This window comes from Leuciscus leuciscus, assembly GCF_965113295.1.
Source record: "Leuciscus leuciscus genome assembly, chromosome: 19".
Lineage (NCBI taxonomy): Eukaryota > Metazoa > Chordata > Actinopteri > Cypriniformes > Leuciscidae > Leuciscus > Leuciscus leuciscus.
The window spans coordinates 12,049,413-12,121,501 of NC_138743.1; the positions used below are offsets into that span (position 1 = coordinate 12,049,413).

Genomic DNA, 72,089 nt, shown 5'->3' on the forward strand with positions numbered 1-72,089 from the left:
CATTAAGAGAACATCAGTGAAAATGACAAATAACAATGGGAAATTATTTTATATATATATATATATATATATATATATATATATATATATATATATATATATATATATATATATACATATAAAAGAATAGTGAGGTAATATAGGGATCTTTTTTTCCAGTATATGGACAGTAGCCATCTATTTTTGCTCTATTTTATCTATTTTTGGTTATGCCTGTGTTCTGCTGTGCTCAGAGGCTTTAATACTTCAGCTCCACAAAGAAATAAAAACATAAAGCTTTTAACATAGAAGAAAGGTTCTCAATGTTTCAAGTAGTCAGTATTCGTACTGAAGAATCGCAGCAGGCTGATATTTCATGACATTTTTTGCAGAGCATTGAAGCTCTGAGATGAAGGCTGTACAATATGCAGACAATCATGAAAAAAATTGAAAAATACCTGCTTGATATGCCATTATATTACAGAGAGCTTTATTCAGAGTTAGGCCTGTCTTTGTCTTTGAATCATTAGTGAATAAAGGATAGCACCAAATTAAAGTATAGCATAAAATATTATGTAGTGTAAGTCATAATAAAATGATAAATAATGTCAGGATTTGTCAAAGTACTTCTGAATAATGGAAAGTAAAAATACTGTTGCTATGGTTACCGACACAACATCTGTTAGAAGAAGTGTCTATTTATTGCATTGCACATCTTTTGTAGTGAAACGTGTGAAAGCGCAGTTTAAATGTGTAAATATAAATGCTTATGCTATAAACAATGCAATATTTGGCTAACTTTAACTTAAGTATTAGAGTCAACGATACAGAAGTTGCACGAAGATCACATGCACGAAGATTGAACGAAGTTTTTTTCTTCCCTGTTGTGACGTATATCCGAGTGGTTCCTTGGACAAGGAAATTTGTTGGGTGGGACTTGATTTTGTCCATTCGAAATTGATTAGATTTGGATCTTTGTGTTTTGTTTTTGATGTGATCTCAGGTTGTCCCGCCCTTGCGTCAGTAAACACGTCATCAGAGAAGAGTTGTTGCAAGAGGGATGGGAACTTATTTTGATTAAAGATTACAGGGAACATAATACAAACAATGATATGCACGGATAAATCACTTATAATAAATACTGCAATATTCCATAAAATAAAAATGGCCACTTTTGGTTTCATGGTGATAGCCTAAGTTTCGTTCGTGATAAATAGCCTAAGTCACTTCATCAGCAAACTCCATAAGGACTTTAAATGAGTAGCCACGTATATTTAGGTCAACATTATTTTTATCGTCTCTGCACCGAAAAACTGCATTGTGTATGGACTGCCTGCCGCCCTTTCTTTAAGATGGGAATGCCTCATTCATTAGTAATCGAGTGACTATTTCAAGAGGTGAGTCCACGATCAGCAAGGGCTTTGAATCGCGCGTGTTCTTAAAATTAGCCCCCACCCTCCCAGCCAGTATTTCCCCGTCGTGCCTCCTTCCATGCACACAGCAGCACATGGTTACAATCAAGCCCATAAATCAGGCGCCTCCGATCGAATAGTCCGAATTAAGCACACATGCACATCAGACAGGGGCTGCTGCCTGCTGTTGCAGCAGAAGAAGCGAGGGAAACAGTCACACATCAGGGGGAGGGATGGGACCAAAAAGCCTCTATAGTGATCAATATCTGACTGTCTTGTTGCAAATCGCTGCAGTGCTTCACAGGTGTAGTGAGTATTCTCATACGGATTGACTGAACTGGAGCCACATGTCACATGTGCTTCATAGGAAGAACCGGGGCATCATCTGCTGCAAGCTGGATCTGGAGGAGGATGCTGCGGCAAGTGATACACAGAGGGCTGAAAGCTTCTTTCTACTGGCTGGGTTTGTTCGTGAGTAGGCATCCGGTGTTCTTCCTCACCGTCCCCGCAGTCCTGACCATTATTTTCGGATCCACGGTTCTGAGCCGGTTTAAGCCCGAAACGGACCTGGAGATCTTGGTCGCCCCGACGCACAGCCTCGCGAAGATCGAGAGGAGTCTCGCCAACAGCCTCTTCCCCATCGACCAGTCCAAGCACAAGCTGTACTCGGACCTGCACACCCCCGGCAGATATGGCAGACTCATTCTACTGGCCCAATCCGGGGGAAATATCCTGGAACTGGCCGAGCAGGTGCTCCAGGTGCACAAGAAGGTCCTGGATATGCGTGTCAATTATAAAGGCTTCAATTACACTTTCGCGCATCTCTGTGTCCTGAGCCACCGGGACAAGAGATGCCTCCTGGATGATATCATCACCATATTCGAAGACATTCGCTTAGCTGTTCTGTCTAACAGCACTTTTTCCAAGGTCCCCGTGAGCTATCCAAATACAACGTTAAAGGTAAGAGACATATATTGTCTGGAGTACAGCGGCTGTGTGCTTCAAAACCTCGCGAGCCGCCTAACGAGACAGCGGTTTTTTTCGAGGGCTTTGAGACGCAGCCTTTGTGTGCGATGGATCGACATTGCAACAATGAAACTGCAAAAAGGGAGCTCGGCATATTGCGACTGTGCCTCATAAAACATTACGAAACGATCAGAATTATGAATAGATCCGGTTCTGCTGTATTCTAGTGTGTGCAACATCTGAATCAGCTGCATAGTTCTCCAGCACTGCACTCTGAGGCTGGTGATGCAATGTACACTAAAAAACACTTGCAGAATCTAGAATTTTATCTTATTTTTTTCACAACAGATATGTTAGAGGACGTACCTTCCTTGAGCACTATATCTAATAAATAAAATGATGGCAACAGATAAGCAGTACTATTAATTAAACAACTGTTTAGAATCGAGTAGGCTATCAATCAGATGAGCTGCATTAAAACTTGAAACATATAACTAAAATATTGAGTTAATTGGAATTACAAGAGCTACTAACAATTATTAATTTAAATGACTGTTAAGTTCCCCTAAGAAGGTTTCTTAAGTTGTATTCACTCAAAAAAAAGTTTTTAAAAGCAAATTTCCCCTTTATTTGTATGGTTTCTAAATTCTATGAATGTTTAGAGAATCAGTTATGGCACAAAAATGCCTTAAAATGCCTTAACACACTACACTCATATCAATCAACTAACTGATCATTTTAGAGGAACAAATACATCATGCTAAAGACAACAAGTTTCTGAATATGACAATAAACCAACAACAGTTTTTTTGGGGGAAACAGTCAAACCATATTATTATTTCAGGCCCCAGTGCATGCTGGGAAGACCAGCTCTGGAAATGTGAGCTTAAGGTGCGTTTATATGAGAAATGCTTGTAAACTGCTTATATTCATCAATAATCTAAATAATCTAGGAATTATTCAAACAGAATAAACATTAGTATGTAGTAGTATATTTATATGTCCAATTTTGATCATAAATATGTGAACATAATTCTGTCAAATAGTTTATATTTTTCATTTTAATGATCAACAGTAGCACAGAATCATATCTTGCAGTGTATTGCTCATTGTTAAATTTCAAATGACCTTAACTGAGACTGAATATTTGAGACCTATAAAACAGTCTTCATCAAAATGCTGCACTACCCACAGACGTAAGACTAAATAAAACACAACAGTGCAGCAAGCCATTGTTTCCCCAAGCTTACATCAGTAGGAGTAGGAGTAGGAGCACGATCCGTGTGAATGAGGCGCTCACTGTGGCCTCTACAAGAGCTCATTCAAATTGTGCCAGTCTTTTTCAGAACATCTTGAGACTGTATTTCTGCATCCAAGGCTGCATCACTCACTCAGCATAGGGTGATGCACTGTCCAGCTCATTATTGGATGCTGAAATGTTGGGACCACTGAGCAAAATACAATAACTTTCAATATTCTCTGGATTTTATTCATTCTGCATTCTTTTGGTGCAAACTGATGCCGTTCAATGGTGGAGATTGTTGTAACACCTTAATCCAGCTTCATGCTGTGGTTTGAAATCAGCTTGTGTTTTCTTCTGGCCTGTTTTGCTTGTCTGACATTTAGCTAAAAGACACTTAGTTCACACTGCTTCCTCGAGAAAAAAAAAAAAAAAAATTATGGAAGACAATTTTAATACTTTGTTGAAGTGTGTAAAATCCATTCAAATACCAGAACAAATCCACACCAACAAAGCTGCTTATTAACTGGTTTGCTGATTCTGCAAGTCAAACATGTTTATAATGTGGAATTAATATTAAGTTGCAGCCAGGAGTTGGAGTAGGAAAAGTCTGCACTCTGTGCAGTTTTACAAATTTATAGTTTAAAAATGAATTTTGGTTTATTAACCAGAGATGTTTGATTTTATAGGATGTATTTCATTTTTATATATTATATTTAAGATACTGTATATGGATTAAAGTTGCAATTTTAAAATGTTTTACAATCTGTACATGGCTGCTATTGCTATATCTTCCAGCAGCCTGTACTACAGATCTCAATCCTCAGATGTTTTAAGCGTACCAATTATTGAACATTTTTGGACGGCAGTTGATTTACACTGATTGCAAAGTACACTTGTTAGATTGTATTAAAATGGGATTTCACTCATAACAGTTTCCTTTATTGAATGAAATAAATTAGTAATCACTTTGTTTTGGCCCTAGGATGGTCGGGTGTCCTTCATTGGCCATCAGCTGGGCGGCGTGGCTGTGTCCGCAAATAGCCGGGACCAACAGGTCAAGTTTGCTCGCGCCATCCAAATCACCTACTACCTCCGTAACCTTGGCCCAGTGGTGCAGGACATCATTGCTGAAAAGTGGGAGAGTGAATTCTGTAAGCTGGTGCACCAGCTGGCTACAGACAGCGAGGAGCTGCAAATTCAGTCGCTTACGTCCTTCAGCTTATGGCGGGACTTCCACAAGACAGGAGTACTGGCCAAGAGCGAGGTACTGGTCAGCTTGGTGCTGGTGCTCCTGGCAGCCACCATCTCCAGCTCTATGCGGGACTGCTTGCGCGGGAAACCCTTCCTGGGCCTGTTGGGTGTCCTCACCATATGCATCGCCAACGTGACGGCAGCTGGGATTTTTTTCATCTCTGATGGGAAATTTAACTCTACGCTGCTTGGGATCCCCTTTTTTGCCATGGGTAAGTGCGGCTTTGTTCACGGATACTGTGGTGATTGCATGTAGGATTATTATAATTGCTGTGTGATTCCTCAGGAGGAGGTGGGGGGGGGGGGGGGTGTAATTGTTTTCCACAGCAGTCATCAGGGTCAGTGCTTTTGCAACAGTGGGCTTCATCGTTACAGAAGGAGAATTTGTGATATAAGGAATAGAAATGGAGGATAATTAGAGGCCAACATTTTTGTGATACAATGGAAAATCTTTCAATGTTTGCCTGAAAATCCAAACAGATGGTAAAGAATGTCAAGTTAAAATGAATGAAAATTGATGTAGCATTAACATTACTCTGCAAATCTCATTGATGGTATAGTTAATGTACCACTTATGATATACCATTGAATGTCTGAGTAAATTGTTGGCACTTTTACATAGAACAATCATAGTGTGGTGAAACACACTGATGTAGAGCAGTGGTTCTAACAGAAAGATTCAGAGATCAGGTGAACGTTTACATAGTATGTATAATACCGTGGTATATATAAAGTATTGACAAGTGGTAGTGAGCTACAATAATTCATGTCTAGTTGTATAGAAAAGTTATTTGGCAGAGGCCCCATCCTTGGTCCAAGTCCTGGGGGATGCAGATTTGGCTGATCCTGTCTGAAGATGAAGAGAGGGGCGAAGCCTACCCCTGATGGATGGACAGGGACCAACCTGGTGGTGGTAGGAAACCTGGTGGTGGTACGTTCGCATCAATCGCAAACGTAAAACAGAGAGTTCAGTACTTATATACTCCAAATGTCAAGCTGTGATAATTTGTCCATACCTAATATTTATGAATGAATGCAGTGGTATTAGAGTCTTCCTGGTAGAACTTACACTAAAGCTATCATTTCTCACCTAGTGGTTCATCAACAGAAAACGAAAACAATAAAAAAGCAAAGCTATGTAAGTAACATTATGCAACTAACTATGTAATTGTGTTTGGTTAGGATAGCAAAATGAAACAGAGAGAACCATTTCCACATATCGTTTGTTGGTGACGTCACATATTGTGCATCCAATCAAATTTTGAGGGGTTTACATATTCATGTAACTGGGTAAAACCACATTGCCAAATCAGGCTGATGACAAAAACCCCCATTCGCGAAAACCATGAACAAAGCTTTGCAAGGTAAAACCACCATACTGCAATATACGTAGGTCTGTGGATGACTGGCGCCAGTGTTCTAATGTGTGTTTCTAAAGAAAGTGTTAATATTCAGTTTAACAGTACGATTGCGAGTGTGATGTTGCTTTTATACGTTAAACTGTTCAGTGAACAAGTAGTTATTTTTGAATAACTTACATTTTAAAAACAGTATTTCTCGTATTTTTGCTTTGCCAATGGAAATAGTTCCAACGAAATCAACCATCTCTGAGGAACACACAGTAGTGGTGTTTAGTTCCTAAATGAATCAGTGTTATAAACGATGAGCGAATGATTCAATGACTCTTTCATCCCTAAAATGGATTGGTGTTTTTCAACTTATCTGTTTATTGAATGATTCATTGACTCATTCAGTCGTCTTTTTCTTGAACGAACCAGTGTTTCGAATGAATCGGCTCAGTGAATGATTCACTGACTCACATAAAGTCAGGTAACTGTGTAACCTACCGAGAGTCACAGAAAAATAAGTGGATAAGCAGAGAGATGAAGAGTAATATAGAAAAATAAATTGATTTCAATATTAGATTTTTATGATATTTTGTTTATTTTTGTATAATTTTCTTGGTGACTTGATGACCAATGTAAAATCTCGTCTCCTCCATAGTACACATGCTTGACTTAAACTTATTCCAATATTATTCATGTAAATCCAAAACGTGATATTAGATAACAAACACCTGTCATTGCACCAATTATTGCAGTGTGAATCTAAAGGAACATTTTAATCTGCAGAATTAGATCATTTTCTTTCTATTGTTCATGCATTTGGGGAGAATAATAAGGAACAGTCATTAATTTCCAACAGTGCTATGTTCTTTCTGCTGTGTTATTTTTGTGGACCCCTGGGAACACAATCTAGCAAGCTAAAACAAACTTGGAAATTTAACGAACTCCAAACTCAACACATCTCGCAGGTGTTAAAAACACCCTTAGATTTTACACCTGTCTAGGTTGCATTAGATGCCCTTAGGTGACGACTGTCACAACCCGCAACTGAGTGGAACTAATTAGCTTCGGATTTAAAGTACGTCGATTTGTTTTCTCCCATGGAGGTAGAATCATGATTCTCTCAAAACAAGGATATACAGGGTGCAAAAGCACAATTACAACCTGCAGAGAATAACCGCTTACAGTTTCTTCTTATTCTCTGTGATGGGTTTGGTTATTGTTGCAACGCAATAGAATAATCAACCAACAATTACATGTGGCTTCCTAATTAAAGAAGACGGATACATTGTCAGTAGAGAGACTGACTGTACTGTAGAATTTTATGATCATGAATGTCCTTGTGGAGCTTGTGGATCAAAGGTAATAATGCTCAGTGCTGTTCTGTATACTGACCTCTTAAGCTTCAGCCAGCCATTTACGGTGTCCCTAATGATCTGGACCCCTCAGATGCTCAGTCTTATTGTAAAGCTAGCCCAGCGTGGAAGATTAATTGCTCCCTGACCACTGGATTTTGAGCTCTTTGCAGGAGGACCTGTGATTTACTATGCTTTGCATTTGAGCTTCACAGGAAGGACAATCTGGAGAAATAGATTTTGTCCCGCCGGTGAAGATGAATGTTGACACTCTACACGGCACATCACAATGTGCTGTGGGGTCCCCGGGGTGGCTCTGTTTGGTTGGCGAAGTGACAATGGATTCAAGTTTGTGGATGATACTCAAATGAAACTGTGGCCTGTTCCTCACACACATTTAAAGTATGGCTTCAGATGTCTTGGAATATAGTGCTTAAGTCATTTGGAATAATTTTATGGTGTCCTTTGGTACTTTTTAGACAGACATGGTCACAATGAGCTAAATAAAAAATTCTGGTAACACTTTACTTTATGTATACTGCATTATAAAGGTATTCATAATGTACAATATAATGCATTATATATCTTTTCATAAATAATTGTAACCAAAACTAAAAGGCATTATATATTTTTTGCAGATTCCTTGTTACATAAATTGGTGTTTTAACGCATTATACTTTCTAAAGGTGTAACAATGAATAGATCATTTTTATAATGTATTAAAACTGCAATAACAATTAATCTTGAGACCATACAAAGGTGCATTACAATGCACAATTAATGCATTAAAAATACTTTTATAATGTATTATATATAATTAAAGTGTTACCAAAATGTATCTTTAACGGGACAAAAAGGTTGGAACCACATTAAGGGTGAGTAAACAATGACAGAATCTTCATTTTAGGGTGAACTGTCCCTTTTAAAGGACTTGGCAGAAGATGGATGCTCTGCAGAAAACAATGTGTGACACTGTTGTCTGAGACAATGAATGGAGTGTGCGCTATACCTTCACTTTAAGTTTAGAGGTTATTTTTATTCAGACGCATACAGCAAGGGCCTATTTATAGACTTGCTTCCTGCCACACATCTTAGCGGCGGATGCTTTGTTCTGCTGGGACAAATGACAGGATAGGAAATCAATGTCAAAGTACGCACTTACCTCCTGATCTCAGTGTACGTACAGTAAAGCGGCTTGCTGTTGTCACTGTTTACGTACTGCATGATGAGCCTTGATCATGAAAATCATAGAAATTATAAGGCTAGTTCTTATACTAGCACAGTTATTTTAGATATTTCAAAATACAATTAAATATATTTAAATGAAAGGGATAGGATTTTTCACACACACAACAAATGAACATTTCTGTCATTATTTACTCGCACTGTTGTCTTTTCATATGCCACAAAAGGATCATTTTTAAAGAATCTTCAGACAGCCAAAAAAGGGTTATATAGTATAATTAGTATATTATAGTATCATTTAGTATAATTATTAAACCGTTTTATATCAGAAAAAAAAATCCACAAATCGTCTAAGTAGTTTTAATACTTCAATCTGTGGTCCCCTTCACCCTCTCCAAAAATAGTCTGATCTTCTGCTCTGCTGAACGTTCTGAAACTGAACAGATGCGAGAAGTTCATGTGGTGAGCGAGTCATGTTGACAGCAAAGAAATGAAAATTCATGGAAGAAAAAGAAAGATAAAGCCAGAAACAGGCATAGGTTACTCAAAAATTTAAATTCTGTCATCATTTACTCACCATCAAGTCGTACCAAACCTGTATGAATTTCTTTCTTCTGCTGAACACAAAAGAAGATACAGTATTTTAAAGAATGTCGGTAACCAAACAGTTGATGGGCCCCACTGACTTCCATGGTATTTTTTTCTTCTTCAAACAGACCATTGGTGCAAATGCTGATTAATTTCTCATGTCTTCACATCATTGAAATTAAGTGGACAAAGACTTGTTTATAGTTGCTATTCTGTCCTTAAATGCGATTTTAGCAGCTCATTTACCAACATTTTTACCAATTGAGTAAAATACAACATGCTAAATCTTTCAAATTTAACAAAGAAAACATTGCTGCACCTTTAGATTGATTTCTTACATCCAAATGAGCACATATTTGTATGTAATTTAACTCAAATAGAGTTATGATAGAGAATTGATAAGCATAAGAAATTAGATCAGTTATAAAAGAAAAAAGATGAAAGATAATAACACCGACAAACACAAATAAAAGAACAAATCAAAGCAGATTTAGTCAAAATTAGAACAAAGATGACTAGATGTTAGAGAACTCTGACATTTTGTCATCCACACGCTACTTTGAAAACAAACAGCTGTTTGAAAAAAAACATCTGAGTTATGCTACTAATTGTAGCATATAAGCATGCAATGTAGTTAAATGTGGGTTTAAAGGTGCATATACTGTATCTGTCATGAGCCATATTGTAAATATGTGTGTGTGTGTGTGTGTGTGTGTGTGTGTGTGTGTGTGTGTGTGTGTGTGTGTGTGTGTGTGTGTGTGTGTGTGTGTGTGTGCACTCGCAGTGGTGTAGTCACTCCCCAGCATGTCAGTTCTATTGATCGAGCTCATTTAGGGCCACAGACTGTGGAACAGCATGTGCCCTGGGATCTGGATCATCTCCTTGCAATTCTCTCCACACAAGCATGATTGTGCCTGGTCATTCACTGTGCCTGGGAAGCCAATCCCGTCTCAATCACCATTCCAGAAAAAAACATGTAGAACCACCAACATTTACAGCAGACCTTTGCTGTCTCCCTCTGGAAAATGATGGGGTGTTAGTAGATTGAAAACTGACCATGTTGAATGCCATTGATTTGCCTTAGTGCTAGAAGGCAAGAGCAAGTCGTGGGGAAGAGATTAGGGCTCTTACCAATGAACTACTTATCACAAATGTCTTCAAGCATCACATATTACATGCCATTAAGCCTGTGGCTGGATAATTTGCCATTGTCAGGAGGAAGAATCAGGGTGAGAAAGGTTTGTTGGACATCATAAGCCAAGAGAAAATATTTATTTGCATATTTGTTCAGGCATGATGTGCCACTACTGAATCAGTGCATGAAATAGAAATAGTAACAGACGTCCTGCTATTCTTCTGCCTTCCTCCGTTTGTCATTAATATTCCAGTCCTTTTATCTTTCAGTTGTATGATTTATGTTTCACAGGGGTTTTTTTCTGATTGAAAAAAATGATGCAAGATTGGAATTATTTCCATTTAGTGGCTTGGTTCAAGTGAAATAATTTGCATTAAAAATGCAAGAGTGCTTTGGATTAAAGCTGTTTGAACCTGACAATATTTTTACTGTCATTTTTACGCTGCTATACCACTAAAAGGAAAAGTGCTGTTTTATGTGGGAGTGCAGTTGAAATAGATCTTCCGGTGAAGGCCTTGAACACACTGACGTATGCTGGCACTGGCAGTGGCATGTTTTACAATGACATGAAATACTGCCAGATTGTAAGGTAGATACTCCCATGAGTTTTTGTAACTGAAGCCACGGCATATAGAAACTAAGTGGCGTTAAAGGGAGAACATGAGATATTCAACCATTTCCATGATTGCTGCTTTCCATTTAGGATTGATATATTGTTTAAAATGGTACTACTGTTGTTTCTACTGTATGCTGTAGTTCCCTGTCTTTTTTTTATATCAATGTAGCATCATTATTTTGTGCAAAACTGATAATATTTCTGTACATTTTGAAATAGTGTGGCCCACATAGCATAATAAATCCAGGGCGTTTTGTTCAGGTCATTTGACAGCAGAAAAGTAGGCCAAAAGAAAGATCTGAAAGTTTTAACTATTCATTCACAATGGATATAAAGCTCAAACTTTGTATTGGTCTACTTTTATTGGACATCCTTTTTCATATGTGAATACTTTGTACTTTCTCTTGGATATTTTTAGATTTGTTCTTTATGTTCAGCTTAAGAGATCTTAGGGCAGTTTCTTCAGTCTTATTTATAGGACTATTGATCATTTCTGTTATAATTTTTTAAGGAAAGATAAAGATAACTCATTGTCACCTAACAGAATGCATTTACAGTACTGTTATGTTGTTGTTTGACAGTAAACATTTCAAATAAATGCTGATCCTTTGAACTTTCTATTCATCAAAGAATTTTCTAAACTTTAAAATATATCAAAACAGAAAAGAGTTCTTTTAAATTGTAACTATCTCACAGTATTACTGTATATTTTTAATCAAATAGATGCAGCATTGGTGAGCATAAGAGACTTAACAACCCCAGACTTTTGAATTGTAGAGTATTTTACTACAATTCTGTTAAAATTCCATCTTGAAAATCTTAGGTTATACATTGAAACTTATCCACTGCCAAACACAGCTAAATGATGGTTCGGAGAGTCAACAGCAAGACTGATGAGGTCCACTCCAATGAAATTACGTGCGAGTAACTCGAGCCCTCTGCTGATTTACATGCAGTGCGTTTGCACAAGCCTTTTCATTAGCAGCTGCAGATGCAGCAGATGTGTGGGGTGCCACAAAAAGCAGCAGCCATTCAATACAACGACAGGAGTGTCACACCATTCTCTCCATCTTCTGACTGCAATCGTTTGACTGGCTCTGCAAAGCGCCCAGCTCTCTACTTTGGCACTGTTGTGTTGAGTTTTGTGCAAATTGCACACCTAATCCTTAGCAGCGGGATTAACGGTGTGCTGTGATGTGTGCCGTGTTAAGATAAGGACATGTTCACTGTCAAACGAGATGCTAATTTTGGGCACTTTTGTAATCCAGCGTTCTCAGCATGTTTTATTTTAATTTTTTGAATGAGCAGCACTGCCTTCGTACTGATAATGTCATGAGACAAAATGAAGCGTGAACAGTAAAATAAAAAATTTCTGTAGCCTATGTTTTTGGGGGGGGGGGGGGGGGGGGGGGGGGGGGGGTTTGGTCTTTGTTTCCACTACAAAACTTACCTTAAAGCATTTGAGAAGCTTTTCCTTTACATTTTTGAGAAATAAAATTGTGTAAGATAATAAGGCTTGTTTTCCTTGTTTTATGCATAAACTGAAAAATGGAGTTTGTTATATTTTTACTAACAGAAATACCGGAAAATGATTTTGTGATATGATAGATAAAAAGCACAATAAATCAAGATATTTTTGTTGTGACATTTGCTGCAAAGAATTACTAAGATAGTACCATGGTATCAGATGCTTCTTTAATTTAACACATTATGGTACGGTACTAAATGACATCCAAATTACTGTAACATGATATTTGGTACTACAATATACTTTATATGACACCATGGTAATACCATGTTGCATGTAAAAAAAAAAATTGGGTAATACCATTATACCATTTGGAAATAAATAAATGTACAAAAAGTACTGCACTACTTCTAGAAAAGCTGTTCAGAGGATATATAGTCTATTGTACGTGTCTTGTCACTGCAGCACAGAAATACTGACACAGTATGGAAATCTGTGTAATATTTTTCCCATCTTCTGTCACAACTGGACATGCTTTATTGGAGGTGTACGAAGGGTCCATCCGTAGGGTGTTTTCCTGCAAGTGATGGATGTGTTTGCCGCTGCTCTGGTGCTGAAGTTTTAAAGCAGTAATTTTGTTTAATGACTCACTGCATTGCAGCGAGAGAGGTGATGCAGCTCTTTATATTAAAGCCATGGCTTCAGAGTAGCTTTCCTCCAGCCGGTGCCGACTAGAACTGTCCACAGGAGGCCTGTGACAAACTGCCCTCTTTAGCTATGTGGAATGTTGTACCTGTCCACCAACACCCAGAGACATGAGGAACAGCCCTTTATTTCCTACCGTACCCCTTGTGAGACGTGCAGGGAACATTTCGGTTCAGTTCCCCAGGTGTTCTCTCAAAGTAGCATGGGAAAAACTCTGGGGGAAGGAATTCGCTACGAATGAATTGCACCCACTGTTTATTTGCGCACGCTGTCTGTATTGTTTCAGTGCCCGATTCACTAAAGGAATTATGCAAATCCTGTAATACACAAACCCAACACAATTTTCCGCAGTGCAATTCCTCCTTTTTCAGGCCGGTTCTGAATTTTAGGTTTGTAGGATGCTTTTTCCACAATCCTGTCTACAACACTGGGATCTGAATCTATTTTTGTAATACACTGTAAAAAAAATATATATATATGTTAGAGTATATTTTACAAGAAAATACTCTTTCAGTCTTTCTCCTTTAATTTAATGTGTTACTTGCCATTTGTTTTTAATTATTTGTGAAATTTACTAGAATTTCCAATTTCTAAGTAAATCCTACATAATTGTTTTCCCTGTGTACTGGGAGTGTACTCAACTAGCATTGTTGGGAAGTAACTAACAAAAGTAATGTCTACTAACTTAACTACTTTTTTTCAGATGCATAATAGTATATCATCTATAATAGTGTTTCTTTTTTCTAGTGCTGGAAAGACTACTAGTGAGCAGTTCGTTCAGGCAGTTCATAAATTCATAAATTAAATACATATTTGAGCCCTCTTATAAGGGTCTAAAGACTTAGTTACGTAAATTAGGGTATTTTGTTGTATTTACTATAAATTTACCTGTTCAAATTTAGATTAGTTGCAATCATGACAACACTCTGAATTGTTTTATCATGTTATTGAATATGGCAATGTTAATGTATTTGTCTTGGCGGACTAGATCTGCTATGCTGCTGCTGTTGATTATTGCGGCTGCTGCAGAGCAAGTATAGACTTGCTGCTAATAGATTCACAGACATGCTTCTGTGAGCAGGTAAGATATGCTGCTGCAGCATAAATGGAAATACATACAGTAAATAAATCCCATAGCAGATCTAGGCAGGTGGAGCTGGGGAGGTGGAGGGTTTCAGAGAAACTCTGCATGTTACAGGACTAGACTACAGCAAACAATGAACCAGACTATTTAAAGCCTATTTTGAGCAAGTAATCAAATTGGCTGCACAATCAGCTTGTGCCATGCAGTAATGATTTGATTGCTTGCAGATTGCTTGTAAAGTAATCACCCTGCTCCCTCTAGAGTTTCATGACTAAACTAGATATTTATTTGTATATAAATCATGGAAACACTGTACAATAAGGTTACATTTGTTAAAGGGGAACTTGGCAACTATTTCAATCCTATTTTGGAAATCATTTGGATGGTTAAAGAACCTGTTCTGGTGAGAATGGTGGCTTTCCCGCACCCCCCAGCGTTCCCCGGCAGAAAACCAACATTGCAACATGGGGACTAACGTCCCGGTAAGTTGGAAATAGGAAGTCTCGTGAGAAGCGAGAACGAGCGAGAAACACAAATTGCTTTACGGCAATTCAACATAAACACACACGCCATATGATACTGTGTATGATGTATTACCTACCTCGGTAGACATACTGTAGCTCCACACGATAAAGTTGGCCGGCTCCCATAATAACAAATGCACATGAGCAGCGGTAGAAAGGGGGATGAGGGTGCCGCAAGTTCGATTTTTTTACTACAGTGTTGTGAAATATACGGCCCACAGCTGTAGGGGGAGCTCGTTGAGAAAGCACGCGACAGCAAAAGGGAAAATCAGCGAAGAAATGGCTAGAGTTGCCATGTTCCCCTTTAACCAGGGGGGCAGGGTTTTATATTATTTTGAAGTTTCCCCGGGCGCCGCCATTGGCTAGCGGACCATCACCTGCTGTTAGCATCCCATTGACTCCCATTCATTTTGGCGTCACTTTGACAGCGAATAACTTTACATCTGAGGCGTTTAAAGACTCCTTTTGTCCATTATTTATTTCTAAAGAAACACGAAAATGTATAAAAGGCTCCATTACCTTGTATCTTACGTTATGGCCCCGTAGAAGCAGTTTTTGTAAAAATAGGCTAGGATTGCATCATAACCACGCGACTCTCTGTCGCACAGTAGAGAGATTACCGTATGGACAGGAGGAGAAGCTCGCGGGCAATCGGGGGGACGTGGAGGCAAAATGACAAAGTAATTAATCAGAATACTTAGCAAAAGTTACTCCTGCTCCTAGCTCATGGACAGCTCCTACTCACACTCTCCGTCTCTGCAAGTTTCGGAAGGGAATGATTCAGATTTCTCTTGGCACAGCTACTAGAAGACAGACGGGTTGCTCACGTCACATCGAAGTCGTCAAGCTCAGTGTGAGTCTGCGCAGTACGCTCGGCCATCAGGAAGTTAGTGCTTCAATTTGACTTCAATTGTCTCCGTTGAATCCAATGGGGTCGCTGTGTCCAGTTTATATACAGTCTATGCCTTTAACATGCATTACATGTGTACATTTCCATATTTACTAATACATTTTTTAGATCAAACGCTGTATCTGTTAACATTAGTTAATGCACTATGAACTAATATGAACAAAGGAAACAATTGTATTTTTTATTAACTCATTAACAAAAGTCAATAAATGCTATAATAATATATTAGCCTACTCATAGTTAGTTCATGTTAACTAATGCATTAACTATTGTTAACATTGAGACCTTATTGTAAAATGTTTCCTAAATTATCATTTTTAACAATAAGTTATATAATAAGTAACTAGTTTTTCAAACAGTATCTTGGCTGTAGTTTAACTAAATAGGCCTAATGCTTAAATTGTAGCTTGGCAATCTACACTTTCAAAGCTTCTCCAAAATTGTCATCTACAATTTATATACAGTATATGCCAAGTTATATTGCTCTTCTCCATCACTTGATGAATAAGTGAGTTTTGTGAATAAAACGTAATAACATAATTTGCATAGAAAGGTGTGTTTGTGATGAAAAGAATGACAGTTACTTAAAGGGATACTTCAGGATTTAGCATTAAGCTTTGTATTACTAGAAAACCTGTAGTATTTTCGAATTACCGTGCTTTCTACCCTCATATCCCCCTGAGATGAGAGATTTATGTATTTTTTGTCTGGAAAAAATCCTCCAATGACGCAAAAATCGTCATTTTGCGTCATCTGAGGATTTTTTGGCCAGAGGCTAAAGACTACAGCCAGTAGGAGGGGCTGTCCCGCATTTGTGTTCAACCCGCCCATAGGAGGTGGGATCTCACTCACAGAATGTACACAGTGTCAGCCATCTTTCTTTGGAAGCTAAGGTAGCAGGCTCTTGTTCTGTGGAGAAAGCTGAGTAGTAGGGGTTACCATCCTCTTTTTCCCGGACATGTCCGGCCGTCGAGATCGTCCAAAATGTCCGGGATTCGGCTTTTGCTTTCTGCAGTCGCCATTCATTGTTTACATGCACACCTTTTGTTTCAATCTAACTGAATTCATTCCGATTGGTGAAACTGAATGTAGTGTTTACAAGTGACCGGCTGATGTGCGTTTTAACATTGCTAAGAAAATTACCGCTCCTCCGTGAGAGATAGGAGACCGGTACGTCTCAGTAATCACGCCACCGGCCTCGCGCCGTTCTCCCGCGCCCCTCAGCCTCGTCCTGCTCGCCACAGTAAACATGATGAATGGCGACTGTAGAACGCAAAAGCCGAATCCCGGACATTTTGGGCTATCTCGAAATCCCGGGCAAACTCGTCACGGAGTCTCACTAGTAGCCTAGCCTTGTTGTTTTCAACTGCGCTCTCTAACCGGTAGGCGTGGCTTGGGAGTGGCCTCCTAGGGCAGCGAGGCAAGTGCATTCTGGGAGTTGTTGTCTTTCATCCACATAAGCCAAAAATACATTTTCTGTCTTTTCTCAGTCTAGAAAGCTCCAAATTCAAAAATAATTTCACATTTCTTCTACATAAATGACCTATTTTAAATACACATTCATCTTTCCAGAGGTGAAGTATCCCTTTAATTTTAGCATTTTCCATCTAGTGAAGATGGATTGCAGATGGATAGTGAAAAAGTATTTCCACTTAAATACTGTGTATAAAAATATTGCACCCATTTAGTAAGTTCACTCCTAGATGTCCTCACTGTTGTATGTGAATAATATACAGTATGATAATGTTGAAGTATGAGGGTGAGGTAAATGTTTGTATGTCAGGGACAGCAATGGGTCACTCCCCCCTCTATGTTCAGGAGCATTAATGGTCCCCGTAGCCCTATTAGGCAAGTGCTGGTCAACTAAAGTCATCAGATGTTGTGGAAATGGTTTTATTTGAAATACCTCAATATTGTCTGTCTTACTGTGCATGTGATTTATAACCGGCAGGAGCAGGCCTCCCTCTTGTCATCTCATGGCTTTGTATTTTCTGTTTTGAATGCACTCTATTTGCTGCTGCACTCTTAACGTTTGCCGCTGCTGCTGCGGCAAAACGTGTGAATCTTGTTTCAAGATGTTGGTTTGGTACGCACTCCTCTAGTGGCCCCGATTTAATCTACACCCTTGAATGGATGGACCCCTTTTGACAGAGCTTGTTTGAATCACTGACATACAGTAGATGCTATTTTAGGAGTAAGCTTTTGCATACCATCACAAAGATGGAGAAAGAATGAAATCCTCCTTCAAAGGTGAAAAAAAATAAAGCAACAGAATACATTTATAATGGTGAACATTTTTCTCAAATGTGTTCAAGCAGATCCCTAGCTTAGAGATTCTGAGCCTCCGCAGGGGGATCTTGGCAAGATTAAGGGTACGTTTACATGACAATGATGTACTAAACGGAAGCTTTTTTCCTTTGCATTTTTTGTGTACAGACGTTTGATCGTTGTCAAAGCGATCCCCGTTCACAAGGATCTGTGAAAACAGTTAAAAACGCTGTATTATGCATCCCAGGCCAGTAGTTGGCGATGTCACTTTGTAAAGAAAAACTATGCGCCTATAGACTGAACAATTAATACGCATGCGCATGACATCACTGTTTTCACAAATTTGCATTTTTGTAGTTTACATGGAGACGATAACTGTATCGTTTTCAAAAACTTGCACTGAATTCGGTTTTCAAAAGTTTGTATTTTCAGGCCCCAAAATGCCGTTGTTGTGTAAATAAACGGCCAAAACGCATTCTAAGTTTTTAGTTGAAAATGGTATTGTGTAAACGGCCCCTAAACCTATAAAACAGAAAAAAGGAAATATTAAAGTTACCAAAAGATAAGAAGAATTAAAAACACCATCTTTTTTCTTTGTAATTAACGTTCAACTCTTTGGATCAGGCTATTTGAATAATAGAAACGTTAATGCTAAATGTTTCCTGGTTTGGTGTACATGAAGGTAAGCTTCTCTGATGGGGTTGTTAGGTTGCGTAAAACTGCAAAAAAAGACTCAAAAACACTGATCTTAGCAGATGTGCAGTTGTTTAGTCATGTTTTATCTCTTTGTCCTGTTTCATCAGAGACTTTTAGAACTGAGCACATTTTCTTACTGCCCTTGACCAGCAGCCTGGTGGCACTCCATTTATATTGTGGTGATTCATTGCACGGCACGCACTGAAGAAATCGCCATGTCATTCTGATAAGGAGGAGTTTTGTATTCCATTTAGAATTACCATTCTAGTACTTCTCATTTGGAAGGTGATGACATCCAGACTCAGAACAGTAGAATGCTAATGCCAAGTAAAACTATCATCTTTGTGTTTTTGTTGTTATTAATAATGAAGAATGTTATGATAAGTGCTTGCAGCTCATCAGTAAAGCTCAAGTACCACTTCACTGGCACCAAACCAGAATGTATTTTAACTCATATCAACATTTATGAAATATTCCATGAGTGAAACTCATAAAAAAAAAAAAAATAATAATAATTATGAGAAAGAACTTCTGTGACAGGCCAGTGGCAACATATTTGTTTCATATGCAAGATTAATAAAAAAAAATTATGTGGAAAGTCATGCTTATTTTATTTTTTTGCAGAAAACATTGTGGAGTTCAGTGTTTACATTTCCTGTGCATTCTGATGCCATTTGAGAAGTATAATCTGTCATTTGTAACGGCATTTAATTGATACTGAATAAAAAGTACATCAATTAGAAAATTAGATTCCATTTCCATTAGCAAAGATGAAGTGAAACTTTCTTTATTACGAATTGGCACTCTTACATTTCTTTGCAGATTTTGAAAATGATAAATGGCACTCACTTCATGAATTTAATTAATCTTCTTAATTGGAGAATGCAAGAAAATTGCTCAAGCAGTGATGGTGTTTTTATGAGATGGCAGGGTCCGCAGCTAATCACTAACTAAACTCCTCATACAATTGTTTTGTTGATCTATATAATTTGGCAAGTAGTGACCCATGTTCACACTTTACATTTCTACCAAACTTTATGTTTAGTAGCTTCGCTTTTAATTGCCATTTAGCAGCTGCTTTACATTCAGAGCAGCTTCCTGTTATTGCAGGGACAGCCCTTTCAGAGCTCCCTAAAGCTAAGTGTCTAGCGTAAGTGTACTTGATGATAAAAAGCAAGATTGTGATGTTGGTACCCATTTTTTAAGTACATGTTATTGAACATGCAGCCACCAGGTTACCACCAGCCCACTATGTAACCTCCGCATCTTGCAGATTAATTCACAGACTAATGGACTTCTTCTGCCCCTTAATAAAACTAAAAGCAAGGAAAGCCAGTCCATCTGACTCATTACATTGGAGTAATCCTTTATGGTTAATTAGGTTTTTCCCCATGTCTGTCAGCTCAATGAAAATTTATGATTTTGGAGAAAGAGGTAAGAGAGTAGTTTTTGTGACGCATTCTTGACAGTGACAGAGTGTGTAGAGACAGGCTGTGATGTCCTTGATGCTGAGTGAAATATTTAGTGGATGAAAGTCATATGTATTATATGTCCAAAGGTGACGGTGTGCACACACACGCACTAGATCTGATATATGAGCTTGAGTGATCCCATAGGTGGATGGTAGAAGAGTAATGGAATTACTGCTCATCTTATAACTATCATGAAAGGTTTATTATTCCATAATGCACATTTAGTGGTTGACCATAATGTGTTTTTCAATGGCCGATGACCATGCCAATATCTAGCCAATGGCTGAAAAAAAACTGTGATACAATGGGGTCCAAAATTCTGAGGGCACATTGAAAACCTGGGATTCAAATTCTAATATAGAATAATACATTTTAGATTTAGATTTTTTTTTATTGTTTTTTTTTTTAAACAAAGAAACAACAAAAAAATAAGAAAAAGTGAAGATTCTGCACTGTGTTTACTCGATTTGTATGAACATTTTACTCAAATTGTAATGTCATTTGTAATGATTTTTATTAATAAAGAATAATACAAGATAGAAGCGTTTACTCTAGTGATCTAAAACTAGTTTGGCCTCCACTGTATAAAATACAGTAACACTTTATAATAAGGTTCATTAGTAACCATTAGTTAATGTATTAACTAACATGAACTAACAATGAGCAATACATTTGTTACAGTATTTATTAATCTTTGTTAATGTTGGTTAATACAAATCCAGCAAGTCATTGTTTGTTCATGTTAGTTCACAGAGCATTAACTAATGTTATCAACATAAGTGCTCATATATATATACACACGTCAGAAGTGCCCAAACGATTTAATGGGAAAGGCCAAAAATCAAACTTGTTCGAGATGATGTAGGCCGTAAATGCTGCATATATCCAACTATATTATATCAAAAGTTACATTTTGTCAATTAAATTCACTTATATTCTGTCAATTTTAATGCAATAATTTTTATTTTTATTTTTAGTGTTAAAACAAAAGGATAAGTTAAAAAATAAGTATTTTCCTATATTTCTCCCTTCTTGTGAACATGGCATGGCTGGCCAAATAAACATCATGGGCCAACCTAGAATGGATATATTTATTTTAATTAATTTAAATATTATAAGAATATTAAATCATTTCAATTATTAAAATTCACTGAAAAAATTTAAACAAACAAAAAAGTCTATTGTCTGCTGACACGGGTTGTTATTAGATTTAGGAACTGACACAACTATCACTTCTGGTAATCAGCCAAGTGAGCAGTTTTCAAACAATGCCAATAAATCACAAATCACCCTGGCTGATATATATCGGTCTTTCACTACTCGTGTTGTATATTTTTTGTAGATTACATTTATGCTGACATTGCTATGTAATCAAGTTTCTCTGTGAATTTTCCATGCATCAAATTATAAATTGCTGCTTCTTTTTTTTTCAGGACATGGAACAAAGGGTGTGTTTGAGCTTCTGGCAGGCTGGAGAAGAACCAGAGAGAGTTTGCCCTTCAAGGAGAGGGTGGCAGATGCGTTCGCTGACGTGATGGTGTGCTACACCATGACCAGCTCGCTCTATATTATCACCTTCGGCATGGGTGCCAGTCCTTTCACCAACATTGAATCTGTGAAGGTCTTTTGTCAGAGCATGTGTGTAGCAATCCTGGTGAACTACTTCTACGTGTTCTCGTTCTATGGCTCCTGCCTGGTGTTTGCCGGACAGCTGGAGCAAAACCGCTATCACAGCGTCTTCTGCTGCAAGATCCCCTCTGTGGAGTATCTGGACCGCCAGCCCACTTGGTTTAAGACCATGATGAGTGACGGCCACGACCTGTCTACACACCACGACAGTGTACCGTACCAGAACCACTTCATTCAGCACTTCCTGAGGGAGCATTACACAGAATGGATTACCAACACCTATGTCAAGCCTTTTGTGGTTATCCTCTACCTGATTTACGCCTCCTTTTCGTTCATGGGATGTTTACAAATCAGCGATGGCTCCAACATAATTAATCTGCTAGCTAGTAATTCGCCGAGTGTGTCATTCGCCCTGACTCAACAGAAATACTTCAGCAACTACAGTCCGGTGATTGGGTTTTACATCTACGAGCCCATTGAGTATTGGAACTCCACAGTGCAGGAGCACCTCAAGACATTGGGCCAGGGCTTTAATAAGATTTCATGGATCGATAATTACTTTCACTATCTGAGGGTCGTGAATGTCAGCGCATCAACCAAAAGTGATTTCATTAACATCCTCAAGACTTCTTTTCTGAGGAGCCCAGAATATCAACACTTTGTGGACGACATAATTTTCTCTAAAAACGGAGATGAGTATGACATCATCGCGTCCAAGATGTACTTGGTGGCCAGGACGACAGAGAAGACCAGGGAGGAGGTCGTGGAGTTGCTGGAGAGACTTCGACCTCTCTCCCTTATAAACAGCATCAAGTTCATCGTTTTCAATCCAACGTTCGTGTTCATGGACCGCTACAGTTCCTCCATCATCTCCCCCATCCTGACGTCGGGTTTCAGCGTGCTCACTATTCTCATCCTCACCTTCTTCCTGGTCATTAACCCACTGGGGAACTTCTGGTTGATCTTGACCGTCACCTCAGTGGAACTGGGCGTCTTGGGTCTCATGACGCTCTGGAATGTAGACATGGACAGCATCTCTATCCTGTGCCTTATTTATACTCTCAACTTTGCCATGGATCACTGTGCCCCCCACCTCTACACGTTCGTACTGGCCACTGAGCACACACGGACTCAGTGTATCAAGATCTCTTTAGAGGAGCATGGGGCCGCCATTTTGCAGAACGCCTCTTGTTTTGTAATTGGGATAATGCCTCTTCTCTTTGTGCCTTCTAACCTGACCTATACACTGTTCAAGTGCTCCCTTCTCACAGCCGGCTGCACAGTGCTGCACTGTTTTGTCATCCTACCGGTGTTTTTGACATTCTTTCCACCCTCGAAGAAGCGGCACAAGAAAAAGAAACGGGCCAAACGGAAAGAACGGGAAAGAGAGAGGGAGAGGGAGAGGGAGAGGGAGAGAGAGGAAATAGAGTGCATTGAAGTCAGGGAAAACCCAGATCATGTGACCAGTGTTTGATTGAAAGACGTGTGTGAGCGTAAGTGATGAGAAATCAGCTCCCGTCCACTAGGGGGCGACACCAGGCAGCACTTCACAGGTCCAGAGGTGGCAGGGTCCGGCACTCTTGCTCCTGGGGTGACCCTTGCGACCCCAGCAATCAACAACAATGCTGTCCAGAGTAAAAAAAAAAAAAATCCTTCTCACTCATGTCTTGTGCACCCTTCGTCCAGAACAGTGTATAGCATCTGCAGCTGCTAGCTTACGTTAGCCATTAACATGAAAGGTTTGAGCAAAAAGGTTGTCTGTATACATTAACAAATTCAGAAGACCAAAACTGAAGGCCTCCAAAAATTGTTAGCATGAATCTATATGCAGGTTGGACCTCTAGTGGTATTCCCAAAGGTATTTGTTTGTTTTGTAAGAGTAGATATCACAACCAGGTACATTTGCTCTTATTTAGCACCAACATGAATCTTTTGTTTTTTAAACTGTTATGCATCTCACATTCCTCCATTCTTGTGCTTACATAATTAATCAAGACCAACTCTGTTTAAAAATAACTATGTGAAAAATAGTAGCAAACGGAAGTAGTGGTTTTCAGCTTCCATCAAATTATGCAACACTCTCCTACAAATAACACTTGGCATGCATTTATCACAAATGTCCTGTATCAAATTTAACAGTGTGTTTGCAATTTCTCTGGTAGCAGTTTCTTAGACTTGATCCCCGAGAGGTCCCACCTTATACCTAGAAAATATCCTCAGAGCAAAGCATTAATGGCCTATAGAATGAGTTATTGAGGACTGGAAAAGGTGTTTTTCTCCTTTAAATGTTCAGTGAAAGTACATTTGTCAAATTTGACATTTAGCTGCTATTCAGAATGTAATTTGTTCTACTCTTCTGAGTAAACAAACCGCGTCTGGAGGTGTAGAGTGTGTATGAATCACTAAAATGTTTGCATAATATTAAACTGCATATGCCATTTAAAAAAGATTTTCCAAAACACCCAAGCGGCTCATTCATGAGAAAAGAGACTTGTAGCATGTCTTAAATCTGCATTGCTATGGTCTATTTGTTTACTTGCTTGTGTGTTTGCTTGTTACATTAACCACAAATCTGGTCATGAACCTGTTTGTGAAGTTAAACTGTGCAATGACAAAGAGATTAGAAAGTTTCCTTACTGTTGCTTTCTGTATTGTTATTTTGCACATTAGCCAATCACTGATGGCTGTCATCTAAAAAGATTTAGTATGTGTAAAAAAATAAGGGTAGATATAGTTTTTAAGTGTAGCATGTGTTTCGTCTGTATTTGTGTGTGTATGCAGGGATGAGCAGTGCAGATGATATACACTGTGTTCACGTTGAAGAAATATCTTGCACAAATCACATAAAGGTATCAAGGTACATTCTGGTGGAAATTAGTATGTCTCTAACGTTTCAAGTATTGGCTCTCTTGCATCAGGCAATGTTACTGTATGTATTAGCAAAGTGAAATGTTATGTATTAGCAAAGTAGTCTCAGTTTTGATCTGTGGGGAATTTTTACATGTCACATATATATTTATTGGATATTTAAAGCACCAGTCAAACCTTATATGGCATAATGAAGCAACACAAAAGGTACAAAAAATTCAACATTAAAGGGTACATTTTGGTTCACCCAAAAACGAAAATTCCTTCATCATTAACTCTCACGTCGTTCCAAACCTGTTTGACTTCCATTCTTCTGCAGAACACACACACACACACACACACGGTATTTTGAAGAATGTTTTTGCCCATACAATGAAAGTCAATGGGGTCCAAAACAACAGGCTGTTCAGTGTGTTCCACAGATAAACAAATTCATAGAGGTTTGGAAAGACACAAGGGTGAATAAATGATGACAGAAGGTTCATTGTTGGGTGAACTATCCCTTTTAATTTGAAAGTTTATGGAGGCAAAAATCAGCAGCTGTTTGCTTTTTGCAAGACTCATTTCCCCCACCGCTTGCATCCCGGAAGCCTATTAGTTAATGTTCCAATAATCACAGATTCAAAATATTTAGTATAAATATTTCATCAAACTCTGATTGTCCTAATCAACAGTGTAAAGGTGTAATCAAAGTAATTATATCCTTATCTCATGCTACAACAAACTGTTCTCGTCCTTGCCATGTTTCCATTGGTTCAGATATAGATTCAAATTGATTAGTAGGTCAGTCATTGCAATGTACGCCTCAAGATAGACTGCCTGCCAAAAAATTTGGAGTTTAACCCAAAAAAACAATGTTAAAATTCAGCTAGCTTTAGCCCTGCTGTGTTTATTGTACACATTTCATAATCATCAAACTGTGCAACATGTATGTGGTAGCCAGAGCCTTACTGATCCAGTCAAACAACTGGATTCATTGTGGAGTCATTCCAAAGGCAGAAGGCCTCTCGTCGGGGAAGGTTTCAAGTTTAATTGAGAGGTTGAGATAAATGGACCAAAAAGTTTGCTACAGAACATTAGAAATGTCACCACAAAACGCTTAATGTACAGTGATGATCCTATGTTTTCATTGACTGTTTACATGTCACAGGTATTGGACACTCAAGTTGATGGCCACCGTGTTAGATGCAACATTCCAAACCCAGCAGGTTTCATAAACACTAGTCAATGAAACTTCTATGTACTTAGTGTCTAATATCGATGGCATCCCCATATTTTGTCATTTGTGTTGGAAGGGGGCATGACAATTAAATATAGGAAGGCAAGAGATGCATAATGAAAATTATGAAAAATCATATACTTCCCAAAATGACTGTGTATGCATGTATTGTATGTATGCATGTATTTGGTTTGTGTGTGTAATTTTTCCCCCGTGACTTTTTGAGAGCTGTAGTTTCTGGAGGGGACTCTTTGTTTTAATGCATACTTGATACCATCTTCAGAAATGTATGTTTTACAGTTTTTATTTTATTTTCTGGTGTGCTTTAAGCCAGTGGGAAAATGATGAATTGTAAAATAAATGTATAAAATTTTCTAATTTTTTAAAGAAATAAGAGGTGAAAACAGTTTTTTAAAATAAAAGTCATGTTATTATAAAAAGCAATAAAGAACAAAAAAAGAATAAAATTAAATAAATTCTAAACTCAGTAGGCCAGTAATAACATATGGAAAGTTATTGCATCCTCACAAGTCTGTTCTTGTCACACTACAATATGTTTGATCTTTCGTTGTTAATTATAAAGCCTATATGAAAACGTCAATGTAATTTTGCAGGTGACAACGCATCTCCTGACAGTGTGGCTTCCCGGCATAATCCATTTCTTTATAGGTGGCCAAAACTGAATGTTAATTAGAAATCTTAATTATAATGCAAGATATATAGTCATAGATAGAGAGTTTGTAGGAACTTTGCTAAATATATTGATAAAGCTATTAAAACGCCAAATAACTCTGTTGACAATTCAGGACACTTAATTAAGTTCCAATTATATAACCCAACTGCGTGTATATTACATCTACTAAACTGCTGGTCATATCTCTAGTTAAGACTTTATAGATGAAAATCTGCATATTGTTCTTTTTGTTGTGATGCATGTTCTTGGATCAGGCCATAAATCACTTAGTTGACATTCTTATTATCTGCTTTATTTAACTTCAAAGTGGCCCACAAATCAAAGTCAACACAAAGTCGCCACCGTTTTCAGTGAAACCACAGACTTCAGACATGCAGCTATAGATTCTGAGGGCCATAAATCAAATATGCACTTTTGGGCTCCAATCATTTTGACAACAAACATGTTATTTTAGATTTCATGAGCTAAGACTGTGAATCATTGCTAAACTTTTATAAATTATTTATTAATCATTTCCATTACAGGGTACGCATTTGCTGCACCCTATTTTCTTCAAATGCAATGCCAGAGGTCAAAAAAACAAACAAAAAACAAACAGATACTTTGTCTAATATGTAAAGCTAATTTCACTCTACAAAACTTTCAGGTCAACTTCTGATTATTTAGTCAGGAAATGTATTAGGTTAAAAAAAAGAAGCACATTTAAATTCAATAACATGCATATTCTTTCACACAAGTGACCACACTGAGCATACACAGAACATTGTATATCAGTATTATTTTGATTATAAATGTTTGTCCTAATTAGTCACCGTTTTATCATTGCTATTTGCTATTTAGAATACAGATAATTTGTGACCCTGGATCACAAAACCAGTCAAAAGTCGCACGGGTATATTTGTAGCAATAGCCAACAATACATTGTATGGGTGAAAATTATCGATTTTTCTTTAATGCCAAAAGTCATGAGGATATTAAGTAAAGATCATGTTCCATGAAGATATTTAGTAAATTTCCTGGCGTAAATATATAAAACATTTTTTTTTTTTGTGAGTGAATGCAGCACAATGGCGAACATAAATGGATAAATTTAAAGGCGATTTTCTCAATGTTTTGATTTTTTTGCACCCTCAAATTCCAGATTTTCAAATAGTTGTATCTCGGCCAAATATTGTCCTATCCTAACAAACCATACATCAATGGACATCTTATTTATTCAGCTTTCAGGTGATGTATAAATCTCAATTTCAAAAAATTTACCCTTGACTGGTTTTGTGGTCCAAGGTCACATTTCTGTTGTGTGTAATTTCAACTGTATTTTACATTGCCAAGGACAAAAAAAAAAAAAAAAAAGACTCACCACAATACACAGTGGGACCTCCCTGATACAGAACAAACATCTTTCAGATGATATTATGAATTCAAGGTGATGATAAAACACTGGATATATCGGACAACTTTTTAGCACACACCAGCATGTAGTGTTTTCCATGATCAGGTCATACAGAGCAATATGTGACAAAAAGCGCAAAACTGTATGTTGTTGTTTCCCCTCTGATGCATATTTTTAGCCTCTGCCAGGGTCCAAAATTAACACTTTTTTAATTACTTTTTTATTTGGGTAATGTTTCCACAATGCAATTCTGACCTTAAGCTTGGAAAAGGGTCTATATCAATATTCTTTTTCAAATGCAGGTAGAAATAGCTTAGATGATTTGGATCAGTTACTAGAACAAAGTACTTGTACAAATGTACATTATATATATATTGTTTTACTTGTATATTAAATATTCTTCACATTACTTCACAAGTCACCAAATGAAAAAAATGAGGGGGAAAAAGAATGATTAAACTTTATGTATTTGTGAGCAGTTATGTTTCACTGCGAGACTGTACAATAACCTGCACTGATTGCAACAAATTTACAATAAAATAATGATAATTCATTATTTCATAAAATTAAAATAATGTGAAATATGGTTTCATGACAATTATTTATGGCTGGCAAATGAATTGAGAAAATGTACAAGTGTAGCTAGAAGTTAACTTTGGATCCTGGCCATATGTCACATACTGTACACTTACCCATCTCTGGTTTGTTTCTAGCCAGGCTATACAAAACAAATCACTTAGACATTAGTTTTACCATGTTGAATGTGCAGGTGTCCTGATATAACAAGCTCTTCACAGTTAAGAACTTTTACGAGAGGTTACATAATTTGTGACCTCAATTCACAAAATGAGCCCAAACATTTATGTCTTGTGTTGTATAAGCCAGCAATAAGAAGGCAGTTTCTGTGGATTTCTTTCTCTTTTTATAGTGAGCTCATAGTTGTTCACTGCTATATCTCTATTAACTCTACAGTGTTGTTTTTACAGTAAATCCATAATAATAATAAGTGGGATGGCAAGTTGTAAAAGATTTTAAACAAAAAAAGGCTAATTAGAAGTGACTTGTCAGTAATCTGACTTGGCGTTTACTATTAGGAAAAATTATACTTGACAATGCAGAATAACTGTGTTTAAGATTCTGTTCTTTATGTTTGGTAATATTGCCGGCATTTACTTCTTTTGTGTTTAAGCACATAAGCACTCATTGAAGACTGTGTGATTGTTATGCAAGTGCTCATCAGCTTTGTTGAAACAAAATTAGACAAGAATTAGACTGCCATGGATTGTATGTCATATCAAAGCTTTTAAAATGTTAGCTTTTACAATCCAAGACCCACAGGTTCATAAAGTTCATGAGTTATTTCAAAGAGCTAAATATATTTGAATGTGTCCACTTGTGACTATTTGTGGTATTGCCAGCAGTAAATCTTTATAAGCAGCTTGCACAACATAAAAGTTATTGTCGATTTTCAGTGGTTCGTCTAATGCAATTAGTTCATACCTAAACAGTAAATTACAATATGAGACTACCTAATATTCTGTATGATTTAAGGTCAGTGTTTTTAAACAAAGTAATCTGCGAGGCTTAGTTCATTGTTGTCCGTTTAGTATCTCTGTTCTATGTGAGCTCTTAAAGAAAAAAAATGATGTCATCCACAACACAAACTAAAGCAGTAAATCCTTAATACAAATCTATTGACAGAATCAGCACGAGTTAATGCATTTAGTCAAATCCATTTATGTGCCAAAATATGTGCCATTACGAAACAAAATAGGGACGTGTAATGGAATTACAGTAGTAGTAAACATCGTAGTCTACTGCATTTGGTTCCTTAGGGTCGTCTCAAAGACACAAACTAAGTGAGATTTTTAGGATAAATAGCTGTATAGAGTGAACATTTTTAAAAGGGCACTAAGATGAGCAACATCTGCTTTACCACATGGGAAATTACGGTTACGGTACTATGTATGCAAAGATGCTCTCTATGTCCTTTTTTATTAACACATTAGTTCCAAAGCATGACGGTTTAGTTCCTATGCTTGTGTATAACACTGTGATGCTCATACAAAGTTTACTTTTGCTTGCATTGCAACTGGAGCGAAGCCATTGGTGTAATGTAAACGGGACGGTTTGATTCTGAATCCGATGATAGTGGCAAACCCATTTCTAAAGAACAACACATCAGTAATGAAACTGTGATGCTTACAATGGCTTAAGGCGAGACAATGTCATGGTTGTGTGGCCTAAAACCCCTGTTATGTAATTCCTAGTCTGTGTTTACTTGTGTGAATGTAAATTTGTGTTCAAGTAGCCCCATTTTCTCCTTTCTTATTTCTCACTGCTTTGCTCTCAGCAGCTCCAGCTCATAATTCAATTAACTGCCGCATACATAACCTATCTGCAATGATTCTGTATTCTTTCTTTCTTACTTAATTATTATGTGCTTTGTGAATAGCCCTGAAAACAGGCCCAAAGCGTAAGTCTCTAATGCAAGAATGCAGATCAAATGTTCAATCTTATCAAATGGAAGAAAGAAAGAACAACGAGCGAACTGCGAGATTGATGTCTGTTTGTGCAGTTGTACACTTGTTGGGTATCTTGATTATTTTTTTATTTTTTTTTCACTGTGAAGTGGATAGCCTGTGTCAGACTTAAAAACATGACGTTTTAGATTCCATTCTGATGCAATGACTACGTTTTATTGTGTTACAGAGCACACAGCGGTAGAAGTGAGCATAGCATTAAATGAATAAGTCTTCCATTAATATTGTGTTCAGTTTGTGACATGCACAAGAACACTTTCATTTGAGTTTCGTCACAATTCAAAGTAGCGAGTAACGGTAACTGAACCGATCAGCCAAAAATAGAAACCATAGTAAAGTGATCATTTAAAGGAATGTCTTTAAGTCTGAATTTATAAGAGGTATGCATTTGAATGCTCTGAATATTTTCATTGTAAACTATTTTTTACTGCCTGCTATGTTGAAGCTATAAATATTATGCTGATGTACATTTTTATATGGAAACATGGAAATATGGATTTTTTCATTAAAGCCTTTGTCTATGAAACTTCATGGCATTATGACTGGGAACCTAGTGTTTACCCCACCATCGAGCATCTTTTTCTCTGGCACAAAATTAGCATCTTTCTTCTCTGGTGACACAGAATGATGAATGAGAATCCTAGTATTTACCATTAGTGTGAATCAAACTCATTTCGTTAGTGTCATCCATAATGTAACAGTTTATGTCTTTATGGATTCTATTAATTATTAAGATATGTCCTCTCATAAGATTTATATGAATAGAGAGTGATGCCACACTGTCCATTTGCATGCATGTCACCTACAGTATTTTACACAAGGCGGTCTTTGAGACCCATTTCTCAATGAAGCATTCTCGTTCATCTCATTAGCTCAGCTGTAAGGACATGACCTAAAATTTATTTTAAAACTTTTTTGAGCCTAATTACTTTAACTTTACCTACTCTATATACTAACACAGACTGAATTTCTTGAGCACCAAATCAGTATATTATAATGATTTCTGAAGGATCATGTGACACTGCTGGAGTAATGATGCTGAAAATTCAGCTTTGCCATCACATACATAAAGTTAAAATTACATTTTAAAATATTAAGAATGGTAGTAATATTTCACATTATTACAGTTTATGTATAGCCAACTTTTTATGTATTTGTGAATAAACAAAGCATTGGTGAGCATAAAAGGCTTCTACAAAAAAAATCTTTCGGACCACAAACATTTGAATAGCAGTGTATATAAATACTTAAATACAACTGTCAGGCACTGGTAATTATATCATTAAATATTTGAAATGTATGTTGCTTGCAAATATATTTCATCATAAAACATGGCCTCTTTTGAAGGGCTGTCAATAAATAAAGATTTTTGGGCACTGATTGTGTAGTTACAGCCTCAGCCTACTTTAAACCCTTGATTTTACACTAAATACTAAAAACTTTCATCATGCGTCCCTTTGTCAATACTTTTCTCAGCTGTACGTGCTCACATTAAACTTCATCTTTAATTGTTGTATTCACAATGTCTGTTGATTTTCTACATTTTGGCCAATTGCATTGCATTTGACAGATGCTGCTGATAAGGATAAGATTACCAGTAGGCCTACTCAGTACCAGTAGAAAACAGAATTATTCTTGGGTCCCATCAGAGCTGCCTTGCCTGCGCTCCCCTGTATGATGTGGGTTTGCTTGAGAGGGTGAGTCCAGAGATAAAGTATAACACATGCTAAGAGACATGAAAGTGCAGAGAGACAGATTGATCTTCTCTCTCCATCCCTGAGGGACACGTCCACAGAGACATGTCTCCAAACCTTTCTGCTATGTTCATACAAGCCTCGCCTAAGGGAGGTGTAGCCTATTTAGCATAGGGCCTATATGTCTAAACTGGGATTTGGAAAGTTAAAAGTGAGTGGTTTTGGGCAAGCTATATATATATATATATATATATATATATATATATATATATATTATATTATATATATATATATTTATATATATATATATATATTTTTTTTTTTGATGGTCCATTTAACACATTCTGTTGGCTATAAGTAACGTTGCACCTACATGTCTACCAACTCTCATTAGAGTGTTAGTAGAGTATCAGTAGACTGGTGGGGTTAGGGTTAGAGTAAGTTGACATACTTGCAAAGTTAGGCTACTTGGTCAGAATATTTGTTAGCATATAAGCAGACAGTCTACTGAAAGTTAGTTATCATGTAGTTGCAAAGTTATAGTAAACATAATGTTTAAAAACGACCATCTAAAGTGTTCTTTTCAACAAGAAGAAATCTATGTCCACTTTGGAAGAACCTCCCAAACGTAAAACGTGATAATTTAAGTTGAGAAATTTTTTTAAGTTGATCCAACTGTTCACTGTTTTACAGTGAACGATTCATTTGAGTGAGTCATTTAGCCTACGTTGAAACCGCTCAAATCGATTCAAACTCACACTAATGATTCAGGTTGAAAAGAACTGATTCAAATGAGTCATACTATAGCTACAGCTACAGCCGAACACGTTACACACATATTGTCAAGAAAAATATGGCGTTTCACAATACTTGTTACATAGCGACATTATAACTGTGATGCTACCACTGAGAATTTTTGGATAGTAGGCTAGGCTATAAGTTTCGATACCTTTTTCGAATCCATTATTGCATCGTATAAAAGCTGTTATGCAAAAAGTTGAATATATTATTTATGAACATACCGTTATTCTAAGAGTGAATGACTGCAACCGTGAAGGAATGCTAATTGTGATTCCCATCAGGTCGTGAGAACGGTCCATTTGATTGTAGCAGGGAGGTGGGAATGTGCTCGTGCGTGGGTACGCACGCAGCTGTGATCTCATCAGCTCAGCATGTCTGTTGTGTTGAGCTGAATCTCCCGGTTCTCAGCCCATTCTCTGCCCGCTCAAACTAAAAATCACGGCGTGTGTGGAGTTTATCTCACGCACATCATAAAACTGGGCCTAACTGGCAGGCAATAAAAGGAAAACCTCCATTGCTTTTGCCCTGCAGGTGGGCAGTCCTAAAAGGTACATCACATGAAAACTATGAATAACTGAGGCCTGGTTTCACTAGAATCAGTATGTAGAACACGGTACCGTCTTTTTCACCGTTTGTATGTAACATCAACAACTTTATTCAGTGTTTTTTTTTTTTTTTTTTTTTTTTGTTATTGTAGATGGCATTTTGACATAAATTGTTTTTACATGAAGACAGGGAATACACAAATTAATTCATACAGTAAATTCAGCCAATAATTATTACTTTAACTGTTTAAATCATAGAGGTTTAAATGCATACCTGTCAACCCTCCCGTTTTTCCCGGGATTCTTCCGTATTTTACCCTGATAATCCCGCTATCATCTCATTTAAATATTTTCCAGTATTTCTCCCATATTTTTAACCTTTCTAAAAAAAGAAAAGAAAGAAGAATCCCACTGGGCGCAAACCAGTCAAGCGGAAATCCCGCCCTGATGCTAATTTCATTGGTTAAGGTAGGGATCAGTGTTTGGTGTAGGCAATCAGTACTGTGAATCACATGACCAATAAAATCTTTAGAATCGGCTGCAGGGCGTGATTTCTGCTGAAGTAGTAATTTCCCTTATTTTCAAATCCCAAGGTTGACAGGTATGTTAAATGTAATGTTATGGCAGTTATTAACTTAAAGGATAGCGAGAACATTTTAATTCTGTCAACATTCACTCACCTCATATCGTTCCAAACCTATATGACTTTCTGTCTTGAGGTTTAGAATGGGTAAATACTGACATAATTTAAAAAAAAAATTGGGGGTGAACTGTCCCTTTAAGTTATATTTAAAATTATCGTGTCAACACACAATGACAACATCTGATGAGCACGATATGCAGGTTTCTAACTAATTTAATTTGGTGACATGCAATAATCAATAGATGACATCCATTGCAGGTTTACAGTAAAATCACCGTAGTTGGCTAACAGAGAAACACTCCTTTGGAAATTAAATATTAAAACCCTGTTTACCATATTGCTAATGATCTTTAGAGTAAAAAATAGTATTAGAGTTTAAAATATGGAAGAGAACAAAAATAAAGCTAAATAATTCATCAGCATGTATTCTGTATTTCTATTTTCTCCATAACTCCATAATGAATCTCTTACTGTATGTTATCTGAGATTATTTCAGTTTACATGGAATATTTGTCCTAAGAAAGTTGATGGTAATTTACTAAATTTCTTACTGTATATTTGCTTCTTTTATGCAATCAAGGTGCAGTCTTCAACATATGTAACAAAGACATCTGCGACAAAAATGCTAATATCCTCAGAGTCCTGGATCAATTTTATCAGCTGACTAATGCAATGGCATTTTGAAGCTGAATGCATCAGAACAATGATAACGAAGCCCTAGTATAGAAGAAATATGCACATATTGTGTTCCACTTTTGTTAAATTTGTTTGTCTTTGGTAAGTATCCCTTAATCTGCCAGCTTTATTTGCCTCTCAGATCACATTTAGATTTAGAACACTTTAGTTGCCCCATTATACATCAGTTCACATGGCAAGGCATTTTCTGGTTGCATCTAAGTGCTTTCTGGGACCATTAGAGAAAACCATTTTCTTAGGTTTGATAAGTAAAGCAAAATGTTATTTATAGTAGAATGGTATATTCCTCAGTTTATTGGGGATTTCAATAATTCCAGTCTCTTTAAAAGATTTTTTTTTTTTGTTTTTTTTTTTGTTAGGTTTCATCAATCCTATTCACTGACAAGCCTGTCAGATCTGATGAAGAATGATAGCGTACTCATTCTGCCTAAACAAAACATGACTGGTTTACCTTTGGTTTCATTACTTTTCACTTCAGGTTCAATGTGCTAATCGTTCATACCACATTCTGTACAGTACATTACATCATTCATCAAGCTGATTAAAGCATGTGAAGCATATATGAAAAGGCATTCATTTCAAGTCTAGATTTTGTTAGAAAAACACATTTAAACAGACCATGAGAGGTGTGCTGTGAGAGACAAGGTTGTTATTCTGGCTTCTGCGTGCCGTAAACTGCATTATGACAAGGACAACAGAAGGCAGGCAGTGAGGCATCCAGTGCATTCTCCACTTCCAGCAACCGGGCCATTGATTTGAAGGGGACGTCACCTCTCTCTCACAACGGCGTGAAAGCATCAGATAAAAGACGTGGGCATTAAATTAAACTGCTGAAAAACGGGAAGAACTGCTGAGGGAAGTCCAACGCCATGAGGATCAGCTACCAACAGACTGCAAGGATTTTAAGTACCGTTGGACGCGTTGTCAGAGGCTCAGGAGATCAAAACGGGGGAATCTCTGGTCATTCATTCGAAACCTAACCCTGAACCCTAGGTGATCCCAACTTTATTCTAGCTTTGTTGATGAGATCCAGCACACCACAACAACATTCATTCACGCTAAAGCTGAAGACCTTTGTAAGCATATTTCTGAGCTTATAGTGCAATAAAGAGTCTTTCATTTAAAACATTTCTGTCTTCATAGGCTACTCACACAATTGGGGTTCAAAGCATTTTTTTTTCTTGCGGAAAACAAAAAAGAGCTATTTATGTAGTGTTTTTAGCAATTTTAAATCAAAGTCCAATTTCATTATATCTTCATTTCATTATACCATCATTCTGCTAATTGTTTTTGTCTTTATTTTTTTTTCTGCTATTTGTTTTTTTTTGTAAATATATTTTTTTTGTTTATTTAGTTTTCAATACTACAGCGATCATGTTTCTATTGTACAGTATAAACAAATATCCAGTTAAACAATCTAACTGGTTGCCATTCAGTTAAAACTGTGACCTCCATCAAAATAAGTGTAAACTATTTATTATATTCAATAATATTCAGCTTTAATTGTGCAAGCATTATGTTTTGAGTATTAACAAGCTTCTTTCTGATTAAAAAAAGCAATAGCATTGTACGGTGTATTTTCATAGGTCATCTGAGAGCAATTTTGTTTTTAAATACTGTCAGCTAGTAGTCTCATGTATTTAAAAAAGAAATGTCTAACATTTTATAAACCCAGCTTGCTTTAGCATTATCTGTTAATTATCATCCAACTTCCACAAAACATATGTAATATTTTTGAAAAACTTGTATGCCCACTGTAATCAACTTATCTTTGCCAACTGTGCACTTTCTTCTTTAACCTTTAACAGTTTAGGGGCTGTCTGAAGGCAGATAACATGCAAAAGGCTTCCATATTAAATACATAAAGTTAAAATGACATTGGATGTCAATTGAGTAAAAAATAAATAAATAAATAAATAAATAATAATTCTCAAGACCATAGACTTTGGGAGACACCTTTCCATGTAAAAGGCAGCTTCAATGTAATGTATATATAATCATTGCACATGGCCCAAAACTATCATGCTAAGTATATTATAATATAAAAAAAGAAATTCAATAGCCTCAATTAGTGCATCAGTGTCTATTCAATTTGATTTAAAAAAATAACAGTAAAGATGCATTCATGTTGTGTGTGTGTATACATTGTTGTTTATCTGTGACTGTGACCATGCTGCTGTATAGATGTGTGTGTGTGTGTGTGTGTGTGACCAGTTTCAATTATATGTTTACTTGCTGTACAAACACTAAATGAGAAACTATAGACTGAACACAGACTACTATTTGTTAAAAAGTGATGTCACATTAGACTTTAAGCAGGTTGTTTTAAACGTTTTGGTACTGTGAATGCTGGAATATAAAACAAATAACCAAAAAATATATATGTATAAAAATACATCATGTATACCACTTAATTCTTTTATACACAGAAAGATCAAATTAAAATGAGTTGTGTTTCAGGGGTTTGTAAAGTTGACGGCAGTAGTATACGAGAGCGAAGTTACAGTAGGTGGGTGTGAATTGTTGATGTCTAAATTGCACAATAGCAAATTGCCCAGTGTCCTATCACAGGTCCATTGTGGGTTCCTGTCATTTGCTCATATCTCAGTCGGAACTTCTTTGGCTGGTCTCTTTTTCAGGGAGGCAGAGATGGAGTAGAACCTGGGAAAAACAAGACAGCTGCATTCAATAGTCTTCAGTCAATCAGTTGTTTTTTGTTGCATTCAGCCTAATTAAGTCATGCCTGGGTTTTGTGTCAACAATCTTTCCAATAAACGTCTAAAAAACAAAAAGAGACAAAAATTCAGACAAAACTCTGACGAAGAATGATAACACACATGTACATGTATCACATTCTTTCTGCACACTAACAACTCTATAAAGACAAATGTTTTTGCATTCAGAAAACAGACAATTTTCATGAATTGTAAAACCACATTTGTTGAACTACTACTAAACTATAATAAAAGATAAGCAATGCGTAGCTTGAAAATTATTATTTCATAAGAATACAAGGCAACTTTTGAACAGATTTTTGAGTATGCTAACCAGCTAAACCTTGACCCCTTGAACAGAGCAAAACGCATGCGTCTCGATTGTTTTTAACTATCTTAAAAATAGTGTTTTAACACAACGCTAATGGACCAAGAGAGACAGCAAGATCCGGCATAGCAGCAAAAACATCCACCCACAGTGGGACATGCATTAGCAAACTGCATTTGATCCATAATATGATGATATTGCGCAGAGGACATTTTTTTCTTAGTCTTTATAGACAATGTACCCAAGTATATCATAAACTGAACACACTTACGTTGTGTAATATATATATATACACACACATACATATATTAATGTGTGTGTGTGTGTGTGTGTGTGTGTGTGTGTGTGTGTGTGTGTGTGTGTGTGTGTGTGTGTGTGTGTGTGTGTGTGTGTGTGTGTGTGTGTGTGTGTGTGTGTGTGTGTGTGTGAGAGAGAGAGAGAGAGAGAGAGAGAGAGAGAGAGAGAGAGATCAGAAGCCAGTTAATCCCTTATTCCTCTAGAATTTGAAGGGTGCACATACCTTGAAGTCTTGTAACGTTGTTTCCTTTTACTCCAAGCTTGGAAGCAGTTCTTCTTACAGTCAATGACTTGATATATGATTGGATTGTACATAGCAGAGGACTTGGCCAGCAAAGTTGGCACAACAGAGACTGGGATAGGCACTGAATCAGGATCTCCAAAAGCAGACACAACTGATACCACAGCATAAGGGATCCAAGCTATTAAAAACCCTGCGCAGATCAACATCGCCACCTGGAGAATGCAAACAGAACCACATGAAATATGACATGGCATTTTCACATAGCATTTCTGATTAATAAAACACACAAACCTTAGTCAACTTCATCTCCAGGTTGTGCTTGTTCTTATTCTGTGTGTCGAAATGAGAGACTTCTTTGGCTGAGGCTTTCACCTTAAAGATGATCATGACATAGGAGAAGACGATGACGCCAGTGGGGAGGATGAGGCAGAAGAAGAGCATGCACATAACAAAGCTCTGGCCAGACACAGAGGCCTGGGCCAGCCACCAGTCCAGTGTGCAGGACGTCCCAAATGGCTCAGGTGCGTAGTTTCCCCAGCCCACCACTGGCATGGTGGCCCAGAAGGCAGCGTAGAACCACGTGGAAACCAAACAGAGAAAGGCATGATGCCGTTTGAACCATGTACCTGATGGCCAAGTAAATTCATGTTAGTCACACACACAGACAGACAGACAAGATAGATAAACATAACTAGAGATGGGGAATTAACACATTTAGATGGCAGACAGACAGAGAGACATAGATGATAGATACTGTAGATAGATAGATAGATAGATAGATAGATAGATAGATAGATAGATAGATAGATAGATAGATAGATAGATAGATAGATAGATAGATAGATAGATAGATAGATAGATAGATAGATAGATAGATAGATAGATAGATAGATAGATAGACTTAATTACCATATCTTAAATGACAGATTTTCAAGTATCGGTCTAAGCTGACAATCGTCATGGTAATGAGACTTCCGCATCCGAAGAAAAAGCCGGCCCAGCCGTAGAAGCGGCATCCCTGCCATCCGAACAGCCAGCGGTGTGAAAAACTCGACACTACGAAGAATGGCTTTCCGGTGACTGACCAAAAACATAAAAACAACCTTATGTCAAACAAGACTTGAGACAAAAGAACTGCTCTCAGATAGCATTCCCAGGAACGTTCTCAGAACTTTGGCTAACATTCTGCCAAGATTCTCTGGAATTTAAGAACAAACGTTCTTCCAGTAACAATAATAGAATGGTTGATCAAAGTTATCTTGTTTTAAATAACTTTATCAAAACATTAGCGCAAAAACGTTTTGAACGTTTTGAGAACATTCAGAATTGAATGGGAACGTTGGCAAAACATCCTTATAACATAATGAATAAGCCTTTATAGCCTTTATGTATAATGCATTATTAAGGTAGGCTATGCATAATGTATGGCATAATGCATTATATCTTTTCTTTAAGTTCATTAAGTAATTATAACCAAAGTTAAAATGCATTATAATATCCACAGATTCCTTGTTACATCTGAAATTGTTTGTTAGTTGTGGATTAATGCATTATACATTCAAAATTTTTATTATAATGTAATATTACAGTTATTAATGAGACCAAACAATGCATTATAAGGCATAATTCATGGATTAAAAATACTTTTATAATGCATTATCTTTAAAGGCTTTAAGTAAAGTGTTACAGAATTTCTCTCTTCTGCTGAACACAAAAGAAGATGTTTTGAAGAATATGGGTAACCAAACAGTTGAAGGTAGCCATTTCAGAGATGCAGATTAAGACTCACGGCAGACCTATATGTGTTCTTCATATGAACAAACGCAGAGGAAGAGAATCCAGAAAGCACACTGACCCCGAGTCTGCGTAAATGTGACGCACTAAAGCAGTCTGCCATGTGCATGACTCCCAGAAAACAAAAGCTTTATTGTGCTCAAATCCAGCGACGCCATCCTGGCTAATAGGCGACATGACGAGAATGGCATTTTGGATGGAGCCAAAATGCTATAGATACCAATGCTGAACTTTTGACTGACAAGGGTGATTCTCAAGCATTTAAAATGATAAATAATATTTGATCAATTCTCTTGTCCCTGTTGTTCGTTGTTAAATTACTTTCTCCTATGCCGAATAATATGCAGAGACAACTATAAGTAAACCATTTGTAGACTCAAACAAACTGAGTAAAAATTTAACATTTGTTTGAGTGTCCCAAAACCGCATCACTGCCATGATTTTGGGGCAGGACCCTCCACTAAGCAATATTAGGCAGAGAGAAACAGTTATTTTTGTTTATCTCTGGCTCAAAAATTACACACTCCACCTTTAATTAACTAGAATGAACTTTGTGAGCTACACAGGCAGTCATTTGTTCTGTAAATCTTAGAAAGTGAGCTCTTTGTACAAGTAAAAATATAAATACAGGCCTGTAAGCAGCAGTTAATTCTTTAAAGGGATAGCTCACCCTAAAAGTAAAATTTTGTTGACAGCACCCATTGACTTCCATAGTAGGAAAAAAAATACTATGGGAGTCAATGCCGTCAGCTGTCTGGTTACCAACATTCTTTAAAATATCTTCTTTTGTGTTTAACAGAAGAAAGAAACTCCTGCAGGTTTGGAACAACATGGGGGTGAGTAAATGATGATGCAATTTTCATTTTGGGGGTGAACTATCCCTTTAAGATTCTAATTAGTATCAGGGGCCTCAACCATCACTGCTGCTCTGAAGCAGCCACACTAAACATCCACTAGGTGGGGCTAGAGTACAAATATGGATATAAATTCGTTGAAGGAGAGGAAATCTTTGTTGGAAATCGGGCGTCGCAGGACATTTTTTATTGGGTCAGGAGCCCCAGTGAAATACCACTATGTTCAGGTAAAATATATATATATAGTGTAACAAAAGATGCAAACCCCAATTGAGACGGAAGATTGCGTTCATGTTGTGCATTGAACACTAAAGTTCAGTTAAGATGAAGAAGACTAAAGATGAAGGAAAAGAGAGTCTTTCTAGGTCATCATGGCAGGAATTTGATCTTTTGTTCTCTTTTGTAACCTCAGGGCCTTAAAATCCTCTGTATGATTTAAACAAGTGCATTTCAACAACAGCACATAAATAAGCCAGAAAGACAGTGTCATAAGAGGCAGTGCTGAATAAACTTGGCTGATTTACTGCCACATTGTCGACTCCAAATATAATGCTAAACTATACACTGAACGCTGTATATTTTAAACACACAACCAAAAGAAATCTTGTATACAACAGAGATCCTTTCAGATAGGCTATATAATACATAATCTGACAGATGAAGATAGCATCAGGTATCAAGACGTAATATCAAGTCATTTAAACTTACCTGATATGCCAAAGTCGAATATAGCTAGATTCAGCGTCATGAACTCTGGCGGCTTTAACTTGGTCTTGCGTTTGGCGGTCTGGTATATGACATAACCATTTCCAGTGGCTGACAAGATACCTGTAAAAACATAAGACAAAAAATAATACTGTGTGTTTGACCAGATGCTGTTTTTAAAAGTGCCTTAAGAAAGTCTCGGACCTTAATGAAGGCTTCCTTATACTTTCCATTATATTGAGTCCTTTGCCACCCAGGTGTTGGGGTTGTGTATTTGTTGAAATACAAAGACAGCACATTAAGACTCCTGTTATAACATTTCTGTTATTTGTAGAGAACTAATAAGAGTCAAAGCTTACTGGATATCCCATTTCTCAGTGAAAGGATGAAAAAAGGTCACGATAATGAAAGAGCAGTGTGACAATTCATCTTTCCTGGTTACAGCCACATACATTCAAATGACACAATGATTTCACTCGTGTTATTCGTTTTTCCTTTCATGACCTAGATTATTTGCTGCAAATATGTTCCTTCTCTATTTAAGCCAGAAAAGGCTCTGAAAGTGTCATAAAATGTTGTAAAATAAAATATAATAATGAATTACTCTTTAATTAAAATTAATTAAATCTTACAGTATGTTCGATTCATAATGTCCATGAACACATTTTGAACATAAGATTTCCAAAGTGGAGATCATGTGCTCCACATCATTTCAAATCCTGGCCTGTTGCGTCAGCTGACTGATGCACCATTTCAGAGAAGACACTTTATTTCATGTGACTATTCAATGAACTCTTTCACTCTCCTCATATGATCATGAATCAATGTGAACGGATCACGCACATTAATATTACTAACAGATACATTGTTTTAGTTCTTAAAGAGACAGTCCATCCATAAATGAAAACACTGTTGTTGTTACATACCAAATGTGAACTAAAAACTGAACTGAAATACTGTAACTGATATTTGTTGATTGTATGTGTTTGAGACTAAATGTTTATGAAACACCTTCAGACTGTTCCCTTAACATGAGTGGAGGAGAACAGACTTGAAAATTGCAGTGAGGAAGAACTATTGATTCAGTCTTTTGATTGAAACACACATCTTTCAGGTCAAATGAGACACAATGTCCCCATGAAAGAAGAAACATCCTTTTGAGCATCTCCTTGATAACATAGTTACTGATGGACACCTGTGGAATAAATAATGTTGTGCTGAAGCAAAAAATGTTTTCCTAATTATATTTTTCAAAAGCGCATTATATAAAGACACATCAACTTGGCAAAACATCTGATTTTTTTCTAAAAAAATGCAATACTATGCAGAAAGGACATAGCTAGCATTCTCTTGGAGAGGTCATGTCGGTATTATAAACAATTAAATAATGGACAAAATGTTAAACATTTTCATCCTGGTTTGGAGAAATGTTTAATATGAGTCCAAAAGAATATGCAGCCTTGTACATTTTACATTACAGTTTCATTAATTATTTTGAATTTCATTATTTTTTTATTACACTGTTTATATTTTCATGAAAAGCGTTTAATAAACATTTTTTTTTCTGCTGCGATGGTGGTCAAAATGTTCAAAATATTTTTCTGGTAAGGTAACCAATACTTATACATGTGCCTACAGAGAAACTGACCTGAAAAATGTACAGTGGAGCCACAGTATCCCCAACATGTCATATATTAGTTCTATTAAAATGCACTAGATGACACCGCTCAACACAAACTCGTCTATATGACGGAGGATGTCATCTCAATGACAACAGTGGAGACCATGTCTTCCTCAGTGACAACAGCATGGCAATATGGTATCTGTCAGGCTTTGCACATTAAGGGGAAAGCAGGTTTTTACGCAAGTCACTTTTTGGTTCTTGCTTAGAACCAAAGGAATTAAATACAAGATGGCAAATGCTACATTTATAACCAGGGCTGTTGCTAGAGAAGTTACAGCTTTCGGGGGTCCCCCCTGAGATTTCAACCACAATATCAACCTGCACCGGTGACCCGTATACCCTAGCTACGGCCCTGTTCATAACACGTATTACGTTCACACTGCGAGTCCAAATCCAATTATATGTCTATCCAATTGGAATCTGATCTAAATTAGAGACAGTCCACATTATGTATCGCAACTGTTCAGATCTGATTTGTGTGTCCCATGCCACTCTTTCGTTTCCCAGAATATCTGCATTGGTTTTTATGGCAAAGATGTTGCATTGGGAGGTATGCGCCAAAAAACAACAACAACAACAACCTCAACATGAAGGGTTTGCAATACAGATGTTGTCTACTTGCCGTGTTGGACTACTTCTGAGGCGGCGGCAGAAACATAGGAGGCTGGTATGCTGGGGCAGTCGTGGCATGTTAGAAAGTCAAACTGGTAACCTGGAAATGACTGAGGTGCCATTGAGCACGGCACCTAACCCCCAATCGCTCCCCGCGCGCCACAGCAAAGATGGCTGCCCACTGCTCCGGGTGTGTGCGTTTACGGTTTGCAGTGTGTGTGTGTGTTCACTACTCACTGCTCCTAATGTGTGTACACTAACTTGGATGGGTTAAATGCAGAGGACTGATTCCGAGTATGGGTTACAATACTTGGCCTTCACGTCACTTTTATTACATGCTTTAGTCTCCAACAGTTTTAAAGCATATCTCTGTTATGTCTGTCTACTCGTCCGGCACTTTGCAACAACGCAACCTTGTTTCTGCAACGACTTTCAGCATGTTTCCTATAACGACGTCGGATGTTTGCATTCTATGTGGCATGAGAAAGCCACAAACCACGGGAAATCCGAACAGAGCAGTCAGACTGAAACGGATTTCCAGAAATCCCATTTAAATAGGATTTCAAACCACATATGAATGTAGCTCGAAACGGATTTGTAAAGATCGCATTTCACATGATTTTTGCCGTTCACAGTCTTGCTAAATATGATCGGTTTATCCACTCTGATTATTCATAACATCAGAGCACATTAACACACCACAAACAAAACAAATAAGCTGATATGGTAATATATGGAGTTTTAAATAAAAGAGAGGCGTTCATTCTTCAGATACACTTGAGTTGCTGGACAATAAGGGCAATAATGAATATTTGAGAGTTAAAGGTGCAAAAACATACAAGATTCTCATTAAAATATGCAATAATGAGAATTATTATTATTATTATTGTCTAGGTTTCTCTGCGAATGGTCAAGTGAAATCCAACAATTCATAAAGAAAACAAAGCAGAATCTTTTTTTCTGGTGCACACATATTTACAAAAACAGTCTCCTTAAATCAATATTCAATTATGTTAGTCTTTGTGCATCATTCATAATCAACAATCAGGGTTTGGACCCATTGCTTTAAAGATTATTAAATCAGTGTGTCTAGTCTAGGCCTACTCCCAAGACTGTTCATTAGCAATGTGTAGGCCTTACCAACCTACACAAAGTTAAAATTGGTTCAAAAGTCTGTGATTTATAATGTTTTTAAATGTCTCTTATGCTCACCAAGGCTGCATTTACTTGATTAAAAATACAAAAAACAGTAATACTGTTAAATATTAGGACAATTTAAAATAACTGTTTTCTATTTGAATATATTTTAAAATATAATTTATTCCTGTGATGCAAAGCTGTATTTTCAGCATCATTACTCTAGTCTTCAGTGTCACATGATCCTTCAAAAATCATTCTAATATGCTAATTTGATACTCAAAAAACATTCATTATTATTATCAATGTTGAAAACAGTTATGAAAAAAAAAATCTGGATTCTTTGATGAATAGAAAGAACTATTGCATTTATTTGAAACAGAATCTTTTGTAACATTATGGGCCCTATCTTGCACCCAGTGCAATTGACTTTGTACACCGACGCATGTATCATTCCTATTTTGCACCCGACGCACATCGGACTTTTCCCTCCACAGACGCACGTCGGTAAAATAGCAAATACATTTGCGCTCCCGGGGGCGGTTCAGTGCAAAGAGGAGGCGTGTTCCGGCGCAAACATTCCCTGATGCTATTTTGCAGGATTTGAAAACAATTCCGCTGCTGACCAGGAAAAATCTAGTTTAAAGTCAGTGGCGCGTTGCGCATGTTATTCATATGCAATTTTAAGGGCGCATGCTTGGCCATAATCAATGTAGCGTGTGCACAACGCACATTCACTTTGATTCTCTCATCTACACAGAAGCAGCAGTTTTCATTTTTGCAAATCATACATTACGATAGATAGATAGATAGATAGATAGATAGATAGATAGATAGATAGATAGATAGATAGATAGACATTTTATTATAAAAGCATACATCTAGCTTACACATTTACCCAAATTATCATACGCATGTTTAATTTGGGTGGGTTTCTCCATCCCCAATGTCACTTCTCTCTCTTTTACGGCCGTGACGAGAGCGTTGCTCTCCTCGGCTGTGAACCGCTCCTGGCGCGCGCCTGGCAAATCCGCCGTTACAATATCAATCCGCCATGGAAAAAGCGCATCTGCTCTTAAAGGGAATGTGAGATGTCGCTCTGATTGGTTTATTTCACGTTACGCCCAAACCACACCTATGAATAATGAAGCTACTTGAGACCAACCCCGTCGGGCGCAAGAGTCATTTATCCCGCCGGTATAATAGCAACAGTGCCCAAGACCCGCCCACAAAGTTACTTGGTTTTGCGCTTGATACTTGCGTTTCAGATCGTTAAAATAGGGCCCTATAAATGTCTTTACTGTAACTTTTTGCTGAATAAAAGTATTGAAATAAATCTTTTGAACGACAATGTATAACGTTCCAAAAGCTTTCTATTTCAGAAAAATGCTGTTGTCTGTTGTTCTATTCATCAAAGAACCCTGAAACTAATTGTACATTACTGTTTTCAACATTGATGATAATAATAATAATAATAAACGTTTCTTGACCAGCAAATCAGCATTTTAAGAATGAATCCTGAAGGATCATGTGACACTGAAGACTGGAGTAATGATGCTGAAAATTCAGCTTTGAAATACAGGAATAAATTACATTTTAAAATATATTAAAATAGAAAAGAGTTACTTTAAATTGTAACAATATTTCACAATATTACAGTTTTTTTGTTTGTTTGTTTTTTAATCAAATAATTACAGCCTTGGTGAGCATAAGAGACTTATTTTAAAAACATAAAAAATCTTACCGATCCCAAACTTTTGAACGGCAGTGTAAGTACAATAACGGCCTCTAAGAATTCTAGACATTCTGCTATAACTTAATTTAAATATTTGAATTCAAATTTATCACTGATCTTATCAATGACAATTCACATGATGCTTGCAAAGAACTCTTCCACATGATCGTCCACATTGTACACTTACCAATGATAAGGATGTAGAACGCCGCCACTATGTCTGCCTCCTTGGACAGCTTGGAGGCGAAGGGATCCCCTCGAAGAAGGTAATGTGGGACGTAGCCCGAGGGGATGGAGGTGTCATTCTCCATTAGGGCCTTACTGAGGAGTGTGATTACTTTCCTGCAGAATAAGAATAAATAAATTAAAGGCTTAAACAGAAAAGTCTTTGAACTCGGTTTAAGATGAGCTGAAGGGCAGTCACATCCAACAGCTTTATGATTCAAAAACCTCCTGCCAATGTTCTGACGCTTCAGACTAAGCTCTACAAACTCTGTCATCTCTTATCGGCTATACTGGATGTCAAGACACTCCCTTCATATCTGTAATCAATACATGCTGAGTCCCTGCACACTGCCATGCAAAATGTTCTTGTGGAAGGAAAAGAATGAAAGACAACAGAGCAGGAAGATTTAAAATAATCAAATGATTCTTCAAAAGCCTGATGCCTTTGAGATAGAGGTGAAATAATGGCATAGAGCTAAGAAATGAGTCAGACCTGCTAGCATGTCATTTTCAGCAGGTCCTCACCAGGAACTTGAGAGATTTTCAAGCGTTAACGACAGGTTGTCTAATGATGTGCAATTTAGTGCCACATCAGACACGTCTCACTACCACAGATATGTTCCACATACATTTACAGAGATATTACTGAGCAATGCTGTAACTGATGCGTGTGTTAATGATTATCATTAACGATTTAGCAAAAGCTTCTCTTTCCTTTTTAGGTCATTTAATTGGACATCGTTCTGGAATAAATGGTGATTTTGTGTTTGTGATATTTGCACCTCCATCTGTCCTACTTACACTAGACATGTGCCGATATACGGTAATACAATATATCACGATAATGCACGGTACTGTTATCGTGGACACTTTAAAATACAGTGAATAGTTATTTATTACGAATTATTCCGATTTTTAGAATGCATTTGAAGAATATTGTTCCATTAAAATGCACAACACCGCTGTATGCTACGTCAAAGAGGCACATGCACTCTGATGCAAACAAACACAACACTCAATGTTAAGTCTATTAGGACTACAAAAATTTTATTTGGAAATGTTTTGATTCTTTATTATTCTTCAGTAACACTTTACAATAAGACTCCATTAGTAAACATTAGTTAATTCATTAGTTAACATAAACTGACAATGACAAATACTTTTAAAGCATTTATTAATCTTAGTTAATGTTAGTTTCTGCATTTAATAATACATTATTAAAATCAAAACCTGAGCTAACATTAACAATGATTTACTAGCGTTATCATGTTCATTGTTAATGTTAGTTAATGCATTATTAGCTGACGTTAACTAATGAGATCTTATTTCTAAAGGGTTATCTATTGTTCTTTATAATTCTTTATAAACACTTTCATCTGTTTGAAACATCTGTTTACTTTATACACTTTTTGTGTATTATTATTGTATTTAAATATTCAGTTATTTTTGTTATAAGTTATTGAACCTGTTATAGTAGCCTATGACGACACTTTTTTTTTGCAACTTATTTTAATATTGTGATAATGTGTATACCATGAAAAAAAACTTCAGCAAATATCGCAACATGAAAATTTGACAGTCACATGCCTAACTTACACATTTTCAATAAGTTGTCACGGTAAATCACTTCAGAATGCTAATTACTATAACAGCAGGGGTTTCATTACAGACATTTATTTGTCAGTTCCAATGATAATTGTAAAAAAAACAAACAAACAAAAAAACTGGCTGAATAAATTCATCAAATCAAAGAACATAAGTAACTGCAGAAATCTGGGTCCTCAAGAAAACCAGAGACCACTGACCTAGGTTGACCCCAATTGCCCAGAAAAAAAGTTTTTATTTTACAGATATTATATGTTTGGCATTTTGAGGTTTTATTATATTTATTTTGGTGCTGTGAAATTGATAAATCGCATCTAACATACAAGTTTTTGTTTACATAATATAAGTGTGTATATATATATATATATATACCGTAGGCCAGAGTTCTGTCACTTCTGTCTAGTGTATTTCTTGGTTCTGTTTTGTCATGTCTTTGTGTGGGCGCGCGGCTTCGAGCGTCCTCGAGCCGTGCGCTCTCTTGTCTGTATGCGGTGTAACATGTGCGGGGAGTGGGGAATGGTGTTTGGATCCCGGCACATCTGTCTAGTTTGGTTTGGGTTCTGTGTCAGGATTCGGACATTCATGCTCCGCGTGTTTGTCCTCTGTTGTGAGCGCAGGGAATGGGCATTCGCTCGCTCTCGTGCGCTCTGTCTTGTCGTGTGAGCGTGCGGTTTCGAGTTCGCTCGGGCCATACGCCCTCCTCTCTGCTTCTGTTGTTGTGTTCTGTGTAGCACGCGGTTCATGTTTTCATCGGCCGCGTGCTTTCATGTCATGTTTAGTCTTGTACTCTGCAGCACACAGCTTGTGTTTTCCACTAGCTGTGTGCTTTCATGTTGTCATGTTTTGTGTGAACACGTGGCTTGGCTTGTCATGTGTTTCCTTGTGCCATGTGCTCTCCTGTCGATTGTCTAACACCTGATTATTGATTAATTTGCCCCACCTGTCCTCCCTCGTCTCCCCGTGTTTGCAGTTCTGTGCTGGTTCGTTGTCATATGTTTACCCTTGTGTGTTCTTCATCAAGTCCAAGTCCAAGTCTGTTTTGAAGGCTTTGGAGGGTATTACTTGCCACTCTGCCAAGTAATATCATTATTTTGATGTGTCTTCACCATTGACCATGAGTCTACCCTGAGTCTTCCCCCTCAGGATAGTTGTGTTTGTATTTTGTTTTATTTTTTGCTTAATAATAGCCTTTATTTCTTCTGCGTTTGGGTCCTCGTCTCATTTCCTCAACCCCAAACCATGACACCTTATGTTCACACACATTCACTACTAAAGTCCCCATAGACTGCTTAAGGGTTGTCCTTGAGATGTTTACTTTTTTAGAATTTTATTTAACATTGTTAAAATCGTAATTTTGGGAATAAACAAATCAAAGACAAATGTCAAAACATTTACATTTTCTTCAGAAGGGGGGTTTGAAGAAGTAGGCTACAACTTGGAACACAATTGCTTTTTGTAGAGAAGACCTTTCCCACAAGGTATTTTAGGAGAAAAGCAGAACCAATTACTAGTTCAAGAGACACACTTCACAATAAATGCTTCCCAGTGCAGTAAAGGCACATTTGATTTTATAGCCATATTTTGTAAGTCTGGTACTTGCTTCCAATATATAGATTGTTTTTCCAGAATGGTGAAGACAAATCAAAATAATGATATTACTTGGCAGAGTGGCAAAAAACCTACCAAATCCTTCAAAACAAACCTTTATACAGCTGAAGACATTGAATCAGTCATCTAAAACTGAGAATGAGCTCAAAAGGACACCGTAAAGAATTGAGTTTCCTATCAACACACTGTTAGTCACTTTAACGCTTCTAGTGGATTTATGGATAACAAACATGGCTTAACTTAATGAGCATTCACTGTACTCTCTGGTGACACACAGCTTTTGAATTCATCTCCCGCGAGATCAGAGATGATGCTGCATCCTGCCACTTCATACACTCGAGTTGTGAAAATGTGTGAGGTTACTAAACCATCAGTCTCCTCCCCCAGATAGGTTATCTAAATAATGCAATTTCTAAAAATAGACTTAAGTTCTAAGAGTTGATCACGACGTATGCAACAATCATTTCAATTCTGTAGTCAGTTTTTGAGATCCATTCATTAAAAAAAGAAAGAAAAAAAAGAGTCAAATGTGAAATGCCCTAACACGAGAAGTGTGACTTGCTATAAGAAGAATAACCATTCCTTTGTTGCAGTAATCAGAGTGGGTTGCTATAGCTGTGCACATCTGTCTGATGCAATGGCTAGTCCGGCAGCACGTCAAACATTTATGCTTTTATCAAAGTTGAAATAGAGAACATTTCAAGAACATTGAGACATTGTTAACAGATGTTGTTCATTTGATGGCAATGTCTTGCCCCTAAATATATTTCAAACTAATTGTAATGCAACTAGCCTACCTATTGTATTGAGCATCTCAAAACAGAATGTCTGGGGATCCATCTATTACCAAACCAAAGCTGTCAGTCATCCAATCAGGTTTGTATAATTCTCCTTTATTAATAAACATGCACTATTTACAACTATTACTATTACAACGAAGAACCCAATATTAAACATGACATTGTACAGGAGACTGTATAGCTAATTTGAAAAATAAAAACAAAATAAAAAAATAATTTTAATAATGGTATTATTTTAACAACAATGCTAAGGATTCATTTGTAACTTTTACAATTGTTTAGGGATTTTTTTTCACAACATTATTCAGTCCTCACCTACACACGATTGTAAGCAAATAAATAAACTACAACAGACGCAACATGTGCAGGCGTAATAACAAACCGATGGAAAGCGCTCATAATGATGTATACTGAAAAACAAATGCTTACCTTGCTGTGATTCTTCAACCATCCCGAGGGATTTGAGCACTTTTCTCCCGTCTTGAAATGATCTTAAAATTGAGTTGGCAACTTCTCCATAATCCACGTTTGTAAACCACAGACTGCACCGGTGTTGTTTCAGTCTGTTATTAAACGCTTCAGTTGAGGTGCTGTCGTCTCTCTCTCTCTCTCTCTCTCTCTCTCTGGTTATTCAGATGGAGAGTGACTGGTCAAAGTAACTGTCGCCTCAGAAATCCATAACGCACTGACTGTTCTATTCGGTAAAGCTCCGCCCCTTTATGTGATAGATCTGTCAATCAAGCAATCATGTGGTAATAACACACGTAGATAAATCATGCTAAAGTGTCCATAATCATAATATTAATGTCATTAATGTAATCATTACATTTCCAATAAATTCATATTGGCCTAATTAATTGCAATAATAACAATGTGTAAGCAATAATTGGAGAACCATAAAATAATAGGCCTACTCATCTAATACAACAGAATAATAAACCCTAACAAGTCTCCTAACATTTTCACTTTTCTCAAAATACATTAAACAATTCTGACATTTACTCTTCAAATTAAGTCTCATGCAAAACCTGTTGGGAACTGGAAATCCCCAGGCCAGATTTAAGCCTGAACAGAAATGAACTTGTATTTTGATTTCAAGCAAGTGGCTTAACCCTTGTATGGTGTTCGGGTCTGTAGGTGTCACGTAACGGATGAATATGAGACGAGGATTCAAATGCAGAGGAATTTATTGATGACATGCAGACAGGGTAACAAACTAAAAAAACACAGAGCTCCAGGAACACGCAACAAGGACAACGAACCAGCACAAGACTACAAACACAAGGAGGCTAAATAGGGGAACAAACAAAGGAGGGTAACGAGACAAACAGGTGGGAAATTAACCAATAATCAGATAACAAGATGGGAGGGGCTAGACAATAGACACGAGCACATGGCCCAAAATAACAAAACACCCATGTGCATAACAAGACAGGACAGGCATGTGACATTACCCCCTCCCTACGGAGCGGCTACCAGACGCTCCATAAGGGACGGGAGGGACAGACCAGGTAGGGACGGGAGGGACAGACCAGGTAGGGACGGGAGGGACAGACCAGGTAGGGACGGGAGGGACAGACCAGGGTGGAACAAGGGGAATGGACAGTTCAGAAGGCACACAACGTTCGGGAGACCAGGGCAGAGCAGACAGTCCATCTGGCGGCCAAGGCGGAGACGACAGTCCATCTGGCGGCCAGGGCGGAGAAGACAGTCCATTGGCCGGCCAGGGCGGAGACCCTCCCTCGGGCGGCCAGGGTGGAGACGACCCCTCGGGCGGCCAGGGCACAGGAACAGACACCACCGGCTCAGGCTCAGGCACAGACACCACCGGCTCAGGAACAGACACCACCGGCTCAGGAACAGACACCACCGGCTCGGGCTCAGGAACTGGCACCACCGGCTCGGGCTCAGGAACTGGCACCACCGGCTCGGGCTCAGGAACTGGCACCACTGGCTCGGGCTCAGGAACTGGCACCACCGGCTCGGGCTCAGGAACTGGCACCACCGGCTCGGGCTCAGGAACTGGCACCACCGGCTCGGGCTCAGGAACTGGAACAGACACCTCAGGTTCAGGAACAGACACCACCGGTTCAGGAACAGATACCACCGGCCCAGGAACAGACACCACCGGCTCAGGCTCAGGAACAGACCCAGGCTCGACTGCGGCCATCTTGTCAGGGGACACAGGCTCGGCGAACGTGACGTGTACACTCTCGGCGGTGGCCATCTTGTCCGAAGACCCAGGCTCGGCAGGCGTGAGGTGAACAGGCTCGGCGGCGGCCATCTTGTCCGAAGACACAGGCTCGGCAAACGTGACGTGAACACTCTCGGCGGCGGCCATCTTGTCCGAAGACCCAGGCTCGGCAGGCGTGACGTGAACAGGCTCGGTGGCGGCCATCTTGTCTGAAGACACAGGCTCGGCAGGCATGACGTGAACAGTCTCTGGCTGGGCAGACGTGACGTGACGTGAACAGTCTCTGGCTGGGCAGACGTGACCTGAACAGTCTCTGGCTGGGCAGACGTGACCTGAACAGTCTCTGGCTGGGCAGACGTGACCTGAACAGTCTCTGGCTGGGCAGACGTGACCTGAACAGTCTCTGGCTGGGCAGACGTGACCTGAACAGTCTCTGGCTGGGCAGACGTGACCTGAACAGTCTCTGGCTGGGCAGACGTGACCTGAACAGTCTCTGGCTGGGCAGACGTGACCTGAACAGTCTCTGGCTGGGCAGACGTGACCTGAACAGTCTCTGGCTGGGCAGACGTGACCTGAACAGTCTCTGGCTGGGCAGACGTGACCTGAACAGTCTCTGGCTGGGCAGACGTGACCTGGACAGTCTCTGGCTGGGCAGACGTGACGTGGACAGTCTCTGGCTGGGCAGATGTGACGTGGACAGTTCTGGGAAAGTCTCAGCTGCTCTGTCTATCTCAGACTGCACAGGGACCTCCGAGACTGGGACCACTGGAACTGGGATCACCGGACTTGGGATCACCGGAACTGGGACCAACGGAACTGGGACCACCGGAACAGGGACCACCGGAACAGGGACCACCGGAACAGGGACCACCGGAACTGGCATGGAGGAAGTCTTCCTTCTCCTCCTCCGTTTCGGGACCACCGGAACTGGGACCACCGGACTCGGGGCCACTGGAACTGGGACCACCGGACTCGGGACCACCGGAACTGGGACCACCGGAACTGGAACCACCGGACTCGGGATCACCGGAACTGGGACCACCGGAACAGTCACGGAGGGGTTCTTCCTTCCTCTCCTCCGTTTCGGGACCAGCGGTGAAGGCTTGCCTTTCTGCTGACCGTCATCTGCCATGGTCCTCTCCTCCTCCATAGTCCTTTGAGCACATCTGGCGAAATATTCAAACAAGGAAATTGAAGATCCCTTATCCTCACCAGAAAAAATTTCACTCCGCTGAATCCACATATTTGGCTGGTTCGTTCTGTCACGTAACGGATGAATATGAGACGAGGATTCAAATGCAGAGGAATTTATTGATGACATGCAGACAGGGTAACAAACTCAAAAAACACAGAGCTCCAGGAACACGCAACAAGGACAACGAACCAGCACAAGACTACAAACACAAGGAGGCTAAATAGGGGAACAAACAAAGGAGGGTAACGAGACAAACAGGTGGGAAATTAACCAATAATCAGATAACAAGATGGGAGGGGCTAGACAATAGACACGAGCACATGGCCCAAAATATCAAAACACCCATGTGCATAACAAGACAGGACAGGCATGTGACAGTAGGAACCATTTACATTTTTTATCAAAAGAAAAAAATATTTTTTTTGATAATATTTTTTGCTTATTGGCCTTGGCTCATTTTCTGTGAAGAACATATGTGACCCTGGACCACAAAATCAGTCTTATGTGTAATTTTTTTTTTTTTTTTTTGAGATGTATACATCATCTGAAAGCTGAATACATAACCTTTCCATTGATATTAGGTTTGTTAGGATATGACAATATTTGGCCTAGATACAACTATTTGAAAATCTGGAAACTGAGGGTGCAGAAAAATCGAAATATTGAGAAAATCGCCTTTAAAGTTGTCCATTTCTATAGGCGATTGTGCTGCATCCACTCACAAAAATGTTTTTTTTATATATTTAAGGTGGGAAATTTACAAAATATCTTCATGGATCATGATCTTTACTTAATATTTGGCATAAAAGAAAAATCGATAATTTTGACCAGGGTGGATCCAGGGTCACATATATCAAAACACATTTTCAATGACCATACACTGTACACCCCCCCCCCCCCCCCCCCTACACATTTATATTACACAAAGGACCCGGGGCTAATAAAAGTGTGGAAATGTTAGGTCCTGTGTACCTTTACTCTTTCCTCCTGTCAGGGCCTGCTGTTATTGTGTGTGTGTGTGTGTGTGTGTGTGTGTGTGTGTGTGTGTGTGTGTGTGTGTGTGTGTGTGTGTGTGTGTGTGTGTGTGTGTGTGTGTGTGTGTGTGTGTGTGTGTGTGTGTGTCTGTTCTTGTATATGGTTTATTAGGAAACAAATGTATAATGACATGGGTATTACAACGTAAACATGGTTTATGAGGACATCCGTGTCCTCATAAACCAAACGGCTTAAAAAACATACTAAATGGTGTTTTTTGAAATTCAAAAAAGGCCAAAAGTTTTCTGTTATTGGTAGGTTTAGGGGAAGGGTTAGGGTAGGGGGTTAGATTATACAGTTTGTACATTAGTAAAACCATTACGCCTATGGAGAGTCCCCATAAACCACATATCCAAGTGTGTGTGTGTGTGTGTGTGTGTGTGTGTGTGTGTGTGTGTGTGTGTGTGTGTGTGTGTGTGTGTGTGTGTGTGTGTGTGTGTGTGTGTGTGTGTGTGTGTGTGTGTGTGTGTGTGCGTGCGTGAGTGTGTGAGTGCATGTGAGAGAGAGATTGTGTGTAAGTGTGAGAGAGTGTGAGTGCAAAAGTGAGTTTTGTTTCTACGCCTGCCATTCCCGCACAAGGTTGCAATTCTTAAATGTGATCTAACAAAGGTAAAGGGAAAATATTAACCATATATGCAGTTTATTTTGCTTGTAATTGGGATGAAGTAAACATCTGTTGAGTATTTTAACATAAGTTGTTTGATTATGTTGAACTAAAAACCCCAAAATGCAGCGGGTCCACCAGACCCACGATCACTGGCTGAATAACAAAAATATGAACACTACACAAGGGTTAAATTAAACCAACAAGAAGTATTTTTAGTGTATATTAAACATTCTTTAAGTTTAAACAGTCCTCAAATGATCAACTCATATGCACTGATGTGAATGAACTAAACGCAAAATTACGGAAAAACATAAGCTACGGAGAGCAGCAGCTTTTGTTTCTGCTCTTATAGACGCTAGTCTAAGCCAAAGAAAGAGAGTGGTTTTAGAAATCAGGAATGGTGAGAGAACATTGTGCTTGGTGCGTTTTTCGCATTCAAACCAAACTTGGGTCCCCAGCCAGCAAGGTTTAAATCCCATCAGGCTAGCGTGCTTCCCATAATGTTTATGCATTAAGTCAGTAGGCGGAGAGTAGGCGGTCTTTTGTGGCTGTTCTAACACATTCGACCACATGAGCGTCTACAAAAGCAATCCAGTCAAATGCGTTTTCGACTAGGGCTCCGTTCCAGTCCACTTTTAGACTTAAGCACTTCCCATCGGGGGAATCCCTGCCGCCATTTTAAAGTGCATTTCACTTTGTGAAGTGGATGTATGTACACTTCAGGCACCTATATGTCCCACAATGCAGTACGATTGTGACGTCCCCACAGATCTCGTCTAATCACCACCACAACAAACAACTCTATGATATTAATTATATATTTTTATTTTTTATTTAAAACAACCCAAACACACTTATATTTGGATGCTGCATTAAACAAATTCTTAAAGAGAAAAATGTTTTAAATAATAAATCAACTCCATAGCTGATTCCAAGTGATCAAGGGCTAAGGACGTTCCAATTCAGCCCATTGCAGTTTCCGCCAGTACTGGGCACTCGTGCAACGTAAGCAATGACGTACATCCGAGTGAACGAGACGGAGGGAAGTTAGCGAGTGAAGGGCATGACAATTTTGGACTGGAACGCAGCCTAGGCTACCTCTGGAAGTGGTCAAAAGTGGTCTCCCGTTTACATCTGTATTTAGCATCGTCCACTTGTGATCGGATCGACCAAAACGCATCTTAATAGCAGGTGTAAACAGGGCCTAAGCTCTGTTCAGGGACTCATTATTCTGTTTCTGTTTGTCAAATGTCTGTGAAACTTGTTTAGTTTATGTCTCAGTTGTTGAATCTTTTTGTGGACAAATATTTACACATGTTAAGACATTTTATGGAAAAAAATAAGTAAAAAAGTGAGAGGATTTATTTATTTATTTATGTTATGCTGAGTGTAGCCGATATCCATTTAACCCTTTCATGCATGAATTATGACATCCTCAGTCAGGGGATGTGTTTTTATTGTGTTTTTATTTTCATGTGTTTTTATTGTTCTTAGGGCATGCATGAAAAACAATATTTTAACTTTTTTTTCTTTTCTTTTTTACACATTTTTCAAAAAGATTTTCAGATGTATGTATGCATTTACTGTATGCATTTAACAAACCAATGAATAAAATTATATGAAATCATATGAAAACTAATATATATATATATATATATATATATATATATATAATATATATATATATATATATATATATATTTCTTTTCTGAGCCAGGTATTCTATAGAGGTGCCAGGCATTGACAATGGCAACATCCAAGAAGTGGAAGAACACTCAGATGTACCATTGTTTGTTCTTGCGTCTGTGGGGGTATTGCCACACACGGATCCATGAGGTCCACTCCGTCCATGTGCTGATTGCACAGCTTTACAGAATATGGCCTCTCGATGTTGAGCATCCTCTTTTCTTTTTTGCTCCATATACTGCTTAAGAGACAGTCTGCCCTTGAAGGGAATGATTTGCTCATCTATTGAAATTCTTCAGGATCAACTGCTGAATGGAAGGTTTTCTCAAGAGCATCCAACACTGGTCTAATTTTGAACAGCTTATCAGCATTTCCGGCCTCCTGTGAATAGTTATCAACAAAGTGAATGTACCTCAGAATCTCCTCAAATCTGTTCACTGGCTTGGCATTTTCTTTCAAATAGATGAAGACCTTCCTCTGATGACCAGTACATTCTTGATCTTGGGTATCTGACGTATGCATGACCATATTTATTCCTAGGAAGGTCTTCATTTCTGCATTTGTCAAGGCCAGATTTTCCTATCCTTTTTGGAGTGCATACAGGTTTGTATTGTGCACAATCTCATCAATCAGATCTTCTGGAAATAGGTGAATAAAAAAAATCTATTGGTTCTGTTCCCTGGACATTCACTTTCCACTCTCCTAAAAAAAGGAGGCAACTCTCCCTCAAACTGGTTGTCTTTGGCTTTCCAGATAAGTCTGCTTTTGTTTTCTGCCTTTCTCCCTTGACCTCTGTTAGGTGACACATAATTGGCTCCATCCTTGGCTCCTTCATCCTCATCTCCCTCATCCTCAGCATCCTCAGATCCCTCATACCCTCGTCTCAACTGTCACTACTGCTAGCATTAGCTAATCCTCCTCTTTCTGGCTGCCATTCCTCTTCACTACCACTAGCATCATCCTCACTTGACTCAGATGGTATTTCCTCCACTATCCTGTGGGCCTTTCTATCATGCCCTGCTCTTGAGCTCTACACATATGCATATATATACACACATTTATTTATAGCCCCAAAATAAAAAGTTACTGCAGATTTTCAAGAACAACAGTCACAGTAATAGTATGAATTGTAGCTGAAATATAGCTAGTGATGCATGATGTCCAATTTAGTCGACAGATGATTAATCAGAGTTTACCACAATCTAAAATCAATACTTGAGAAATTTAACAATGATATGACTCTTTAGGTTTTTTTTGTTTTTTTTTACTGTACCTGCATGAGTTTCCTAGAATAGAAGGATCTGACAGATATTCCAGAGGAACTTGGCATTTTCTGGCTGGCTGTCAGCCATCTTGGTTTGGAGTAAAAAAAATCCACATACAAGGGCTTGCCACTGGGTGGCAATGTATAGGATGATGCACAAGAGTCCACTGTAGAGGTTCATGTGCAACTTGCATTAAAAATCCATGCATTTGCAAAAACAATTTTTTTGGGGAATAGCTGTCCACTGTAGTGACCACTATGCGTGAATGGGTTAATCATAAAATATTCTGCATCACTGAAACTTCATGTCCGTCCAGCTGCTGATAAAACGGAAACAACACATGGCTGCACACTGTGAAATGATGCATATTTCTGAACATGCTCAGGGGATTCAGGCCACAGATGCAGCGTCCTGTAAATTTTTACGCAAGCATCGTTCAGTTGCTGCCGTTCCTATTTTAGTTAGACTTATAAATTCACACAACCTTTGCTCTTTTTCCATGTTCAGCCAAAAATGATCTTAGAGCCAATAAAAACATGTTTTTCTTTCGGCTGCCTCTAAATAAACAGATTTGTTTATGTTTCTGGACCATGCATAATGATTAATTTTCAAATGTTAGAAAGGACTGAAATGTTTTTTCTATAGGAGAGCTTTTCCACTGATGAAAGTCTAAAAATTTATGCTAATGTAAATATATACATTTGTAGATAAAAGCAAATGTAAAATGTAAAAGCCATTTAGTTATATCTCAGAGGGGAAACAACTCCACACATCCTACTCGAATACCCAACCTATTCACTACTCTCATGCATTTTCATACTCTTTAAAGCACACATCCTGACATGAGCCCAAAGGAAAGTTTATCTAATTGAAATTTATATGTTTTAAATGTTAAATGTGCAAAATATAAATAGGCTATAAAATGTTTTGTTTTAATTTGCTTCCTGACAGCCATAAACCCATTAAGTTTAGAAGAAAGCCCCAAAAATTCAGTTAATATAAGCAATGCATTAGGGAATTGGATTAGGGTAATAATGGCTTCACATCCAGTTAGTTGATTCAGTGGCTACAGGCTGAGAGGATTTGAAAAACATATTTGGCACTTAGTGTGTTCAAGTTACTATCTCACTTACATGCAAATATAAATGAAAGCAATGTATGTCATTATATGTGTTAATTTGCATTATAATTGGCTGATGGTTTTATAAGGAAGGCAGTATTACATGAACAGCAATGAAAAGATGGAAATAGGGAGAAGATCAGAAAGACAGAACGCATGCATGCATTATCAGAGAAAGATGTTGATATTCCCCACTTCAGAGGTCTGATGATCGGATGACTGATTGTTTTGATGATCTGGATGAAAATTCCTTGTCGCTGCTGGAATGCAAAAAAATACATTTAACAGCTTACTGAGATCTTTTCCCTTACTTGGTGGGGCCGAAATTCAACTTCAGAGAAACAGCCCTCATCTGTCAGCATGCACAACCATCTAAAGCCATAATCTACATGCTATTCTGTAGTTTAAAGGAAGAGGATGGGTAGATTATATTTTACCAAAACTAAAGGTAAACGTGGAGGACCACAACGTTCTGTATAAGTGAGATCAAATGCAAATACAGATCTGTCTGACATAATAGATCTGTCTGATCTTAGATCTGTTGGAAACGTAGACGCTTGACATCTCACCTTTGAAATGAGGTGAATTTACACAAACTCTACTTCCTGCTTGTGCTGCTAACCACATCTGGCGTATTCAATTGGAAAGCTGAGATGACAGGAAACACAAAAACATCTACAGCTGATATCTGAAATCAGTGTTTATCTATGTCAGTTAATATAGATATATCAGTGTTTATCTATACACTGAAACATGTGACAACTAGCCCCCGCCTCTTTACTGTATTATTTGAAAGCATCCATTTTGTTCACAATTCATGTTCATTTATCCAAACCGATTGTGTTTGTGAAATGCAATTTAAAGTTTGGCGCAACTGATTTTAAAATGTCAGAGCCAGAGGACAGAGTGCTTTATGTGGAACAAGGTCCATTTGCACCTTTAATAGTGGCTTAGAAAGCCAAAAAACTGTTGGCAGCACATCAGAGAAATGCATTAGCAGATTCACACATATATTACAGTATTTGGAAGTAGTTTGCTGTAACGTCACGACACGTGAAAAGGCAGAATAAAGAGCAGACCTGTAGCATTTCTCCACAAAAAGATGAAAATCACAACAATTTCCATGGGGATAAGAGAGATTCACTCTTTAATGCTCTTTTAAACTTGACTTTCTTCACTAATGGATGAAACACAGAGTGAGATATCATTTCATATGTAGGCTTGAAAATAATAGTAGGACTAATGCACTATTACGCATGATTCCATTTATTCAGTGACTATTAAAAAGTCTAGAACACAAAAACACATTCTTTGCAATGAAATAAAAAAAAGTCTGAGATTAGCCTTACAATCTGGGAGTTTTTTTTGTTTGTTTCCATTTAAACTTGCATAGAACTGTTCAAACAAAGTAAAGTTATGGTGTAACATGAAGAAAAAAATAATTATTTTGTATAGATAGTCAGATGTTCTTTCTTCCATTAAATTAAAAGTAGGACGAACTAAATTATGCTGTTATGCTGATAATAAATTTGTATTAGAAAAACTGAATTAATTTAGAAAAGTCTAGTGGTCTCAGACCTTGGACTGTGTTGAAGAGTCACTTATCTACCAATTTAAAATGCATGTAATAAGGAATCCTGCCAAAATAATTAACTGATATGGATAAGACCCTGAAATCCAAATTGCATAAATGAGAAATACGACATAAATAACCAGCCAAAGAACAAGATAACCATACAACAATCTCTGTGGGTAAAAACAATAAGGCATTTTAGATATTACATATTGTACCTACCTGGCATCTTGTTATAAAATATAAACTGGCTATTATATGCCATCAAATGTTCATTTTAAAAGTCATTGCAAATAACTAATTATTGTTCAAATCACCAGGCATGATGGCCAGCATTGAATCATTTTATGGAAATAAGCAATAGGTCAGTAGGTTGATGCTTTTATTATAGTGCATCTGTGCTTGCTTTAGCATATTGTGTTCTCCACTATTTAAAGACAGATGAATAGAAATGTAAAAAATGCAGGACAATAATCTTCAAGGTCAGCACAGCAGTCCATCTGGCAAAACATCCACAAGTCAGTGGATGAAAAACCTGTGCTTGCTTTGTAATTTCTAACCCCAGTGTGAGGGGTTAATAAGCAAGACCACATGAAAAGGAACTAGTGAGATGTTATATTGTAAAAAAACAACAACAACAACAACCACAACAACACAAAAAACAGTTACCTTTCAGGCACAGACAAAGAATTTCTTTCAAACATTCCATTTTCAGAAGACCATTAAAACCTCAAGCCACATTGTATTTCATTATCAGGTTACCTATAAACCTTCTTCAGAGCATCGCCATGACAGGTGGCAGTGAGGGATAGACTAGTTTTCAAAGGCAAAAGATTTAAAAAGCTCCTATATCACTTATATACTGAACAAAATTATGAACGCAACACTTTTGTTTTTGCCCCCATTTTTCATGAGCTGAACTCAAAGATCTAAGACTTTTTCTATGTACACAAAAGACCTATTTCTCTCAAATATTGTTCACAAATCTGTCTAATTCTGTGTTAGTGAGCACTTCTCCTTTGCCGAGATAATCCATCCACCTCACAGGTGTGGCATATCAAGATGCTAGTCTTGATATGATCAGATGCTAGTAACCTGATAAGTTCTATAAGGGCCATTTCTGACGTGGTTTCTCAGAGTGACTGTGGATTAAGGGCTTTCGAAAGATTTCAGTGGTACAAATCACTGCGTTCAATTGTGACTGAAGCACTTTAAGGGTGCAATCATTTCACAATAATGACTGCAGATGACTGCATTATTCCCTTTTATTTCATTTATTTATTTCAAAAATAAGTGGACATAAAATTCTGATTTGAGTCTAAATCATTTAATCTTCCCCTGAATTGTCCGACAGATGGATTGCTCAAATTCCGAGTGAGGGTTACTTGGCCTTCATGTCACGTTTAAAAATGTTTTGTAACTGTGCACCCAGCTTTTGCAGTGATCACTGCCAGAAAGGGTTCATTTTAGTTTACTGACAGCAGAGCTGTGATATATGATCAGACACTTGTGTAGCAAGTGTGTAGTCAAGCATAATGAATAATGGATGAGCTTAATTCCATTATCCAGTATACTTAATAAAGTAGTATACAATCATCTCCTATCTATCAGCAACCTTCACTTGTTATAAATGGCATAATCTGAAAATCAAATAATGTAATCATATGTTCCTGTTTCTGAGACTTTTAAATTGTGAAACATAAACAAAACAACAGACAAACAAACAGCTGAATCCATGGTTGTGACCGTGACCATAGAATTTAAAAAAGGGTTGCACATTACCACACAAATTAATGGACACCATTGATAGTCACGAGTTTGGTTAAAGAAGGCTCTCTAGGAAAGAGCACAAAACAACTCTATGAGAATGACAAGACTCCAGTTAATGAGTTGTCAGCTGACTTATAAATTAAACTAGTTTTTCTGAGTGTTCTGAGAACATCATCGCGGCGAAATTCACTTATTTGCCTCATTCTCTGGACCTTGGAATAAAAAATAAAAAAAAACTTTTACTTACGATAAATGGCCAATGATCCTTCAGAAATCATTCTAAGATTTGGAACTCAATAAACTTTTATTATTATTATGGAAAATAATTTTTTTGTGGAAACTATAATACATTTTTCAGGATTCTTTGATGCATATAATGTTCAAAAGAACATACTGTAATATGAATTAGCATGTATTTGTTGTTATAAAAAATATTTTTGAATTTTTTTTGTAATCTGTCACTTTTGAAAATGTAATACATCCTTGGTGGTAAAAATATGTTAATGACTCCAAACTTTTGTATATTCTTATTGTATTAGATTATAATATCATATCATGCCATTAATTAATTATAATGTCAGTTTCTACATAGTTGTGAAGTTGTATCAATTAAGTTAATGTTCCCAATCAAATAACAGTAACTGGTGTAGCTTCACTGATCCAGTGTCAGGAGGCTGCATTACATATTAAATTAATAATATTAAAAAAGTGGTTTCTTTAAGGCAATAAGTAGATTTTAGTTGCTAAAGGCACAAAGTTCATTCTCACAAATTGTGTGCATTACTGTGGTGGCAGCAGTTAAATTACAGGGCTGTCATTTTTTTGGGGCAAAAGTAAGTGCAAAGCCTGTTGTCTCATAAATAATAGTGCTAGTACAGGTGTCTGAATAGCTGGAGCTTTTGAAGGGGGCATATTGTAGACCTGACAAAGATACGCGATTAAACATGATCTTGACATCTGACTGGCTTTGTTAAGATCAGTGATGGATTGGATGGATCTGTGGTGAAAACACAGACTGAGCATCTCATGTGTTCTGGTCATGGTGCTGCAGAGAAGATGTACACTGGCTCTGAACAGATCAGCAGATGGAGAAGTGTGTCTCTCACAGCATGGCTCTGCGTATGGATCTGTCTGAGTCCAGCTCTGCTGATTGGAGACTTTCCAAGAGTTCCCTGCCTTTTGTAACTTGTTCAAGTGTATTAATTATAACATCTCAAAATGCCCTCGTTCTCCGATTGAATTTGTCAATACGAGAGCTAAAAGGCTGTATGCATATGACCTCCAGACATTAAGAATGGATTTGTAGATCTTCTAAAGGGGAAAGATTAATTGGCACCGAGTGAGATGTGAATTTAATCATCATTCTTTTAGTAAAACATTTCAATTCCTTAAGTGAATCATCATCCAATTTGCATGTCCTTATTTACCACCATTATAATCAATGAGGGCTATATAGAATTAATTCTAACAAAATTGCACTTTTATTGATTGAAATTAAAGTATGCTTTCATTTCACGTAGTGTTCTAAAATCATCACAAGTGTAACTGTCAAACATACACACACACACACACACACACACACACACACGTATTCATCACTGATGATAAGAAATGTTTCTTGAGCAGCAAATCAGCACATTAGAATAATTTCTGAAGGATCATGTGACACTGGAGTGGAGATGGTGAAAATTCAGCTTTGATCACAGGAATAACAAACATTTTACAATATATTAAAATAGAAAACAGTTATTTTAAATTGTAATATTTAATAATATTACTATTTATTTTTGATAAAATAAAGCAGCCTTGGTATAGGCATAAGAGACTTATCCTTTAAAATCTTTTAAAAAAACAATTTCAGATATTTCTGGAGAAAAAAAAAGAAAAAGAAAAAACCATAATACAAAAATATTGAACAACTAAATAATCACAACAATCTCAGTAAATAAACATTTATTTCGTTTGGAAAAAAAATCTCAGCTCATGCAATTCAGTTTTAAATCATGTAAACAAGATCATTTTGATAGATGTTGTATGTGCACAACAGATCTTAAGAAATAAAATAATAAAATGGAATGTGTTCTACCCAATTTCAGACAACATGGATGACAAATTTTTCACCTACTTTCATGGGAGATCCTGTAAAGTTGGAGCATCAGAACATGAACATACTCATTAAACATAAAGAAATGGAAACCAAAAAGATTTGTCTGTTTATTGCTTTAGAGATCAACCGGTCATCCTACTGTATCAGCAACTCCCGCACAGTCTCACACAGAGACAAACAAACAATCCCTGGTCAGGAATGCTTTTAAAAATGTATTTTCAGCTTAAGGGTTAAGAGGCCTGAGGAATGGGCACACTCCAGTGTACCTGAGAGTGTTTTATTGGATCTAGGATCGGAACTAATTCACTAAAATATAAATTTTGGTCAGCAGTACTTACTTCTACTGCACAGTTGTTAATGAGGTGAAAAAATACAAAAAATACTCCTCAGAGAGCCACTCATTCCCTCTGTGCCAACCACCAGTCTATAACCTGAGGTGTTCATTGCTCAACATGTATATTTCATCATGCCAGATGTTGTAACTAGCCAACCATCCATGTAGAAACAGCAGTCAGAGGTTTATGCCAAAAAAAGCCAAATGGATCTTCCCGATTTCAGCGTGATTTTTGCAAGGGGGCGTAAATGCAGAACAAAACCACCGGTATTCTATGCCATTATACCGAAGCCTAAATTGCTAAATGGATATCTGCCATTCGTATGGTGAAATGGCACCGCTTGTCGAAGCCACATTTTCTTGTGTTGGGTGTTTTAAACCAAAACACAGGTACACAATCCCAGTCAATCAGTAGACCATAAAAATATATCATGCTGTAGATCTAAGTATACACATATATATTTATATATATTTATATTGTATGAGAGCTCCCAGTATTAACACTTGTAAAAATCTTAACAGGCACGATAGTGTTACCCTGGATAGGAATGTTAGAGAAAAAACAAACAGAAATCTTCTCCCTTTTGAAACAACAACAGAATACATCATCACTAAGGAACCAATAGTACGCCATACATTTGATAATCTAATGAGGCTAATATAGACAGAATGTTGCTGAGATCATGATAGTTTTCTTTAAAAACTAACCCGTCATAAAAAAACAAGGAAACAAGATAATCCCCCAACATTTATACAGACTCAGTAGTATTAAATGCATAATCTGCTGCACTTTTCAATAAGTGCCCAGAGTGCATATCCAGCACAGTAGTAAAGTAAGGCCTCAATCATTTTTTGTTGGCAAAAAGAAAAAAAAGAGAGGAAAACAACCATATACATCTGTCATAATTACACTTTTCTAAACCTAGAAAAAACCTAATGTGCAAATATGTGAATATTACAATTTGTGGAGTAAGTCAGAGTGTAATGATGACATGAATGATATCGTCCCTCCATCTGGAGGTCGCTTTCCACTCGCGACGTGACAGTGGAGCCATCAGTCCAGTTCAGGGAGCCAGATTTCATGTTGACTGTACAAGCTTCTTCAGTTTATCTATCTCCATCTGGAAATAAGCACACAAACACTTTAACATGGTGAAGTGTTGTTTGCATTATAAACCTGTTTTAACTCTTTTCCCGCACAAGCATTTTTTATCATTTTCACACAACTTTTATGTACCCAGAATATGTTGTTGTATTCAAAGCTTGCAAAGTCCTATACCTCGTCCTGGGTCGACATTTCATTCGTTTACGTTAGGCAGTTTTCATTTATATGCTGTTTAATGTTTGATGATCGCGTTAGCTTACATGTGCGTAAGCAATGCTTCTATCGCTTGTTTCTGCTTCTTCTTCACCTGTGTTTTGATCCAAAGATTCTGTACTATTTCAGAAGATGTATAATAGTGCAGCCAAACATATAAAAGTGAAAACATGGATTGCTGGAAAAGTTCGCCAATGGTGAGGAAGCGTTGTGTCATAAATTAGTTGATGTTTAACAGCAAGGTGAACATGAATGTAACAAAGTCCAATACAAAATATCTATAAAAAACATTTTACCAGCAGAAATAAAGTACAGATTAGGCTACTTCTTATTCAAAATAATTTTGTTGACTGATGCGTTAAACAACGTAGTCTTCCTTTTAAAGTTGTTAGCTTGTTCAAAGGCTGTTTCAGTTAAGGTAACTTGGACAAAGTGTCATTTCATAATCATTTTCTACATTTTCAAAAAAAATGATGAAAGCTTGCCCATGTCTTTGGTTACTTCAAATTAATTTAAATTCAAATTGTAAGTCTGATTGCTTAAAAAGTAATAGCACACAAACTGTGTGGGATACATAAGGTGGTTAAGAAAAATAATATAAAAAGTATGTTACAAGATGTCGTTATCGAGCAGAAACCTGGTATCTTCGCATTCCATCGTTTTTATTTCTTTCCATAAATCAATACTATTGGTCAGCCTTCATATCTTTCTGTGGGTTTTGCAAAAATGTAACCAATGAAAAGTATTAAACAGAACTTGTGACTAAACCTCGTAACTCCGTTGGATCCTCAAACTGTCAGTCAAACCTCGTAACTCCACCCGCCCCTCTCATGAATGAAGTGCCATGCAGCTTTGTCTTTAATAACATGAGATTTTGGCCAAATTACAGGACAAACCGATTGACCGCATAGCTACAGTAAACTTTATAACCTGTAAGTTGATGAATAAGTAATTCAATTAATCATATGTTATTATACTATGGTGCTGTTGAATGCTTGATTCTGATTGGTTGACGAACAATCAAAGGTGTGCAATTATTTTTAGGGAAACGCACGGCTAAAGTAGATCCAGGCAGGTCTTGACCGCATTACAGTTCCATTTAACTTCGCCAAATGATTTCAGTTACACACCGACTCTGACAAAGCAAATAAATATAGCAAACAATAGGATAAAACCGACAAATTATTTCTGAGGTTTTTTTGCCACAAAATTGCGTTTTATTATGTATTATGCATTTATTATGGGAAAGCACATATCTCTTTCTCGCGCTCCCTCTCCCACTCAAACATCCAGTAAGGACACACACTTGTGTGCTGTCAGTGCTGCTCTGACGATTTTATCAGTAGAATATTAGCAACTTCAAATCTAAATGACGTTTCTCATGAGCGAGCGCAGTTTCGCTATTAGTAGAGGCTGGTGCCGAACACTGTTGAGAGACGCAGAGACTGAGGTAATTCACACACGCTTAATATCTCTCTCTCTCACAACTGCATTAGTCTGCCATCAGTGGCTTAAGTATTTGTTACTAGTTCTAAAATAACGTTTTGAAATTAGCAACGAGGCTTTTTCAAAAGCGCTTTAATGACAGAAACCTGACAAACGTCTTGAAATACATCATCTGAACAATGTTTTGAGGCGTGGTAACCATAGTATAAGCAGAATAATTGATTGACAGTTGGATTATTAGAAAAATATTGCACACCCAACGTGTAACGGCCACTCCGCTTCGTGGTCACATTACCACCTCGGGTGTGCATTATGTTTCAAACAATTCAACGGCCCGGAGTCAATTATTCCTTACATAATATTATAATGACGCATGCAAGTGTCTGACTATTTATAAAGCCACAATATATCAGCTTTGACAATAAGGTGTTTAATTGTAAAACACAGTGTTTTTTCCATTTCCTGAAAAGTAGCGTTTTTGGACATTTTCACCAGACAGCGACAAAGAGGTATATAACATTTTAAATCACCTCAATCACCTCTTGCCACAATCGATACCTTGTCCTAATTTGATGCCGTACCCCTTGGTGGCTAGTAGAGGTGGAATTCTGATTCAGTATAGTTCGTTTTGTGGTCAATAAGTGGAAGAAACACTCAGCATGAGTTTCAGAGCCGAGTCAGACCCTTTGTGTTCACCCTGCTGAGTGTGGAGGCAAACTCAAGGTATCCCGCCTACATTTCATTGCCCTCAGAAACCACACTCTTGACATCCATTCACATCAAACTAACAGAATCGGACAAGCTGTAAAGAGAAATTCTGATTTAAAGATTGCTTTACCTGCAGGGACACCCGCTTGAGTCGCTCATCGTCCAGCTCTTTTCGGAGTTCGTTAAGCTCTCTCCTGCAAAGTTATGAAAGAAATTAAAGAATTACAAAAGAAAACAGAGGTTCTAAACATTAAGGTCGCGGGTGATTTCTGTATGTACTTTATCTTCACTGAGACGGAATGATCTTCCCAACCCTATCTAGACAGCAGAATCCCTGACAATATTCAAACAGCTGAAAACTCATCTCTTCTGAGAGCACTTATCTTCTTCTATGCTTTCACTACTTCTTGTATCCCTCCCAGTAGTGGTCGACCGATATATCGCCATGCCCAATATATCGGCATTTTTTTAAATATCGGCATTGGCCGATACGTTTTTCTGATTGGCCGATGTGTTGGAAGCGGGACTTGTATTTTGACGGGTGGCACTGAGAACACCAGCGCCTAATCATACAGCGCTCACTCACATTCTCAGTCTTCATTAGTTTACGATCTTTTTCAGTCATATCTAATACTTTGTTAGACAGAACTGGTAAACAATGAAAGTAAATGGTATGCGAAAAAGTTAAGCGTTGCTTTTATATTATTTGTAACAGAAAAGGCAAACAATCAGACTAAAATAATGTATCATTTACCGTCAACATTCAGCAAATGCACAACCACATCATTTAAACAAATCTCTGAATATCTAATAAACATTTAATTTCACAAACCTTGCAGATTAATCGAATCAAGCTGTGATATCTTGTGAAGTGTGCATTTGTAGCCTGCATAAACGTGTTACTGCGAGTGACGGAAGTGCGAAGTGAGTGAATGCGAACAGAAGATCAGCTTCACAAGAGACTCGATCGAAAAACTTTAAATCCTTAATTTTAAAATATGCTGCTATGCTATATCCAGTTGCCCACTGTGTCATAATATCGTTTTCACTGTGTGCTGTATGTAAAATTAGCATTACCTTGTCTTTATTAAAAAATAGGATTACCAGTGAGCACAAAATTATCAGATTACTGAGTGCCCTGTTACAGTGTTTACTTCCTTTTTATTCACATATTCATATATTTTAAAACAATTTCTTTATTTGTGAAAAATACTGTAATAGGATTGCAGACTCAAGAAGTTGCCATCTAAAGTATAAGCATGTTTATTTAACTTTATTTATATAAAAAAAAAATAGGATTTGTTTTATAATGTATTTATAATTTATTAAATATTGATTAAAATAAATATAATATAATATAATATAATATAATATAATATAATATAATATAATATAATATAATATAATATTATACATATATATATAAATAAATGTCGGCTTTATATTGGCATCGGCCATCAAAAAACCTGTTTTAGCTGGTGCTTTTCTGGACAAGTGATACTTTTTTGATACTTGCATTGCTAGCATTTCTAAAGTTATTGCCTCCTTAAGATGAATCACTTTGATGAAGGTGCTTTGTATAAAAGCATCTGCAAAATGAATAAATGTAAACGTAGATGAAATTTTAAATGTGAATGAACAGCTTTTGTGCATTTTAGACATAACTCGACCAGTAGAGAATACGAGAAACCAAGCAGCATAAAAAAAAAAACTAATACAAATTTGTTGTCTAATACTAATAATTTGTTGCTACTTACGTCTGTTGTGTCTTTAGTAACCCTACAGACAGGATTAGCTCCTTCATCTGAGCCTTCAGGTCATCTAGTTCAGATCCTTTCTCCTCTTCCTTGTCAGGTTTTGGTTTGGGCTCAGGCGTAATATGGATGGATGACATTGCTTTAGGTGCCGTAGATGGTAAGGACGATGAGACGGACGTCTGCAAGAAAAACAAAAAGTGTCTCAATATTATGATATTTTTTTATGAATGCTTATATGTGTGTTTAGTGGTGTACGCATTTCCTTTTCAAACAATACAACTGTTACATCCTTTTACTGAAATACCCTTATCTTTTATCTGTTAAAATGTCTGAACTAGTTCCCTTATAGTCTGATGTACAAGGATGATTTCACTTGATTTGAGAACTTTACACAACGGCAGGTGACTTTGAACCAACAAGCGGAGGTGTTTCCAGCTGAGAGGCTGATGTAATTTTCAAAATTGCTAGAAACCCTTGATTAGGAGGAACATTAATCACTACTCTACTTTAAATGTAATGAAATTAAACTGCTAAAAATTAAATATTAACAAACCACAAGAAAAAGTCACACAAACTCAGAAGGTGGTCTGAGTTCATTTGTCCAAAGTTTGATTCGCTTATAATTCCCATTAAATCAAAACGTTTTTGTTTTTTTAAGTTTAAAGGACAAGTTCGGTATTTTACACTTAAAGCCCTGTTTTCAG

The 72,089-nt window shown here is 37.5% G+C and overlaps 3 protein-coding genes across 3 annotated transcripts in view; 1 reads left to right on the forward strand and 2 right to left on the reverse strand.

Moving 5' to 3' along the window:
• The first annotated feature begins 849 nt into the window (after window positions 1-849).
• Window positions 850-31,055, forward strand: ptchd4 (patched domain containing 4). The gene is made up of 3 exons (XM_082148202.1): window positions 850-2,351; window positions 4,583-5,063; window positions 21,637-31,055. The coding sequence occupies exons 1-3, from the start codon at window positions 1,746-1,748 to the stop codon at window positions 23,304-23,306; spliced, it is 2,757 nt and encodes a 918-aa protein (XP_082004328.1). The 5' UTR covers window positions 850-1,745; the 3' UTR covers window positions 23,307-31,055.
• A 4,424-nt stretch (window positions 31,056-35,479) lies between these two features.
• opn5 (opsin 5) lies at window positions 35,480-51,887 on the reverse strand. The gene is made up of 7 exons (XM_082148273.1): window positions 51,700-51,887; window positions 47,220-47,374; window positions 41,868-41,987; window positions 39,421-39,591; window positions 38,803-39,137; window positions 38,491-38,723; window positions 35,480-37,589 (listed from the first exon to the last, which is right to left on the reverse strand). The coding sequence occupies exons 2-7, from the start codon at window positions 47,341-47,343 to the stop codon at window positions 37,526-37,528; spliced, it is 1,047 nt and encodes a 348-aa protein (XP_082004399.1). The 5' UTR covers window positions 47,344-47,374; window positions 51,700-51,887; the 3' UTR covers window positions 35,480-37,525.
• Window positions 51,888-65,653: 13,766 nt separating this feature from the next.
• Window positions 65,654-72,089, reverse strand: part of cd2ap (CD2-associated protein) — a 56,954-nt gene continuing 50,518 nt past the window's right edge. The window contains exons 16-18 of the mRNA XM_082147762.1: window positions 71,386-71,564; window positions 69,759-69,822; window positions 65,654-67,277 (exon numbers count right to left, since the gene is read on the reverse strand). Of these exons, the coding sequence (XP_082003888.1) occupies window positions 67,236-67,277; window positions 69,759-69,822; window positions 71,386-71,564 (285 nt within the window). The 3' untranslated portion in view covers window positions 65,654-67,235. The remainder of the gene's footprint in view (window positions 67,278-69,758; window positions 69,823-71,385; window positions 71,565-72,089) is intronic.

Excerpts from the sequence above, each read along its gene's own strand:
- ptchd4 (XM_082148202.1), top strand. The coding sequence starts at position 1,746 with ATGTGCTTCATAGGAAGAACCGGGGCATCATCTGCTGCAAGCTGGATC. Across the intron at positions 2,352-4,582 it reads ATCCAAATACAACGTTAAAG|GATGGTCGGGTGTCCTTCAT; the intron begins GTAAGAGACATA and ends TTTTGGCCCTAG. Across the intron at positions 5,064-21,636 it reads GATCCCCTTTTTTGCCATGG|GACATGGAACAAAGGGTGTG; the intron begins GTAAGTGCGGCT and ends TTTTTTTTTCAG.
- opn5 (XM_082148273.1), bottom strand. The coding sequence starts at position 47,343 with ATGGAGAATGACACCTCCATCCCCTCGGGCTACGTCCCACATTACCTT. Across the intron at positions 38,724-38,802 it reads TGGAGATGAAGTTGACTAAG|GTGGCGATGTTGATCTGCGC; the intron begins GTTTGTGTGTTT and ends TGCATTCTCCAG. Across the intron at positions 37,590-38,490 it reads CAACGTTACAAGACTTCAAG|GTTCTACTCCATCTCTGCCT; the intron begins GTATGTGCACCC and ends TGTTTTTCCCAG.